Below are 72089 nucleotides of genomic sequence, written 5' to 3'. Positions count from 1 at the left end.
TGGCCGTCGAATGGCGCTAGCTGCGCAGCATTTGTGCACCGCCGCCGTCAGTGTCAGCCAGTTTGCCGTTGCATACGGAGTTCCATCGCAGTCTTTAACACTGGTAGCATGCCGCGACAGCGTGGACGTGAACCGTATGTGCAGTTGACGGACTTTGAGCGAGGGCGTATTGTGGGCATGCGGGAGGCCGGGTGGACGTACCGCCGAATTGCTCAACACGTGGGGCGTGAGGTCTCCACAGTACATCGATGTTGTCGCCAGTGGTCGGCGGAAGGTGCACGTGCCCGTCGACCTGGGACCGGACCGCAGCGACGCACGGATGCACGCCAAGACCGTAGGATCCTACGCAGTGCCGTAGGGGACCGCACGCCACTTTCCAGCAAATTAGGGACACTGTTGCTCCTGGGGTATCGGCGAGGACCATTCGCAGCCGTCTCCATGAAGCTGGGCTACGGTCCCGCACACCGTTAGGCCGTCTTCCGCTCACGCCCCAACATCGTGCACCCCGCCTCCAGTGGTGTCGCGACAGGCGTGAATGGAGGGACAAATGGAGACGTGTCGTCTTCAGCGATGAGAGTCGCTTCTGCCTTGGTGCCAATGATGGTCGTATGCGTGTTTGGCGCCGTGCAGGTGAGCGCCACAATCAGGACTGCATATCACCGAGGCACACAGGGCCAACATCCAGCATCATGGTGTGGGGAGCGATCTCCTACACTGGCCGTACACCTCTGGTGATCGTCGAGGGGACACTGAATAGTGCACGGTACATCCAAACCGTCATCGAACCCATCGTTCTACCATTCCTAGACCGGCTAGGGAACTTGCTGTTCCAACAGGACAATGCACGTCCGCATGCCACCCAACGTGCTCTAGAAGGTGTAAGTCAACTACCCTGGCCAGCAAGATCTCCGGATCTGTCCCCCATTGAGCATGTTTGGGACTGGATGAAGCGTCGTCTCACGCGGTCTGCACGTCCAGCACGAACGCTGGTCCAACTGAGGCGCCAGGTGGAAATGGCATGGCAAGCCGTTCCACAGGACTACATCCAGCATCTCTACGATCGTCTCCATGGGAGAATAGCAGCCTCCATTGCTGCGAAAGGTGGATATACACTCGACATTGTGCATGCTCTGTTGCCTGTGTCTATGTGCCTGTGTTTCTGTCAGTGTGATCATGTGATGTATCTGACCCCAGGAATGTGTCAATAAAGTTTCCCCTTCCTGGGACAATGAATTCACGGTGTTCTTATTTCAATTTCCAGGAGTATATATATATATATATATATATATATATATATATATTCTTTTCTGGCTTTAAGTTGGCATCACTGGAATGAGATGATGTATCAACATTGTCTTGTTTATAACCTGAAAAATATGTTTCCAGATGGCGAGTCCGCTTGAAACGTCCACATTAGTGAACAACGTTCATGGTGGAGGTCGTATGAATTGTGCAAATTTTTAGAAGTGGACAGAGCTGTTCAAAAATGGTAGCGACTCAGTGACTGACAAACATCGTTCTGGCTGACTTGTGATAAACTTGAGTTCACTATTATGAGCCACAATCAAAAAGACAAAGCATGGAGTGGAAGTACACCAACTCACTTGTCAAGAAAAATTGCATCAGCAGGAAACGTCATGTTGACGGTATTTTGGAGGGCTGAAGATCCAGGTTTTTGTGATTATCTCGAAGGGCAGCGTATAATGTGCAGCCAACACTCCTCGGATTGAGAGACGTCATGGTTCTCAGAGGAGAGGTGTCAAAATGTTCAAATGTGTGTGAATTCCTAAGGAATCAAACTTCTGAAGTCATCGTTGTCTAGACTTACACACTACTTAAACTAACTTATGCTAAAAACAATACACATAGCCATGCCCAAGGGAGGACTCGAAACTCCGGCGAGAGGGGGTCGCGCAATCCGTACATAGCGCCTCGAACCGCGGGGCCACTCCACGTGGCGGAGAGGTGTCATTCCCCAGCAAGACAAGGCACTCACTCATATTGCTCAACTAACCCGTGTAACCATCGACGAAATGGGCTGGTTAGTACTTCCTCATCCCCTTACAGACCAGATTTAGCACCTAATGATTTCCATTTATTGGTGAACTGAAGGATTCATTACGTGGGAAGAGGTTGCAGGACAACGAGGACGTAAAAAAGTTTGCAGAAAATTGGTTCAAACATCAGGATAAAGAGTTCTTCGCAGCCAGAATAAAAACCAAGCTTGTAGCCCGTTGGAGCAAATGCTTAATGTTCAAGGGGATTATGTTGAAAAGTAGAAAAGTATTGTCTTGTGTAAATAAACGCGTTTTTCCTCAGTCCAATTTGTATTTTTCATCTCTGTCTACATCAGTATTTCGAGAAATATAAATGGCGATTAAAGTATCAAACCTGAACAGTTTTCCAGTATGGGACTAAATATGTAAGCAGTCCAAACAAATGATGACGAAAGTTCACAAACAGGCTCAGCCCAACGATGGCGCGGAGGAACCTAAGTGTTTTGTAGTGTGCTGTGCAGACACAAATAGCAGGTAAGTAGGAATGTTTGAGCTTTATTGTACTCGAGCAGGTATGTTCCACAAACTGAAACGAAATGCCCATATTGCGACAGTTATTGGCCAGGGCGTCAGGACATTTCGTGGTACGGATGAGCCACCACACCAAGTCAGGCAGTAATTAGCTGTATACCTCGCACCGAACAGCCGCAGGGAACACCCAGCTTAATTGGAACCCTGCTGCGTGAGCACGACAGCTGAATGGAGCGGCCTGCGTCATCACTCGGATAATTCCCTCACACCTACAGCCGAATGCTGTACGAGACACGTCAAGTGTAACGTATGAACATATCTCGGATTTCGCGTGATCTGAAAATCACACTGGTACCCGAATGTAGCAATATGTCTACACATGCACACAGCCCAACGATGACTGCCTCAAGGAGATTTAGCTTATGCATTCCTGGTCATGTTTGGCATATTAGTTCATGTTATCATGACATGGATGCAGCAACAGACCCTACCCCTACAAGTGAGACGCTTTCATTTTGTTCTCTTGTTTCGAATCTATTCACGATTCGGAATTACTGCTTTGTTTTGTAAAGAAGACTGGTATATTCTGAAAGCGATAGTAAGAGTGAGAAAATTCCTATTAGATTTTGCACTGAATAACTGCAGTATTAGCCGGTTACCTATCTCATGTTTGTCGAGAATCTCTCGTGCGGTAAAGATCTCTCGTGACTGTAAAAGAACGTAAGAATCGAATTACAATGAATTGCAAACATCAGATGTGTACGCCTGCCTGCCTAGTAAGTAATAGATCCTGAGTACGAATCCTGGTCGGGGACGCATCTTCAACTCTCCCTGTTGATTTCTGTCAACGTTACGTACACATCTGATGTTTGTAATCCATTGAAATTCCATTCTTCACGGCTGTCACGATCCACCATGATGCCTGCTCTTTTGGCCATGTCCATACACACACTTAGGAATCGGATATGTAGAATTACAAACCAATATCATTAATCTGTATCCGTTGGAGGATACTATAGCACACTGTAGCAGGTATCGTAAATCGTCGCTCTAATGTGATTAATATGCAGCAATATTGCTTAGTACATCCAGGGTTTCAAAAGGAAACGTGAAAACTACGAGACTTACACATAATATCAGCGGAGAGACACATGTCAACGGATAGGGCATCTCTCCGACTTTCGATTAACAATACTCACCATGATGTAGTTGCAAAGAGGACCACTAAGGAATTGGAGTGCCAGAAAATGTAGATAAAGCATCCGCTTCCCATTGTCGCACAGAATTATTTTGTGTACGACGGCTGTCTCCATTATGCAGTGGTGCGGAACGGACCTATAGTCCCATGCGCGCGCGCGCGTCGAAGATTAAGTGTAGCTGCATGTGAAAAGAATTATCGCCGTCGCTCAAAGCGGATTTAAATTCTGACACTCTGATGGCCATATCAGCGATATAACAGTAGCCGCTTCAGACTTGGCAGTGAGAGTCATTCGGTTCTCTGAATTGCCGTTTGAGATACCAGAATCAAGGGTTATTGGATCACTGCGACCATATGGAACGGTACTCAGTCATACGCCTGAACGCTGGGCGAGTTTTAGCACCTATCTGGCGCTAAATGGCGTCCGACAGGTGCGGATCATCCGTAACAAACATATCCCTTCATATTTATGCACTGAATGATGCCGAGCTATTGTGATTTACGATGACCAGCATGTTCTGGCTGTGGTGGAGAAGGACGTATCCGCTCGGAGTGCACACAAAGCCGCGTCATGCAACTGCCACATGGAGAAGTTCCCACGCAACTGCCGATGACGTAAGTGGACCGCCGGGAGGTGTTGCTGCGTTCGGAGCGTGAAACGGACGTGTTGATGCAAGAGCAGACCGAGTCAGGGGAGCATGGAGGTGACACGGAGAATGCCCCTTCACCCAGCTCACGGCAGATGAGGGAGGAACCTTCCGCACCTGCATATGTAGCATGTGGTGTGGGTCGAGACAGTGGCGGCAGCTACGGACCAACGAACTCTCGACCAACACAGTGAGGCGTCGCCAATGGCATCAGAGGGCAGGGCGTGCAAACAACGATCGCCGAAGCGTCGCAAAAAGCGTCAACATACTTCGGGTGACACGCCCTCCCTAGCCTAGGAGACATGGAACTTATCTCAGCTGAAGAAACGTCTGACGTGGGACACACGCTTTTAGAGGTCGCTGAAAGGCTTCCTTCAGGTGGTGACCAGATGTCGTGCCTTTCAGACGGTTCCTCTTCATTGAACCTACCGACCAGGTTCTGCCGACGGAGAAGTCAGCGACGATGTCCAGGCAGCTACGTGGAAATGCAGAGGGCGTGTTTTTGGGACTGATGAGCAAATGCGACTGGGCAGAACCAGTACAGAAATTGGCACCCCACTTGATGACTTTTGCTATTTGGGGAGCAAAATAACTGATGATGGTCGAAGTAGAGAGGATATAAAATGTAGACTGGCAATGGCAAGGAAAACGTTTCTGAAAAAGAGAAATTTGTTAACATCGAGTATAGATTTAAGTGTCAGGAAGTCTTTTCTAAAAGTATTTTTATGGAGTGTAGCCATGTATGAAAGTGAAACATGGACGATAAATAGTGTGGACAAGAAGAGAATAGAAGCTTTCGAAATGTGGTGCTACAGAAGAATTCTGAAGATTAGATGGGTAGATCACATAACTAATGAGGAAGTGTTGAATAGGAGAAGAGAAGTTTGTGGCACAACTTGATCAGAAGAAGGGATCGGTTAGTAGGGCATGTTCTGAGGCATCAAGGGATCACAAATTTAGTACTGGAGGGCAGCGTGGAGGGTAAAAATCGTAGAGGGAGACCAAGAGATGACTAGACTAAGCAGATTCAGAAGGATGTAGGTTGCCACAGGTACTGGGAGATGAAGAAGCTTGCACAGGATAGAGTAGCATGGAGAGCTGCATCAAACCAGTCTCAGGACTGAAGACCACAACAACAACAACAACAACACTTGATGACGACTCACTTATAGGATGCACACCACAGAACGAAAGCGATGGAGGGCAGCCCCTTGGCGGGCACCCCTATGAGCACGCATAGCGGACTAAAGCCTTTGGAATTCCCAGTGACTCGACACGAGCATGACAACGACAACGGACCAAGCGGAACAGTGAACATTGAAACAGCACGATGGCTTCCAATGACGAAACTTTTCCGGGACACGATTCACTCCACAGAGGTGGATATTCCTCTGGTGCAGGAAATCTGCAGTGGTGCCTTTCCCGTTGTGCGTGGTTACAACACTTGCCTATCGCCGATTCGAGACGTAGGACGTGGCACAGTGATATTAGTTCGGAAAGGGATTCCGGTGTGTGACCTCGATTACCTCCTTTTAGCTTATAATTTGGTGATGACCGTGAACGGAAATCTTATCGTCAACGTCTATGCACCCTCCGGATCTGACGGTCTACGGGCGCGTGCGCGATTCTACTCGGAGGAGACTGAGCCCCTATTCCATGGGAGATATGACCATATCTTGGTAGGAGGGAGATTTCAACTGTGTCCTCACGTCGAAGGATCCAACCCCTATTTTCAGCTCCATCTACGAATTGCACACGATCTGCCGAGACATGGCACTAATGCACGCTTGGGAATGATCCATGGGCAGCGAGAGGGCTACACATTTTATACTAGCCACTCGGCGAACAGGCTGGATCGGATTTATGTTTCTGGTGGATTAAGAGATCACGTGTTGGCTACTGGACGTTGGTTCACAGGAAAACGGATCATCTTGAATATTTATGCACTTTAACCCTCCCACGGCAGCGGGTCTGGCGGAGCTGTAGTTCGTGGAAACTTAATTCATCCTTGTTGGTGGAATCCGAATGTTGCCAGCGGATCGAAGAAACATGGCAGACATGCACTCGCTGTCTGCCGATGGAACGGACGGTACTTTCATGGTGGCTGCAATGTGCAAAACCGGTGATACGAAGAGCTCCCATAATGTATGGTAAGGAAAAAGCGAGATGGCTTCGAGATACACTTGATTATTACTACATGGTGCTCCGTGACCTGTCCTACGGGGCTCCAATGCCAGAGCGTCAAGCGGAAGTCCATTGAGTTTCGGCGTGCATTTTATCGATAACGAGACGTCAATTGGAGGACGTCGATGTAGAACGTATTTGCAATGCATCATGAGTCCAGGGGACATGCACATAATCATATATCCTTGGTCACAGTGCTCCGTGATGGTGATGATCGGCCCTTGACGTCACAACAGGATATTGCTGCTGGGTTTCTGGGGCATTACCGCCTCCTTTTCACTGGGACGCCAACTGACAAACGGATAGCAGAAGAAATGTTGCTACCGATGCAAACGCAAATCGATGGCCCGGATGCAAAGTCGTTATTGGAACCCCTAACGGAAGATGACATACGGAGGGCACTCGTGAAGTGTGCGACGCATAAATCCCCTGGGCCAGATGGGTTGAAGCTTTCGAAATGTGGTGCTACAGAAGAAGGCTGAAGATAAGGTGGATAGATTACGTAACTAATGAGGACGTATTGAATAGGATTGGGGAGAAAAGATGTTTGTGACACAACTTGACCAGAAGAAGGGATCGGTTGGTAGGACATGTCCTGAGGCATCAAGGGATCACAAATTTAGCATTGGAGGGCAGCGTGGAGGGTAAAAATCGTAGAGGGAGACCAAGAGATGAATACACTAAGCAGATTCAGAAGGATGTAGGTTGCAGTAGGTACTGGGGGATGAAGAAGCTTGCACAGGACAGAGTAGCATGGAGAGCTGCATCAAACCAGTGTCAGGACTAAAGACCAGAACAACAAGGTGATCAAAGTTCCAGATATATGAATGTGTTTGTTACTAAAATTAATCTTCGTTAATTACTTATTAGTTTGTGGAAATGGAAAGCTAGGGAGATTCTCTCGATTTCGTTAAGCGAGGATCGAAAAAATAAACTGAACTCAAGTTTACACAAATACGATTTAATATTGGAAATATTTATTACTTTTTTTCTTGCAAAGGAAGAACCCCTAATCAAGAGAAATCTCCTACATTTACATTTAATTTTACTTGTCAAAAATCAAAGAATATTAAGATATTTATTACGGCTCTGGGCCGTTGTCATTTAGAACAATGGCGCTGAACTCTGCCCCAATGTTCCCCTATAAAATATGCATAAAGAAATTAATTTTGCCGCTTCATGAGCTGAGCTGGTTCATATAAAATTTGACAACACTTTTAAGTAATATTTGATTATATTTAGGCTAACTATTACATGAAATTTACACGTTGTCGTGCCTCGTCACAAAATGGGTTCTTACGCTTGAAAAAAGCAAAAGGTAAGAGAGAAAATGTTTTGCAAAAAAAGAAAAAAAGCAGATTCCAATTACATTCGCAGATCATATTAATCGATTACAGAGTCTTTGTTATTCTTCTGAGAAGAGATAATATTTACAGTTTTGAAAGTTCACATAATAACATATTTCGCTATAACGTCAGTTTTGGTATACTCGTATTTGCGATGTTATTTAATATAATTTTTATCACGGTATGCGGCGTACTGCCTCAAAAGTTATCTAGATAAACAGAAATAATTATTTTACGTCCTTTAAAATCGATCTTATGCCTGCTGATTCCTCTCACAGTACTCTGAATTCTCCTTTAAAAAGTTTCAAAAAGAATTTTTACTGAAATACTTCACAGCCCGATGCTCTGGACTAAGAGATTCCACTTACACCATGCCTTGTTATACTGATACTTCGGTCAAAGCTGCAGAAGATATACAGATAAGAATTACAGGTGCTGTGCTTCTCACTGAAAGGTGTGTCCCAGTTAAAGATCCACTGAAAACAAGGAAAGGTGCGGAGGGGGGGTGGGGGGAGGAGGGAACTCTGCTAGGTATGGCTGGCGTCTAAACTGTGGCGACGGCGTGGAAACGCCACTCGAGTTCACGTGTTCTGTATCTAACTGGAACAGTCCCCATACATTTCAAAGCAATATGGAAAACGCTTCCACCCTGAAACCAAAGCTGACATGGTGGAGTTAACCAGAGTCGATATTTCATGGGGTGACACTGGTACTGAGCAATAGCAAGTCGGTATGACCGTAAATTCAACATCCTGGAGGACAAGAGTTGGGGAAGAAGAACAAAACTCCCGAGCAGTAAGATTCAAGAGATCATTCGCGATTCTTCTAGAGAGACCATTTAAAGGGCGTTCTCTAGTGGTCTGTGTACAGGGAAGGATCCCCCTGGGGAGAAAGATTTTTTGATGTCAGCTAGACAACCATCAACCATATAGTGAAGCATGCAGATGGTCATTCTGAGGTTCGTTCTGAGGATTCTTTCAGGGGATTTTCATGCGAGATCATGCTAAGTGATTCGGACTGAGTACGTTCTGGTGGTATGTAATTCTGATTTCTACTCAGTTTTCAGACTTTTGAGTCTGATTCCTGCTTCATCCTGTTGTCAACTGCCACTCTGACGTCCTTAGTTTCCAAGTAGTGACAAGTGGTTTCTCTTTGGATTTAATATTCTACTTTCTTCAGACCACCTGACCTCCAGCCTGCACTCATAACTCGGATGCCACATCTTCAGTTTAAGTACTGCAGACGCAAACTATGAATGAGCATCAGAAGCCACTGAATGGGCGCCCCAGCCAGGACTGTAGGGCAGCATCGACCACTGGTTGGTGGTTCCACCTGGAGAGGTTAGGGAGGAAGTGACGAACTAGAAACACGTTAAGCTGCTCTGAGCGTTGCCCACGAAGCCATCCATGGCTACACGAGCATGGACAGATAAAATATCTGGCGGCTCTCTATCAACGGCCACGTGACACCACAACGCCTTGTCTTGACATCCACACATCGCGCTGACATAACGCCAGCTAACCAAAACTTTATGTACCACTGATTCCGTCGCATGGTGAGATGAAATGATTAATCCTTGCCCCTCATATGCCAACTTAGCTAGTTGTGTTTTCACCTAGTCTGTTGGGCCTTCTTTACTACTACTGTTCTCACTTTTTGTTGCACGGCTGAGAGTATTACAGCATTCCCTACAGACATAGTGGCTAGCCCGCCATGGTAAACCAAAAAATCGAGGAACTTGTTTCATGGTGAGGACATCGGGTCCAAGGGTGTTAGTTCCTTTCTACCATTCTCTCACGTCTCGACACTGGCCCATTTGACTGCACTGATTCCGTACAACCGATCAGCACGTACACACCACTTCGCTGTCGTGATATATTGTGGTGCACAGTACACACACCATGAGATTATTTGACTTGTCGCTCTAACGAAGTAGGAGAGTGTCAGCAATATGTCTCGTGGTCTTATCGTGGCGTGTTTGTCTTCTGCCGCCAGGTCAGATGATAGAAATGCCAGTTGCACACCTAGAGTAGCAGATTGACGGTGAGCAACTTTAAACAGAACTTGATTAATTTTCACACATATTTATTGAAATAATAACAAGCATAAAAATAACTTAACTTGGTTCGGGATGCTATTTACAATTAACAATCTGAAGTTCCTTTGGTCTTGGTATGTTAATCTTATTCTCATATCTCGGATCCTTGACAAAGTGTCTATACATTTCTCTTCATGGCTATGTACAGGAATATGGTAATCTTATTAGGCGCAGTCTGAAACTTGACTATAGACTGGTACAGACTGGTGCAGACAAATGCAGACTGACTAATCGGAGGTCTGTACACTCGTTACAGTACCTCGAGCGTTCAGGTATGACTGCGCGAGTGTGATCCGCGAGGAGGAAAGGTTCTACGTTAGCAGCAATCTCATTGGCTGCGTTACATATTAATACGCGGATCGGCGGAGGAAGAATTTGGTCTGTCTCTAAGACAGCGCCATCTCGTAGTGCGGAGATGGACGAGCGCTGCACCTGAGCTGTTGTGCTTAGTGGGGCGCGCTCTAGGGGGAAAGTTGTATACTCGCTGACTACGTGGAACTATGTACACAACACATATGTTGGCCGTAAAGTGCCACGTGTGCACGTGGTACCAGGTGTACACCATCTGTAGCGCTCTCAAGCGATCTGAGCGTTCTCTTAAGGGAATATTGCAGAGGAAAACAAAGGGAATTATCAGGAAGAATGGAATTCCTCATATTAAATAAGAAAATGGGGCAGGAGACTAAGAGACGAGCAGCTGCATGAAAAGCAACATTAGCATCCGGAGCAGTAGAGTTAAAACAGCAACTCGCCAAATCATATGGTAATAGCAGTCGTACACATTAACTACTCGCCACTGTGTCTGGCAGAAGCATCGAGAACATTCCCAAAGCCGAAAACAGAAATGATTGACACCATAATGACAGGCTGTGATAGTAGAGAACTGCGCGGGAAACTTGCGAAGAATTCAACCACGGTGCCTACTTGCAAGCAACGAACAGGTGATAGACAGACACAGATCTGCAAGCAGAAAGTAAGGAATTAATGGCGGCGATGCAAGAACAGGCCACTGCGACCCAGAACTACAGGAAATATGTCCTGAAAGACCAAGGAATAGATGACAGCTAAGGTAAACGTGGGTATCAAAGTGCGATCATACGATACATTACATTTGTATGTAAAACTTCCGTTAATGAAAGACTTCTATCCGCTTTGCAATTACGATCCTATCACTGTTGTAGAAAAGAAAATTTTTAATTTACTGCAACACGATAAAAATCTATTGTAATAGATCTGACATAACAGTGATTAATAAAGCTTATGTCACCTTCCTTATAGACAACCCTGAAACCCAAAACCCACAACTTATAAACTACCTGCAATCAGAAGATGACCTCATGTAGTGACGTGCCATATGAGATGAAGGCCATGTGGCTACAGAGGTCTGTTCCCACTGTCCGTGAGGTAACATCGGAGATCGATGTTTTTTGAAAACGGACTGTCAAAAGCTTTGTTCTCCTTCTCGTTGTCTTTTCCCGTACACTACGTGGACAGCATTTGTGATGCGAGTTCGGCATTGTTAGTGAAAATAGTGCTCGGATGCCGTTCGTGGCGTCACCAATCCCAGTGGGGCAGAAAGGATGTTTGCGTCAGGTGAATATGAGGCAGGACAAGGATAGCAGCCTGGCATTCAACTAGTCGGATGTGGGAAACCACGTCAAATCCACACCCAGGCTCACCGGTCCACCAGCCTTCGTCGTAAATACGCAAGGCGGATTGGAGGCCGGTTAAGGCTAGCCTTTCAGAATCCTTGAACCGGAGTGCTAAAGCTTGAGGCTACGCGGTCTGACTGTCGAGAGGTAACAGGTATCCTGAAACAGCAGTCTTCGCTCTGTTGGAAACTGTAAAAGGCAGGTGTACTGAACACGTGCAGAACAGTTCGTAGCTTCTTCGAGAATGTAATTGATTTGGCGACGGCTTTTTATTTTAACCGCCATCATCGCATCGATAGCATGTAAAAATGAGTGAACTAACACACTGAAGATCCAAATAATCTGCTACACCTGCCTAATATCGTGTAGGACCCCCGCGAGCACGCAGAAGCGCCGCAACACGACGTGGCATGGACTCGACTGATGTCTGAAGTAGTGCTGGACAGAACTGACACTATGAGTCCATAAATCCATAAGAGTACAAGAGGATGGAGATCTCGTCTGAACAACACGTTGCAAGGCATCCCATATATGCTCATTGACGTTCATGTCTGGGGAGTTTGGTGTTTAAACTCGGAAGAGTGTTCCTGGAGTTACTCTGTATCAATTCTGGACGTGTGGGGTCTCGCATTGTCCTGTTGCAGTTGCCCAAGTCCGTCGGAATGTACGATGGACATGAATGGATGCAGGCGATCAGACTCCAACTGCACACGCCCACACCATTACAGAGCCTCCACCAGCTTGAACAGTCCCCTGATGACATGAAGGGTGAATGGATTCATGAAGTTGTCTCCATAGCGGTACACATCCATTCACTCGATACAATTTGAAACGAGACTCATCCGACCAGGCAACATATTTCCAGTCATCAGCAGTCCAATATCGGTGTTGACGGGTCCAGGCGAGGCGTAAAGCTTTGTGTCATGCAATAATCAAGCATACACGAGAGGGCCTTCGGCACCGAAAGCCTATATCAATGATGTTTCATTGAATGGTTCACACGCTGACACTTACTGATGGCCCAACATTGAAACCTACAACAATATCCCGAAGGGATGCACTTCTGTCACGTTGAACGATTCTCATCTGCCGTTGTTGGTCCCGAGGTTGCAGGATCTTTCTCCAGCCACAGCATTGTCGAAGATTTGATGTTTTATCGGATTCCTGATAGTCACGGTACATTCGTGAAATGGTCGTACGGGAAAATTCCCACTTCATCGCAGTCTCGGAGATGCTGTGTCCCATCGCTTGTGCACCGATTATAGCACCACGTTCAAACTTACTTAAACCTTGATAACCTGTCATTGTAGCAGCAGTTACCAATCTTACAACTGTGCCAACGTGTTATCTTATATAGGCTTTGCCGACCGCAGCACCGTGTTCTGCCTGTTTACATATCTCTGTACTTGAATACGCATGCCTATTCCAGTTTCTTTGGCGCTGCAGTGTATATAACAAGAATGACAGGGAGTATCAAGATGTAAGAATCCGGTAATTTCGGTGCGGTACGATTGAATGAAATGTTTTTCACCTTTGACTGACGTCAAGTTATTAAAATGGCGTGACCTCACAACGAAGTACACCTTGGCTTTTGTTGATGGCCTAATGGTACGCCTTATGTACTGAGGGACCACGAGAATTGGGAGGTCACACTAGTTGCCTTGCCTGACATACATCGTGAAACCTCGGCTACCGTTTGTGCCAGGCGGGAAATCAATATGTGAAAGGAAAGGTACCTACTGACGTCATTAAGTGTGTCATGTGTAATCGACTGCTTGACTGTATTTAAATGCACAACTGCAAAAGTATTAAATTTGTATGAAGTAGTAACTCGCCCCCTGCCCAGGTTGATCGCTCCAGTTCGTAAGACCTGTAGTGTCACGTACTGCAGTAGCTGCCGTAGCTGCCGACTGAGACATCATTGGCACCCGCGGCATCGCCGAGTAGCCTATGGGCGTACGTCGACTGTGTGTTTTATGTGCCCGCTCCAACTTCGCGATTCTCTGGATCCCATGCCGTGCAGAGCTTTAGACCGCGGTCACTGTGTCAGCGATTTTTATTTGAATGATTACGATAATCAGATTGTCCCTTGAGCAACTAGCGTGAGCCACGACGAAAGTAACGTCAAATTAGCATGTTCAGCTAGGCAAGTCGTTCGGCGTAGCGGAGGCGATGAAACATCTTATGTTCCTTCCTGTGTTGTTCTACAGAGCGCACTGTTTCTCCGATGTAAGACTGGCCGAACTTGAAGGGTATTTCGTAAAACCTGAGTGTGCTGAGACATGCCGCATCTTTAATGATCTCAATAATTGCTAGGTTTACTGCTAAGGCCTAGAGATCGACTTGATTTTGTGTCTTTTCAGTAGACGTCATATCTTACCTGGCCCATGACCACAGAAAATCAAAATTGTGAACTTCTGTTGCTGCTCTTTGGAGGTAGTCTTATGTGATGTCGGCCGTTGTGACCGAGCGGTTCTAGGCGCTACAGTGCGGAACCGAGTTGCTGCTACGGTCGCAGCTTCGGGCATGGGTGTGTGTGATTTTCAAATTCAAATGGCTCTGAGCACTATGCGACTTAACATCTGTGGTCATCAGTCGCCTAGACCTTAGAACTAATTAAACCTAACTAACCTAAGGCCATCACACACATCCATGCCCGAGGCGGGATTCGAACCTGCGACCGTGCATGTGTGTGATGTCCTTAGGTTAGTTAGGTTTAAGCAGTTCTAACTCTAGGGGACTGATGACCTCAGATCTTAAGTCTCATAGTGCTTAGAGCCATTTCAACCATTTCTTATTTGGTTGTTATGTAAGGTCACTTCATTAACTGATATTCGTTGTAATAGTTATTTCTGAAGACATTGCATGGGTGGTTCAGCTAATATTGTAGGTTGTCGGCGTCTGATGTTGTTCTTGCACATTGTATCAACATCTGTATCACAGTGCGCTTCTGTGCCGAGGGATCGCCAATGGAACGCAAGTAGAGGTCTCTGTGCGCTGGTTTTCTCTGCATACTGTGGGCCCAAACCACCCTCTCAATTTGTGGCGGACGAGGATGTCGAGGAAGAGGAACGAGTCGTTGTTTTCTGCTTCCATAGTGAACTGCATGTTATTGTTAATGCTGAAATGTTCCAGGAACTCGTCAAGTTTTCACGTCTATGGTTCATTCGTCATTTCAAGAAAAAGTTATATTATAAGCAAAATTGGATAGTGCGAAGGCGATATGAACAATTCTCCAGTGCTTTCAATGCATCTGCTATTCGCATCGACTCGCTTCATATGCAGGTAGCTTGTCACTCTGCCGGTTTCCAGAGAAGCAGATACTTCCAGAGCTAACATGTTCCGGTCGCTTGTCGCGTCTTTCGACGAAACGTGGGTGACCTACCTCGCACGAGTCTGGAACGTCCGGTGGTGGAAGGCAATCAGGCTACTGGCCGCCTGTTTTAGGTTGTATGGAAGCATGGTCAGCCGAAAGCACCACTCTGGCGCTGAATTCTGTTTTGTTCGGACCTATCTGAGATCCAGTTCCGTACGGTGAGGTGGCAGACGCTGGCTGTGGCCTGCTCCATGGTGCATCATAATTGTTAGTGAGATAGCTGCATTCTCTTACAGTAAACAGCACTTTTTACGCGAATCTGAGTCCATTCACATAGATCGCATTTGTTTCAAAATGGTTCAAATGGCTCTGAGCACTTTGGGACAACATCTGAGGTCATCAGTCCCCTAGACCTAGAACAACTTAAACCTAACTAATCTAAGGACATCACACATCCATGCCCGAGGCAGGATTAGAACCTGCAACCGTAGCAGCAGCGCGGTTACGGACTGAAGCGCCTAGAACCGCTCGGTCACAGCGGCCGGCCACGTTTGTTTATCGAGACGTGGCTCAACAGTGTTGTTGTTCAGATTCAGACGAAACTTGCCTTCCTTTGTGACCAGGTCAAGATCGTGTGTCCACGTAGATAGCGAGACTCAATCGTGCTCTTTCATTTGTGAGCATTCACGCAATTCAGGCTCTCTCACATTCAGTGACACGTGAGAAAACTGCTTTAGTGAAGATATTTTTCTGTATACAGTAGAAACCTAAAATATTATGCCTCTTTGTATTATTCCTTGCATCACTTGTAGTCGCCCATGTGGAGCTGCTTATTACGCATCTCAAAAAGCGAGCATTAGACAGAATTTGCAGCAGTATCCGCATTTGTCTCCTTATTTTTGTTGAAACTCCCTTTGTTCGTCGTTGGAATCACGTATCATTGCATATTCACCACCAGAACTGACCATATCTTGACAACTTGTCCCTTTAACGGCTCTGTTTAAACAAACAATGCACTCGGTTCGTATCGTCATGTATTAGTCTCATATTATACGTTATATTTCAGCTTTCCGGTAGATATTTGTGTCGCAGTCTGCCGATAAATGCAGTTCCACTGGCAGCTCTACCTTCAGATCAGTTCTTTTAATATGTTCGTCGGAAATCACTCTAACTCAGAGGTTAATATTTTTGGAGACCTAATCTCAGTTTCAGAAACAAGACACCGAAGGTATTAGGCAGGATATACAATGTAGACCGAAAATGGCAAGAAAAGCGTCCAGTACAACAGAAATTTCTTAAAATCGAATACAGATTTAAGACTTAGTTAGCCTTTTTTGAAGGTCAATGTCTGGCGTGTATCTAAGTGTGGTAGTGGACATGGATAATAAACAGTTTAGACAAAAAGAGAATAGAGACTTTTGAAGTGTCGTGCTACTCCAGAATGCTGAAAATTACATGGTTAGATAATGTAACCAACGACGGGTTACTGAATAGAACTTGGGAGGCAAGAAATTTGTGGCAGAATTTGACTAAGAGAACGGATCAGTTGTTGTTGTTGTTGCTGTGGTCTTCAGTCATGAGACTGGTTTGATGCAGCTCTCCTTGCTACTCTATTTTGCGCAAGCTTCTTCATCTCCCAGTACCTACTGCAACCTACATCCTTCTGAATCTGCTTAGTGTATTCATCTCTTGGTCTCCCTCTACGATTTTTACCCTCCACGCTACCCTCCAATACTAAATTGGTGATCCCTTGATGCCTCAGAACATGTCCTACCAACCGATCCCTTCTTCTGGTCAAGTTGTGCCACAAACTTCTCTTCTCCCCAATCCTATTCAATACTTCCTCATTAGTTATGCGATCTACCAATCTAATCTTCAGAATTCTTTTGTAGCACCACATTTCGAAAACTTCTATTCTCTTCTTGTCCAAACTATTTATCGTCTATGTTTCACTTCCATACATGGCTACACTACCATACAAATACTTTCAGAAATGACTTCCTGACACTTAAATCTATACTCGATGTTAACAAATTTCTCTTTTTCAGAAACGCTTTCCTTGCCATTGCCAGTCTACATTTTATATCCTCCCTACTTCGACCATCATCAGTTATTTTACTCCCTAAATAGCAAAACTCCTTTACTACTTTAAGTGTCTCATTTCCTAATCTAATTCCCTCAGCATCACCCGATTTAATTTGACTACATTCCATTATCCTCGTTTTGCTTTTGTTGATGTTCATCTGTATCCTCCTTTCAAGACACTGTCCATTCCGTTCAACTGCTCTTCCAAGTCCTTGGCTATTTCTGACAGAATCATAATGTCATCGGCGAACCTCAAAGTTTTTATTTCTTCTCCATGGATTTTAATACCTACTCCGAATTTTTCTTTTGTTTCCTTTACTGTTTGCTCAATATACAGATTGAATAACATCGGGGAGGGGCTACAACCCTGTCTTACTCCTTTCCCAACCACTGCTTCCCTTTCATGTCCCTCGACTCTTATAACTGCCATCTGGTTTCTGTACAAATTGTAAATAGCCCTTCGCTCCCTGTATTTTACCCCTGCCACCTTCAGAATTTGAAAGAGAGTATTCAAGTCAACGGATCAGTTGATAGGACATATTCTGAGACATCGAGGGGTCACCAGTTCATTATTGTGGGGAAGTAAGGTGGGGATGGAGGGAGGGTGAGATTGTAGAAGGAGACCAAGGATGAATAGAGTAAGCAGATTTGGAAGGATGTAGGTTGCAGTGTTTATCCAGAGATGGTGAGAATTTCACAGGATAGAGTAGCTTGGATAGCTGAAGACCGATAATAACAAGAACAACAGTCTTAGATTTCAGTGCTACATCAGATCCCACAAATGACATTCACGTAGGATTGCACGAGTGTTTACTTAAAGGGCGAACCTCTTTACACTAGGAATCAATTAGATTTGCGTGTATCCTTCCCAATATTAACTCATGTGTTTCCTTCTGAAAAAACATAAACATGCGTAACGTAGCGCTTGCAAAAGTTTAGTCGTTCTCGCGGTGTGTCTTTTATTCTGATTGGGTTACCACATGCGCCTTCCACGAAAATTACATGAAAAATCAGTTACAAATCATTCAGGATTCTAGTCAAACATTCAAGTTAAAGTTTCAAGACATCTGTTAGCTTCACGATTTGCCCAAAGAGAATGGTAAGTGCAAGCCTGCCATAGATCGCCACTGTCCCTATCACAGATAGATGAATTTGTGATGAATGTTGATTTTTTAAAAATATTTACCAACCATCAGAGGATACAGGGAAATAAATAAGTAGTTTCGACCGTTTGCAATCATCTTTAGATCTAAAATGTATTGGACTGAAGTATTACAAGACAGAAATTGCATTAATCATTAATGGTATTTAGAGAATTTAGGGAATTGTATCTATGCTTTATAGATCTAGAAAAGGCATATGACCGGGTTCCTAGGAGGAAGTTATGTCTGTTCTACGAGATTATGGAATAGGAGGCAAACTTTTGCAAGCAATTAAAGGTCTTTGCATGGATAGTCAGGCAGCAGTTAGAGTTGACGGTAAATTGAGTTCATGGTTCAGAGTAGTTTCAGGGGTAAGACAAGGCTGCAACCTGTCTCCACTGTTGTTCTTATTATTTATGGATCATATGTTGAAAACAATATACTGGCTGGGTGAGATTAAGATTTGTGAACACAAAATAAGCAGTCTTCCATATGCGGATGACTTAGTTGTGATGGCAGATTCGATTGAAAGTTTGCAAAGTAATATTCCAGAGCTAGATCAGAAATGTAGGGACTATGGTATGAAGATTAGCATCTCCGAAACGAAAGTAATGTCAGTGGGAAAGAAATATAAACGGATTCAGTGCCAAATAGGAGGAACAAAGTTAGAACAGGTGGACGGTTTCAAGTACCTAGGATACATATTCTCACAGGATGGCAACATAGTGAAAGAACTGGAAGTGAAGTGTAGCAAAGCTAATGCAGTGAGCGCTCAGCTACGACCTACTCTCTTCTGCAAGAAGGAAGTCAGTACCAAGACTAAGTTATCTGTGCACCGTTCAATCTTTCGACCAACTTTGTTGTATGGGAGCGAAGGCTGGGTGGATTCAGGTTACCTTATCAATAAGGTTGAGGTTACGGATATGAAAGTAGCTAGGATGATTGCAGGTACTAGTAGATGGGAACAATGGCAGGAGGGTGTCCACAATGAGAAAATCAAAGAAAAACTGGGAATGAACTCTATAGATGTAGCAGTCAGGGCAAACAGGCTTAGATGGTGGGGTCATGTTACACGCGTGGGAGAAGCAAGGTTACCCAAGAGACTCGTGGGTTCAGCAGTAGAGGGTAGGAGGAGTCGGGGCAGACAACGGAGAAGGTACTTGGATTCCGTTAAGAATGATTTCGAGGTAATAGGTTTAACATCAGAAGAGGCACCAATGTTAGCACTGAATAGGGGATCATGGAGTAATTTTATAAGGGGGGGGGGGGCTATGCTCCAACGCTGAAAGGCATAATCAGTCTTAAATGATGATGATGATGAATGATGATGAGAGAATGTTTTAACAAAGTTATTGAACAGTAGATACCAGAATACAAAAGCTATGACTAAGATTAGAGGACACTTTGTCAATTTGCTGTTAACACTCTGCCGTCCGGCGATACCACAGTGGTGCCGTGCGCGAAATAGCGGTCAACGGCCGAAGACACCACAGTTTTTGTTTTTATAAGTACTTCTGTCCTTTCACCATGACACACGAAAGAGATGATACGATTATTTATGTCCAATGCGCGGAGCAAAACTTGGAGGTTGCCACTACATCGCGTACGTCTCATCACGATCCGGTTGACAGACTTTTCGGTCACATAAAGCAACACCAACTAATAGGCCTACGTATTTCCGAAACGACAAACTAAAACGAAGAAACTGTCATGTATGTTCTAAAAACAAACAAACAAAAAAACAAAAAAAAGAGAAATACTAAGTACGAAAGAAAATGCAAATAGACAAATATATGAGACAAATTTTGTATTTATATCTTCGAAATTTCATGAACAGGGCTGAGAAGTTATGAGAACTAAGAATGTGATTAGTAAAATGTAACAATTTATAATCTCTCGATAATGTGAAGAACGGCCGGTGACAATCCAAGTAATCCGAATTAGCGCTGCCGGCGCCAAGCGAATAAACTTCTACGTGACGTTCGGACAGCAAAGTGTTCACAACGGCCGCGCTGGATTAGCCCAGCGGTCTAGGCGCTGCCGTCATGGACTTTGCGACTGACCCCCGCGGAGGTTCAAGTCCCCCCCTCGGACATGGGTGTGTGTGTTTGTCCTTAGGATAATTTAGGATAAATAGTGTGTAAGCGTAGGGTTCAAATGGTTCAAATGGCTCTGAGCACTATGGGACCTAACATCTGACGTCATCACACACATTCATGCCTGCGGCAGGATTCGAACCTGCTACCGTATCGGTTGCGCGGTTCCAGACTGAAGCGCCTAGAACCGCTCGGCCACTCCGTCCGGCATCCAAGATCTGTTTGACTCAATGCCCATGCGTATCAAGGCCCTTCTTACGGCCAGAGGTGGTTGTTCTGGGAACTGATTTCTCAGGGTCTATGCACCCAAATTGCGTGAAAATGTAATCACATGTCAGTTTTAGTAGAATATATTTGTCCAATGAATACCCGTTTATCATCTGCATTTCTTCTTGGTGTAGCAATTTTAATGGCCCATAGTGTAAGTGAAGACATGCAATGTTATCGTGCCTGGAAGCGCCATACAATATAGTCATATTGTCAGATGCCTACGACAGTCAGAATTTCCATTAGCTGGTTGTAAGCACACTGACTGGCGTTAAGGGCTCAGGCTCACAGATGAAGAAAGCGCCAGAAGTAGGCAGCACTTAAATATCGCGTTTTTTATTGTGGTTGTTCAATAATTGCGTTAAAATCTTTCGTCAATAACACTAATATTGATGCAAGTCCTGTCCCGCAACCTGTTATTTCAATATCTCTCAGCTCTCAAGATGATCGGAAACGGTCGAAACTAGTTATCCCTTTTACTATATGGGAGCTTAGGCAGCAAATATTTTCAAAAAAAAAAAAAAAAATCATCATTCATGGAAATAACGGATCTCTGTCTCTGCAGTGACAGTGTCAGGAACTACAGAGGAATCTTCCTTCGAGGAGTACGCTCTCGTTTCATGCGAGACGCTACGCACGGCCCTTGCGGTCGGCCCGGAATGCGAGTAATAGCGGGAACTGGCTGGACCCAGCCGGCAGCCTCGTGAAAGACGCGGGCGCTAAAAAGCCGCGACAAACAAGCGGCAGACGCACGTAGCGAGTGCAGAGTGGAGCACGCAGCAGGAACCGGCGAGCGGGCGGCGGCGACCCGGCTGTGCGGAGGCGGCGAGCGCGTTGGTGGTGGCGGTGGGATGCGGGGCGGCAGCGACGGCGCGCCGGCGGCCTCCGTGGTGCTGCTGGTGCTGCTGGTGGTGGCTGCGGGGGTGGCTGCGGGGGCGGAGCCGCGAGCCGCGCGCCTCAAGCGCAGACTCGCCTTCCTCGAGGGCACCACCTTCTGGGTGAGTTGTCCGGCCAGCTCTCTCTCCTTACCAGCTGGAACGCCAGCCACAAGAGGCGAAGTCGTAACGTTCTGTTCGTCAGCTAGAAAAAAAAAAAATAAATAAACCCGCGAACGTGGATCTTGTTGACGGTGTCAGTCCTGCTCCATAGACTTACACATCAATGTGACGATTTTTTCCCAACAGCTGATGACCAGGTGAAGACCGTGGCGTTAAAAGCTACATTTCAGTTTTTCAGGAAACGTTCCACCTCGAGAGATTCTGGAAATGCCTGCTACGCAAGGGTCTTCTGATAAGAGTAAAGAGGGCTGAGCCAAGCTTTGACAGGCCAGAAAAACTTCATCTTTGGCAGCTGGGGCGATGAAGTGGAGCACGAGCAACCCCTTGAACAGCTTCCCTCGACACTTCGCCTTTACAACCTCTTCTAACCTCTTGAGGACATTTTGTCAGCTTGTTCCCGCAGCGTTTGCTCTTTACGACCTTAACCTGTTGTGACCACACCTTCCCAGTTCCGACAAAACCATTCAACATCACTTTGTCTCATGAACTTACGGTTGTTGGATTTCTCGGCGGTGGTGATTACACATACACTGATAAGCCAACAAATTATCACCTCTGCCAGGTGGATGCTGGATGCTGCCAGGTGGTACTGTGGACACGGGATGCGGTAACACGGACGGAGGATCGTCACAATGGAGATATGGGCGGCAAATGGGGTACTACTTTGAGATAAGCGACTTTGACAAAGGGAATATCATTATTTCTCGGAGCCTGGGAACGAGTACGCCCAAAACGGTGAAGCTGGTCGAATGTCCACGTGCTACTGTCGTGAGCATCTACGGAAAGAGGTAGGACAGTGGAGCTACGATTAGGCGCTAAATGGTTGGACGTTCACGACTCTTCACAGAACGCGGGGTCGGACGCTTGTTTGCTCTGCAAAGTAGATTAGATGGTGATCTGTGGCATCTCTGCCGAAGCAGCACAATGCTGGTATACCCACAAGTGTGTCAAAGCATATCGTTCATCGTTCATTGCTGAACATGGAGCTCTGCAGAAGATCATACCTACGTGTTGTAATGGTACTTGAATTACGTAACCATTACGGCACCTCGCCTCAACCTCCCGATACCAGCAACATTCTACTGTGTTTCTGTAAAGTAGTTAACATATTTCTGAGACAACATTCAGATTTGATTTCATTAATGTAGAGGTACTTTAGTACAGCGATATGTTTATATTGCAATGATGTTATTCTTATGTGAATTGTTTCTTTTGTCACTATGATCTTTGACGTACTTGTAACTCTCATTTTTGGGTGCGTAAGAGGTTATTAGAGAGTCAAGTCTTTGTCGTCATGTTGAAAAGACGCAAATTGTAGGCAGTTTATAAAATGTGAACTTTAACAGTGAGGAAGATATTTTCAAGTATGTTTTATATTGTGAAGTGATGTCTTCTGAGTTACGTGATATTGCAACAAAAGTAATAAAAAAGAAGTGTAACTTAAATTCGGAGTGCTGATTACTTTTTTACATCACCATTGTGCTAACTTGCAAAAGTTTAATCTTCATGAATGGTTTATGAAACACATCTATAAAGCTTTTGAATATCGCAGAATAAAACCTAGGCCTCTTTGCATCCGCGCTTGGAATCATCACAACCTAGATTTTCGACGATTGAGCCATGAGGTTACAACGAGACCAGCGTGGGAAACAGGAAAAGATGGGTGCCTAGTTTATCCATTATTTCATGAAATGACTTTACTAACTGTGCTCTAATGACACCTGCCACATAATATAACATTGTTGTTGCCCGAAAATGCAATATTTAGCAGCGTGAGCAACACAAAAAAACTCATAATTAATTTTTGACCTTTGTTGTGGTAGCGACGCGGTCATATATGATACCATTTGGCACGGAACCATCGGCATTCGACCGTCGATCAATGCAAACGTCTCCGCTCTTGGCGTGAATCACATTTCTGCTACACTAGGGTGATGGTCTTCTCCACATGCTCATCGAGGTGAATGGCGGCTGGAAACGTACAGAGCGCCACGGATGCGGACTGGTGGCACCAGTATTGTACTAAGGCAGATATTCTCCTGCGCTTGCATGGGACCTGTGGTAGTAATCGACAGCACGCTGAGAGTTGCCAACCACCTGCATCCCTTCACGCTTGATGTCTTCCCCGACGGCAATGTCATCTTTCAGCATTTTAACTGCCCGTTTTTCGGAGCCAGAACCGTGCTACAGTGGTTGTAGTGAACTCACGTTGATGTCTCAGCGACAAAATTCGCCTGAGGTGAATCCTATGGAACCCACATGGGTCGCTATCGGGCGCCATCAATGGGCTCGCAAATTACATGAACTGTACGTATGCGTCTAATGCCACATACCTCCACAAAGCTACCAACAAACTGTCGGATCCCTGATACGGGAAATCAGTGATGTATTTGGTTTCAAAACGAACAAACAAGCTGCTAAGTAGATGGTCGTAGTGTTTTGGCTCATCAGTGTACTTCCGTTGTTTGCTTCGATCCTTGCCCACGAGGGGCTTCGTGGCGCCCGCTCTTCCTTGGCGATTAGGAGACTGAGGATGTCATTTGCATTGTCCTGACATGGCTGCAACATTTCCGGAGCTGCCTCGTTTCGGAGGGATTTTGCTGATAACCTCTGCACTGATTGCCCGTAAACTCCGCTCGCAGGCATTGTTGAATGCTTGTGAGAAGTCGCAGAACACAGAGTGTGGCGACTTTTTCAGTTTCAAAAAGTTGTGCAAGATGCTGAAATTTGATACGTGACTCATTTCCCCTTACTCCACTTTCGTCTCGCTTGTGATACGCCTGTCTTGGACACCAGGATTTTCACTTAGCTTAAGATTCACTTTTTATCAAACAGAGTTACTGTGCCATTTCATTCTTTGTGAATCGGACTTACTTGACAATGCGTCATCAGGTGGTGCCGTACGCTCCCTCCGAGGAGAGCTCGGCAAGAATAATAGCCCGAATTGACGGAAACTTTGTTTAGTGGAAGAGGGGTCGAACGTTTTTTTAATTTCTTTTATTCCCAAGGGACCAAATTGCTGAGGTCATCGGTCGAAGCGAACATGTATCTCGGCTTGTATAAAGAAACGTTCGTCAGAAACCGACGATAAAAATTTCCCAATTAACTACAATCCTTTTAGCGGGTAAAGAAAACAACCGAATCTGTAGCACAGTGATTAACGTAGTCGTTTCAGGCTCCCGTGTTATTACTTTAATTTTTGTTTTTAGTTTCTGTAGCCGTGTCCGTAGAGCATTACTATATGATTGTTTTTCTTTCCATATTAAAATAAGTTGTCCTTAATTGTACTTATGAATGGTGAATGACTTTAGAGAAAAACGAAAAAAGAAAAAACTTAACAAATCAATGGGATACTTGATTGAAATTCTTTTCAGTGAAAATGACTCTGAGCACTATGGGACTTAACTTATGCGGTCATCAGTCCCCTAGAACTTAGAACTACTTAAACCTAACTAACCTAAGGACAACACATACATCCATACCAGAGGCAGGATTCGAACCTGCAGCCGTAGGCTGTTGCGCTGTTCCAGACTGAAGCGCCTAGAACCGCTCGGTCACACCGGCCGATGAAATTTCTGTAGTCGATCTTGATTTTTAATCAGTTGTAAGCGCCAGTTTTCGAAAAACAACCAGCACATGAAACCTTGTTAAAGACGTTTTTTCGACAGTGAACTTCTTGCGGCGAAATGTCGCTTTGGCAAACCTACCTTCGCATGATGCTCGAGGCGTTCGAAATTTCTATCTTTCGAATGTTTCTGCGATCGGTATCATCGCAGTAATTGCACCAGATCTTCCTGAAGATCACACATCAGAATAAAACGTAAGGATCGAAATAAGAACGAAATATAAGAATATGAGGATTTAAAAAGATTGTAACCCCTGCATATACCATACACAGATATCTTAGACTACTGGACATTAAAACTGCTACACCAAGAAGAAATGCAGATGACAAACAGGTATTCATTGCACAAATATATTTTACTAGAACTAACATATAACTATATTTTCACGCAATTTGGGTGCATAGATCCTGAGAAATCAGTACCCAGCACAACCACCTCTGGCCGTAATAACGGCCTTGATACGCCTGGGCATTGAATCAAACAGAGCTTGGATGGTGTTTACAGGTACAGCTGCCCATGCAGCTTCAACACGATACCACAGTTCATGAAGAGTAATGACTGGCCTATTATGACGAGCCAGTTGCTCGGCCACCATTGACCAGACGTTTTCAGTGGGTGAGAGATCTGGAGAATGTCCTGGCCAGGGCAGCAGGTGGACATTTTCTGTGTCCAGAAAGGCCCGTACAGGACCTGCAACATGCGGTCGTGCGTTATCTTTCTGAAATGAAGGGTTTCACAGGGATCGACTGAAGGGTAGAGCCACGGGTCGTAACACATCGGAAATGTAACGCCCACTGATTAAAGTGCTGTCAGTGCGAACAAGAGGTGACCGAGACGTGTAAGCAATGGCACCCCATACCATCTCGCCGCATGATAGGCCAGTACGGCGATGACGAATACACGCTTCCAATGTGGGTTCACCGCGATGTCGCCAGACACGGATGCGACCTTCATGATGCTGTAAACAGAATCTGGATTCGTTCGAAAAAATGGCGTTTTGCCATTCGTGCACCCAGGTTCGTCGTTGAGTACACCATCGTAGGCGCCCCTACCTGTGATGCAGCGTCAAGGCTAACCGCAGCCATGGTCTCCGAGCTGATAGTCCATGCTGCTGCAAACGTCGACGAACTGTTCTTGCAGATGGTTGTTGTCTTGCAAACGTCCCCATCTGTTGACTCACGGCTCGAGATGTGGCTGCACGATCCGTTACAGCCATGCGGATAAAATGGCTGTCATCTCGAGTTCTAGTGGTATGAGGCCGCTGGGATCCAGCACAGCGTTGCGTATTACCCTTCTGAACCTACCGATTCCATATTCTCCTAACAGTCATTGGATCTCGAGCAACGCGAGCAGCAAAATCGCGATACGATAAACCGCAATCACGATATGCTACAATCCGACCTTTATAAAAGTCAGAAACATGATTGTACGCATTTCTCCTCCTTACACGAGGCATCACAACAACGTTTCACCACGCAATGCCGGTCAACTGCTGTTTGTGTATGAGAAATCAGTTGGAAACTTTCGTCTTGTCAGAACGTTGTAGGTGTCGCAACCGGCGCCAACATTGTGTGAATGCCTGAAAAGCTAATCAGTTGCATATCACAGTATCTTCTTCCTGTCTGTTAAATTTCGCGTCTGTAGCACGTCATCTTCGTGGTGGAGCAATTTTAAGGGCCAATATTGTATACAACAATCGTATGACACTTTTTGTGAAACCCGGTTGTAATTTTAAGATTAATATAACGCCATTGTATACCTTGCCTCGATAAGAAACATTCGTATAGTAACCTTTTCGGACATAAAATAAAATAAAAATAATAAGCGGGTTTCGAACACGAGGCACTGTGCCTCGAGGCACAAATCTGGTAGCCGGAATTTAACTCAGATACTATTAAATGCGAGTCAGCTGTCTCGATCACTGGGCCTCTCTGTTCCAGTTTTCTGAGCATCGTCATAACACAATATCGCACACCACTAGTGATTTCTGGCCATCAAATTTTTTATCATCTCTTGAAGTCTTCTTAGGTATTCCCAGAATGCTTAGATTGTATTTAAACTCTTTCCACAGGCTCCGGAGTGCTCATGGATACCGACCGACCACCGTGTCATCTTCTGCCAAAGGCGTTTTAGGATGTGGTATGGAAGGAGCGTGGACTCAGCACACCGCTCCCCAGGCCGCTATTACCTGGCCATGTGTCTTCTCAGTTGGCCTCACGAATCTGACTACAGCCCGTACCAGTCCTCCCACCAAAGAAAAATCCCTAGGAATCCCGAGAATTTGACACGGGCATCCTCTTGGCAGTAAACCACGCTGAACCACTCAGCTGCAGAGGCGGACTTAGGCTCTATTTACATCTTTTGAAAACTGCAGCAACTTTAAAGTAACACAACTGCTTATTTTCCTTTCTACCTTAGTTCTGTACACCTAGATTGATCAGGCTGTCAGTTCAGTTCTCCACGTAGACTATTACCTCCGCAATTGGTAACTATTATATAGTTCGGCTTTTAATAATTTTTTACCACCACACATCTGAAATGCTCCTAATTTGTCCATTTTCTGGTCTTGTGCTATCATAGAAAAACGAGTATACACCAATCGAAATATTATGTCATATTAGACTTCCTTTGCGTAAAAGTTACTGAAGATGCACAAACACGGTGGGGATTCAACTTCCTAAAGTTCGCAACGTTATATGTTCTGAAACGACGTTTGTCAATATTTACCTCCTCATTCAATCGTAGTTTATGTACTTCGAATGTCATTCGTAGACTGTAAACGATTTTGTAGAGACATCAGGTCCGTATGAGAGGAAACCTATCACAACATTGCGTGTGAGCCAGTATATATCAGACATATATGTATTACTGCTAAGATATTAGAATGCGTTAGTGGAAAGTGCAGCAGAAAAATCTGCTGTGGAAAGTTACTGTTTAGAAAATCCAAAGAAATGCAAATTGTGAATTACCTACGTATAGAGTTCCGCTTTCACTTCCGGAAAAGAGTCTGCATTAAATATGGTTGATGTCAACATGGCTGTATTCAAGGTAATGAGCATCGGTTTAGCTTCAATGTCGGTTAATGATAACATCAAGAAGCAACTGCGATAGCAGACGGTACTTCAGACCATACTTGTAGTAGTGTAAACGCGGTACAGAATAAGTTCATTGCAGTCAATATGGTAGGGAGATCTTTTAGACAAACTGCAACTCTTCAGAGCCAGAATTTGCCTCTAGTCCAAAAAAACTGACACACACTGCTTTTCGAATTTATGTAGGACGGGGAGAGAATTAAGTTGATGCCAGATACCATCGTACAGCTTACGCCAGACTGCAGGAAAAGTGGATGTAATCAAAAGAGTTATTATGATACAAAACGATGCTATTAAGAGCCTTTTGTAATTAACCGGAGAAATGATCGGGTATACAATGTTTTATCGGGTAGGAGGTGAGTATCTTTGTGATTGTAAGGGTTAAGAGCATTCGAGCATCAGCACAAAAGAGATTTCTGACGTCCGCATGCGTCAGTATGTCGGTCACGATCCGCGGTGGTGATCACTTTGTTAGCGAAGTTCGTTAGGCCCCTGCGCCCGTGTGTAGTCTGCCTCGCTGCTCGCCTCCCCCCCTCCCCCTCCCCTCTCTCTCTCTCCGTGTGTGTTTGCGTGTGAGGGTGTGTACTCACGAGTGTCTGGTGTCTGCATTAGTCGTTTGCTACAATGAGCTGCTCATACAGGTTGCTTGTTTTTGGAATTTGCGGCGATACGTGCTGATTAGAGTTGAGCCAATACGAAGCGCGGAGCAACTAGCTGAGATGACAAGGAGCTAATAGGAACTAGGACGCGGCTGATTTCACGGATTTCCGTGCCTACATACTGACGTCAGGACAGCGTCTCGTAAATAAAACGTACTTACGTAGGACATAGCAATGTTGCTTCACTTGTAACGTGCTGTAGCCAGACTTGTCTTTCCTGAATTCATTAGTGGGTTTTTCACGAAAGAACATACTTTATTTCACTAATTATTGAATTTTGCTACCTTTGTTGTTAATTATTATCTCGTTGTTTAGCATAACTGACAAAGATGTTCTCGGGCTTCATGGTACAAACGTGAACATCAAATAATTTAGTCATTAGAGCAATTAATTGTTCCTGTTGAACATACAAAATAATACACTCATCATCATTGAACGCAAAAGTAAATAAATAAATGACAAATCGGTTTAACAGTCATCAACACATGATTAGCGTAACAAGAAGCAAAAAAATTTTCTTTTAATGAAAAATATTTCGTAAAGTAACCCACAGGGAATCAAAAGAAATTAAGATGTTTTAATTACATTCGAATTTATCTTACTTGGACGTTTCGTACCCAGTTAAGAATCGTTCTTCAAGTATTTTATAGAAATAACACTGCAATCAATACCTAATTCGTTGTAATCTGTTTTACATAGACGAATGTCTCAGGGTATTACTCATGAAATATTAAATTTCCTAATGCAGTTTCAAATAACGGATACTTCCTAATAACTGGCCGCTGTGGTCGAGCGGTTCTAGGCGCCTCAGTCCGTAACCACGCGGCTGCTACTATCGCCGGTTAGAATCCTGCCTCGGGCATGGATGTGTGTCATGTCCTTAGGTTAGTTAGGTTTAAGTAGTTCTACGTCTAGGGGCCTGATGACCTCAGATATTCAGTCTCTTAGTGCTTAGAGCCATTTGAACCATTTGAACTTCATAATAAGTAACTTATTTACCAAAATATGAACCATCTGTTGCTCTCTGATGCTAGCAACAAATAAGGCAGATTGGGGTTTAACGTCCCGTCGATAGCGAGGTCATTGGAGACCTCGCACGAGCTTGGATTGCGAAAGAATAGAAAAGCAAATCGACCGTCTCGTTTTAAAAGGAGCCATCACGACGTTTGCCATAAGTGAATTTGGGAAATCACGGCAAACGTAATTTGCATGGCCAGACGGGACCTACAAATGTTGTCCTGCTGAGCACAAGTCCATTGCGGTAAGCACTGCGCCACCTCGCTCGGTCCTTATTATCGCCAGGGAAGAAAATGTAGAGAGTGGTATAACATTGTTCAGCCGGAAACTTTAGAAGATTTCTCTCTTTGCGCACATTGAGACCTCGCCATCGCGATGTGCAGGTAAGGGTGTAGGTACCTTATCTGTATCAGTTTAGTTTAATGAATTTACTTGTAATGTGACGAGTGTAGATTTTTGTTTTTTGTCGTTGAAGACGAAGGAAAACATTGACTTTCAGTATCGACATGTAGCCTGCTCCTCTAGAACAATACCAAAGGGCTTACATATCTTAACGTTTAAATCCATGTTCGACGTAAAGATCTCCATCTCTATAATCCAGTTTGTTAAGTACCACTTCGGTTCAACCCACATTTTATTTTTCTATTGTCCAGTTTTTGTGTTACGCCTGTGGACATCGTGTAGCATTCAGTGAGTAAGCCGTGCTGCGGCACGCAGTCAGTCAGGAGTAAGATTTCAGTTGCCATGCTGGCTGAAGCAGCTGGTGGACCATATGGCGGTACCAGTGGACTGTGGTGTGAGGCGCTGTGGCTACACATGAGAACGAACTTTACGTCGGCAGCGAGGTACGCACGGAAAACACAGTCATTCTGGCGCGAAGCAAGTACACTTGCTTAATAAATTCGCTTTTTCCAGTACGGACATTAGGAGAACCCTGTAGGTCATACACACTTCCTTGCAAAAATATTATAATGCCAGAAATCTTTCATCTTAATAAATAAATGAATAGTTTTTAGCTACGAAATATAACGAGTTTAAGTATGAGACACAGGCTGTGCTCCATAATACTCAGTTGCCAATATAACGCCTTTCAATTTAGTTCTGTCGTAAAACCATGCGCTCAGGAAGTTGTTAGTCTTCAGTTAATCATTATCAACTGTGTCGACATTACCAGTTTATGGTTTTTAGTAAATAAATACATCATAATGACATCCAATTGGAACGTTATTCCGAACAATATAGATTCCCGATTGATCACTTAGAATCAGAGGAAGTAAAATTGCACTTCACACAGAACCCGACACGCTGACACTGCCTTTGCGAGGGACATAAACTTAGAGAACTTCTCGGCAAAACAGGTAGAAAGAATTCTAGACGCCGACACACGAAAATAGTTCAAGGATTGATTTTCTTAATTTCCGCAAAACTTTACACCTTTTATACCAATTTCTATGGACTCACTGGCTGAACTAAGACATTTCTGGAGGATTAGTTCATGTGGGAGGTTCTTGCTAGTTGTATCTTTTATCCTTAGAATTCCTGGCCTGCTGCATGGATACCGCACGGTAACGACACATCTCACACTAATTTCATCTCTATACACACTCTAATCCTTCTCCGTGGCAACTTTAAATCACGCATTATACTCAGTCCACGGAATATCTGTGAAATCTCCTCATCGGAAAACAGTAGCCCCTCTTCAGGTGTTGGTTTACAAAAGTAAAGCAAAACAAGAACTCTTATGAAATAGACACTGATGAGCTAATGACCCGAGGAAATGATGCAACTGGCTCTGCTGTGTGTGCGCGCGCGCGCGTGTGTGTGTGGACTTGTTGTGGGCCCCTAGTAAACGTGGGTAAGTAATTTGAGTGAGAACAATATTGGAGAAGATTTTAACTGGAAAAGGGAAGTACTATACCTGTCTGGTATTGATCAACTGTTGCGGATTTTTCATCGCATAATGGTTGTTGAATCATAAAACTTTCATTCCATTACGAACTCATTTCCATCATCTAAATCAGTATGGTATGTGGCCCCTATGGTCACAAACACACTCTCATATTCGTTGTGTCGCCTAAGAAAAACAGCGTCTGAATGTCGTCTTTTATGATAGCTTGTGATCTCTATATGAAAAATTCCGGTAATGTTGAGCGTCATAATAGCAACCTCGTACGAACACCATTTCCACACGTAGGAATGGCTTCTTTTGTGACCGAAAATAAGCTCGTATAAGGGTGAAGTTTACACCATGAAGCACAGGGCTGACATTTTTTTAAATTCTGTGAACACGTTCATCATATGAAGGGTACCAAGTGATTGAACTTTCATTTTGTTTGGAAAGAAGTCCATCATCAACATCAGTATCAATACACTCTTGCATTCGTCGCGTATGAAGCAAACAGCGTCTGAATGTTATGTAGAGAATAAATACTCAGTTTCATCTTTCATCAGGTCGTCTGCGTACATGTTTCCATCGATCTGAATCAAGACTCTTCGCTGATATCACAGAGTGCCACTCAGTGAACCACTGACTCTGGTTCTACCTTCCAGTAATCTGTACCTCTCGGTTCTTGATGACATGACGCTCTACCTGTGACGTCCGCCCGAATTTCAGTTGTTCTCATCCCTATATTCGTCAGAACCAATCGAACAATCCTACTATCTCCTCGTTGTATAGATGTTCGCAAAGATCCGTGCTTACACTTAGTGCCATACTATGCTCTGAGCCGTCCGGGGTGGCCGAGCGGTTTTAGGCGCTACCGTCTGGAACCGTGCCACCGCTACGGTCGCAGGTGCGAATCCTGCCTCGGGCATTGATGTGTGTGATGTCCTTAGGTTAGTTAGGTATAAGTAGTTCTAAGTTCTAGCGGACTGATGACGTAGGAAGTTGAGTCCCATAGTGCTCAGAGCCATTTGAATCATTTGAACTATGCTCTGAGTCCGAGAGCGTTTCGTCATCACACAGTGTCTACACAACGTTTCCGTACGATGATCGCATATCGCTCCTGCCAATGATTAGAGCTTACTCAAAATTCGAAAGATGGCAATAAGACGCACCACGATGTCCTCCTATTATACTGAGTCGCGATTTCCGCCTGAAAAGTTCCAGCACAGTTGGACGCAACCAACAGCCAATTAGAAATCTTGTCTAGTTCTAATACGTGGGCCTCTAAAGGTCTAAACGTTGGTCGGACCACGGAATGCTTGAGTAGACCTTTACCGTAGCCTGCATCTCTGTCATCTTGAGATTTGCCACGTGATCCGGATTTCACATTAATGTTTAGGTCCCATTTCTCCTCTTGAATTAGTGTGGTAAGCTACGACATGAAAGGTGCCAAAGCTGTGCCAATTAAAAAACTCGCATCAGACCGTTGAGCAACGGGGAATTATAATTATTACATGTATAAGGTCTATTGGTTATGACCTGTAGATTAAAACTGCAGAAACTGCAAAAAGATGGGAATTTAAGGAGATGGGACATGGATAAACTAAAAGAACCAGAAGTTGTACAGAGTTTCAGGGAGAGCATAAGGGAGAAATTGACAGGAATGGGGGAAAGAAATGCAGTAGAAGAAGAATGGGTAGCTTTGAGGGACGAAGTAGTGAAGGCAGCAGAGAATCGAGTAGGTAAAAAGACGAGGGCTAGTAGAAATCCTTGGGTAACAGAAGAAGTATTGAATTTAATTGATGAAAAGAGAAAATATAAAAATGCAGTAAATGATGCAGGCAAAAAGGAATACAGACGTCTCAAAAATGAGATCGACAGGAAGTGCAAAATGGCTAAGCAGGGATGGCTAGAGGACAAATGTAAGAATGTAGAGGCTTATCTCACTAGGGGTAAGATAGATACTGCCTACAGGAAAATTAAAGAGACCTTTGGAGAAAAGAGAACCACTTGTATGAACATCAAGAGCTCAGATGGAAACCCAGTTCTAAGCAAAGAAGGGAAAGCTGAAAGGTGGAAGGAGTATATAGAAAGTCTATACAAGGGCGATGTACTTGAGGACAATATTATAGAAAAGGAAGAGGATGTAGATGAAGATGAAATGGGAGATACGATACTGCGTGAAGAGTTTGACTGAGCACTGAAAGACCTGAGTCGAAACAAGGCCCTGGGAGTAGACAACATTCCATTAGAACTACTGACGGCCTTGGGAGAGCCAGTCCTGCGAAAACTCTACCATCTGATGAGCAAGATGTACAAGACAGGCGAAATACCCTCAGACTTCAAGAAGAATATAATAATTCCAATCCCAAAGAAAGCAGGTGTTGACAGATGTGAAAATTACCGAACTATCAGTTTAATAAGTCACAACTGCAAAATACTAACACGAATTCTTTACAGACGAATGGAATAACTGGTAGAAGCAGACCTCGGGGAAGATCAGTTTGGATTCCGTAGAAATGTTGGAACACGTGAGGAGATACTGACCCTACGACTTATCTTAGAAGCATTTGTAGACATAGAGCAAGCTTTTGACAATGTTGACTGGAATACTCTCTTTCAAATTCTGAAGGTGGCAGGGGTAAAATACATGGAGCGAAAGGCTATTTACAATTTGTACCGAAACCAGATGGCAGTTATAAGGTTCGAGGGACATGAAAGGGAAGCAGTGGCTGGAAAGGGAGGGAGACAGGGTTGTAGTCTCTCCCCAGTGTTATTCAATCTGTATGGAGAAGAAATAAAAACTTCGAGGTTCGCCGATGACATCGTAATTCTGTCAGAGACAGCAAAGGACTTGGTAGAACAGTTGAACGGAATGGATTGTGTCTTGAAAGGAGGATATAAGATGAACATCAACAAAAGCAAAACGAGTATAATGGAATGTAGTCGAATTAAGTCGAGTGGTGCTGAGGGAATTAGATTAGGAAATGAGGCACTTAAAGTAGTAAAGGACTTTTGCTATTTGGGGAGCAAAATAACTGATGATGGTCGAAGTAGAGAGGATATAAAATGTAGACTGACAATGGTAAGGAAAGCGTTTCTGAAGAAGAGAAATTTGTTAACATCGAGTATAGATTTAAGTGTCAGGAAGACATTTCTGAAAGTATTTGTATGGAGTGTAGCCATGTATGGAAGTGAAACATGGACGATAAATAGTTTGGACAAGAAGAGAATAAAAGCTTTCGAAATGTAGTGCTACAGAAGAATGCTGAAGATTAGATGGGTAGATCACATAACTAATGAGGAAGTATTGAATAGGATTGGGGAGAAGAGAAGTTTGTGGCACAACTTGACCAGAAGAAGGGATCAGTTGGTAGGGCATGTTTTGAGGCATCAAGGGATCACAAATTTAGTACTGGAGGGCAGCTTGGAGGGTAAAAATCGTAGAGGGAGTCCAAGAGATGACTACACTAAGCAGATTCAGAAGGATGCAGGTTGCAGTAGGTACTGGGAGATGAAAAAGCTTGCACAGGATAGAGTAGCATGGAGAGCTCCATCAAACCAGTCTCAGGACTGAAGACCACAACAACAACAAGGTCTACAACCTTCCATCCACTGTTTTTTCTCGATGTTTAGGGCGTCATTGTAAAAAATTACAAACATTTACGATTCAGTGCATTGGGTATCTTTAGCCACTACTTTCTTCCATCTTTCGGGCAACATACGAATTCCGGGCGGAAGAACTGAATGTCTTTTGAGGAGATCCATGAATCGATCCCCTTTTGCACATGTCTGGTCAGCTGCGCCGTGTGATCGAAAAAGGTGGTAAGTAGAGGGAGCACTGTTTGTAGATTACGGCGGGTGGGGTAGGGCTTCTCATTTAGACGTTTCCAAATATGTTTTGCCTGGTTTTGCGTCGTGGGGACGAGCAGTGTCATGCTGCAAAATCATCTTTTAATGTGTATCACTGTACTCTGCTAGTTTGCCTTTCAGTGCTCAGCTCAAACGCAGCAGCTGTATTCGATATGATCTGTGATTCTGTCCGCCGGTTTCGGTAGCTTCGAAAACCTTCTATCCTCCATCGCCATGCCGGTGTTCCACATCAAAATCAATGTTTTTGAAGCTTTTAAATTATTCTCTGCACGTTCGTTCACTACAGATCTTACCCCGCATTTTGAGCTTCAGCCGCAGACGACTTCGTATTAAAGCAGAAAATTAAAACTTCCCGCCAGTGACGAGAACTGGGCTCATAAGTTGACATATCCACTCGGGAACAAATTTATAATGCAGTTACAAATCGACTAATATTTTTACGGCGTTATGTTCACAAATAACAGAAATTATTGTATGACATGATTTACCATCTGCATCACGACTTGCCACTACTGCCACGGAGGCAGTGACGCTGTAGTGGTAATATTATGTTTCTGTATACTTAAATTACTGAAAATAAGCTTAAATAAGGATTAAACTTTAATGAAAACACCGAAACAGGCTTGGAAATATTGGAATATCAGCTTGGTATCGCCCGGACAAGGTGTCGAAGGATATCATTTTCCACTGCTGTTAGTGCATATTCTTCCATTGTAACATGTCTGTTTTCAAAAGTTCCTTGCGCATGTGATTCTCATTCTATAGCCTTGTGCTTCAGATTTTGTTATGTTTCACTTTTCACACTAAAAACATTTAAGCGTATTTTCTTAAAATAGGTTACAAAGAAATGTAGATTTGTTACATAATTTTTTGTATCTCTGCAGGTGCGACTGAACATCAAGAAGGACATACTGCCGTATACCAACCTCTTCGCCTTCGCTTACGGATTCAGAGTCAACTATCCACTGCCTACAAGTGCGAAAGACTTCCCGTTTAAACGAATATTCCGAAGAGACGTCTACGGAGATCTGGAACACCTTATTTCGCAGTAAGTAGTAATATTTCTTTGTCACGTTTCATCTTTTACACTACGGCGAAATTGAGCCTGAAGCATTTACTTGTAGCTGTTGACAGGTTGTACATGAGATACTTTTTGAGAAACGGCTTGTTACGATGTTTTGAATAGCTGAAGAGGCATTGTTGTAATAGTTCTGATACTTGCCTCTTTACTTCTTAAAAACTACCATTACACCAGAATTCTCGTTTTCAGCGTCTTTATCGATCTTCTCAATAACTCAAGCTTCACATCCCTTTGGAATGAAAGTCAACGTTTATAAAGGTAGCAAAATAACGCATGACGGACGAAGCTAGGATTAAATAAAAGGCAGATTAGTGTAGTTAAAGAGGGCATTCTTGGCCAAGAAAAGTGTTGCAGTATCAAACATCCACCTTAATACGAGGATGAAATTTTTGAGAACATAAGTTTGGAACTCAGCACTGTTTGTTAGTGAATCATTCACTGTAGGCAGACCCCAAAGATGAGAATCGACGCGTTTGAGGAGTGATGCTGTAGAAGGGTGGTGAAAATCAGGTGTACCGATAAGGTAAGGAATGAGGAGGCTACTCTCAGAATGGCCAAGGAAAGGAACATTTGGAAGACACTGACTAGAAAAATCGACAGGATGATAGGAGATGTGTTAAGACATCAGATGATAACTTCCATTGTACTGGATGGAGCTGTTGGGGTAAAAAACTGTATAATAAGACTGAGACTGCAATAAATTCAAGAAATACTTCAGCACGAAGGGTCCAAATGCTACCCCGAGATGAAGGGAGTGGCACAACAGAGAATACAGTGACGGGTCGCATCGACTCCGTCAGAAGACTGATGAAAAAAAATGCTTCGTCGGTAGAGTTTCAAGGCGGAGGCATTGCTCAATACACTGTCAACTTTTGAATTGAGAAGTCTAATAAGTTTTTTGCGCCAAAAGGAAACGACCCAGCTGCAATTCATCGACGACTGGTCGCAGATTACAGAGCGAGTGTAATGTCGCGAAAACAGGCACGGTTTTGGTGTTAAAAATTTTATGACGGCACAACAGGTGTGCGAGACGTACAACAGTGAGCGCAGTCAAACGCATCCACGACAGACGAGAACGCGAGCAGTGTCTAAGTATTCATTCAAGGCGATCGTCGCATTTATTTGAGACAGATTCCTCACGAACTGATCATCCCCATTGGCAGTGTAATGGATATCGCGCCCAACACGTCGTACTGCCAAAGGACGTTGGTAAATCGGAATAAAGCAAAGGGAATGTGGCTGCCCCTCCAGCACTTAACGAGTTATCAGGTGAAGGGTGTTCCATTTCTCCACCGCATCGTCTCGCAAAAATAGCGGTATCCGCGAAGAAATCTGTGGACATCATCTTTTGCGGCACCAGGGTGTGTTACTGGTTGAGTCTCCGTGCAAGCTGCCTCTTACTGTACTACATTGGAAAGATTAATTTTATGCATGATCTACGCTATGTTTACTAAGATAAAAATACGAGCATTTATAAACTCAGACTATTACTATCTCAAATTTAATTTCAGATGTCAGATTTAATACAGGCAAATGACCCTAATCTGGAGGATGAAATAAGGAAATTACTTCATCAGCTTGAGCAAGAAGAGGATGACAGCAACATTTATGACTCGGTAAGTGAAGATGATAGCGTTGAAGATGATGATATTGACCCTACAGATGGCGAGAGTGAAGAACGCCAAATTGCAATCGTTGGTGGAAACCCTCCAAATTCTGGCCAAAAGGGAGCCATTCTCTGTTGCGATCAAGAAAGCGAACCAGGAAAGTTTCTTCATCTTCCTCATCATCACTGTCACCCGTCATTTCTAATTCGATGGTAAGGACTGCATCGTTCGGCCAAGAAAGATCTCTCTGCAGGGTAAGGATGGACGTCGCTGGTCATCTGTAGCTCCTAAAAAAGACAGCACTTACACCTCAAAGACATATTATTCATAATATTCAATCCCACATCAATGGTGCTAGAAATACCGCTACGCCGTTAGAAATATTTTCTTTATTTCTCAAAGATGGCATGTTATCATTAAAATTAAATCAGGTAATGAGGAAAAGATCAAAACAGCAAAATACAAAGAGCTCTCAGAGTACAACTTCCTCTTAAGAATTAAAAGCTTAAATTGGTACACTGATCTTGACAGCAGCTTTGAAGAATAACCATTTATCAACTCGTGAATTATTTGACAATAATTTACGCAACCCTAGAAATAAAGCAGCCATGAGTTCCGAGCGATTTGAGTTTTTAATTTCTTGTCTGAGGTTAGATGATAAGTTGACTCGTGAGGAACGAAAGCAGTCCGGTCCATTTGCAGCTGTCAGACAATTATGGGATGAATTTGTTATCAACTGCCGTAATTATTACAGACCAGGCTCATTCATTACAGTGGATGAACAACTCCTTGCTTTTCGTGATAGATGTTCGTTTCGTGTGTTCACAGCCAACAAGCCCGCTAAATATGAGATTAAAATTGTCAGGGCGTGTGAAGCAGGAACAAAATATATGGTTGATGCTTCCCCATATCTCGGCAAATGGGCAGATACTAACGGACCACCACTTGGACAATATTACGTGAAGGAGCTCTCAAAAACAATGAGAGGATATAACCGAAATGTAACAGTTGATAACTTTTTCACATGTATTAAGTTAGCTGACGAACTGCTAAAGGAGAAACTCACTCTCATTGGTACTTTGAGACACAATAAAATACCTCCATAACCTTATAACCAAGAAGAGAGAGATAGGAACATCCATGTTCATCTGTGATTCTTGTCTCATATAAACCTAAGACAAATAAAATAGTCCTGTTATCGACGATGCACGATCAAGCTGAAATAGATGAAGTAACTAAGAAATCTAAGATGATTCATTGTTACAACGACACAAAAGTCGTTGATTCATTATACCAGATGTCTCACAACATTTCTTGCAACCGGAAGACTAAGCGCTGGCCTTTGACTTTTACGTAATTTCGATCATTATGTGTGTTAATATGTGGATAATCCACGTTCACAACACCACACGCGAAAAAGAGAATGTCCTAAGGAGGAAACGCTTCCTAATACGACTGAGTGAAGAGCTACTCTCACCATGGATGCGAAGCAAGCTACACATACCAAGAATATCAAATGACCTGCGTCTCACTATACTGTCTGTCCTTGGAATCGAACAACAACATGAGAAAATTGGTGGAAATGCTGGAACATCATCTGCCCCGAGGAGAACTATCTGCAACATATGTCCGTCGAAAAAGAAAAGAATGACAACATTTTGTGCTCTTTTATGTAAGGCATTTTGTAATGAGCATCGAGCGCAACTATGCACTAATTGTTCGAAATAAATGTTCTCATTGTTGTCAAAAACTATAGTTTCTGTGGTTATAAACTGTTGCTTGTATTGTTTATTAGTGATAATTAATTAATAATAAAATATGTTACCAAATTTTGCTTACTTTTTCTTTGTTGTTGTGTGATGCAGCTCTTCATGCTACTCTATCCTGTGCCAGCTTCTTCATCTCCCAGTACCTACTGCAACCCACATCCTTCTGAATTTGCTTGATGTATTCATCTCTTGGTCTCCCTCTACGAATTTTACCCTCCACCCTCTAATACAAAATTGGTGATCCCTTGATGCCTCAGAACATGCGCTACCAATCGATCCCTTCTTCCAGTCAAGTTGTGCCACAAATTTCTCTTCTCCCCAAGTCTATTCAATACCTCCTCATTAGTTATGTGGTCTACCCATCTAATCTTCAGCATTCTTCTGTAGCACTACATTTCGAAAGCTTCTATTCTCTTCGTGTCCAAACTATTTATCGTCCATGTTTCAGTTCCATACATGGCTACACTACTCACAATACTTTCAGAAAGACTTCCTGACATTTGAATCTATACTCGATGTTAACAAATTTCTCTTCTTCAGAAACGCGTTCATTACCATTGCCAGTCTACATTTTATATCCTCTCTACTTCTACCATCATCTGTTATTTTGCTCCCCAAATAGCAAAACCCATTTACTACTTTAAGTGTCTCATTTCCTAATCTAATTCCCTCAGCATCATCCGATTCAATTCAACTACATTCCATTATCCTCGTTTTGCTTTTGTTGATGTTCATCTTACATTCTCCTTTCAGGACACTGTCCATTCCGTTTAACTGCTCTTCCAGGTCCTTTGCTGTCTCGACAGAATTACAATGTCATCGCCGAGCCTCAAAGTTTTTATTTCTTCTCCATGGATTTTAATTCCTACTCCCAATTTTTCTTTTGTTTCCTTAACTGCTTTTCAATATACAGATTGAATAACATTGAGGATAGGCTACAACGCTGTCGCACTCCCTTCCCAACCACTGCTTCTCTCTCATGCCCCTTGACTCTTGTAACTGCCATCAGGTTTCTGTACAAATTGTAAATAACCTTTCGCTCCCTATGTTTTACCCCTGCCTCCTTCTGAAATTGAAAGAGGGTATTACAGTCAACATTGTCAAGAGCTTTCTCTAAGTCCACAAATGCTAGATACTTTTTCTATGCCTTCAAAATCACGAACGTTTGTAACATTAGATAATTGAAGAACGTTTGCGTTCTAATTTTAAAATACTGCAGTAAGAAACGGAATCCAGCTCATAGAGTAGCGACAAAGAGGAGGCTCTCTCAACTAAAGCACAGACGATGGTGTCAGGCAATGACCAGATGGCGTCCGCGTCGTGCCACGTAGCAGTGAGGCTCTTAGCCTGGCCGGGCTGTGTGCCTGCTGCCGGCGGTGCTACATTGCGGCAGCAGAGGGTGCTCATGATATGGAGCCACTGCAGGTGTGGCTCAGCAGGCGCTCACCATTGGTTCCACCAGATCTCACACGACCACTATCGGCGTCTGACGGAAATTTGCAATTCTGTTGCCAACTTTACGACGCCTGTGGGGTGGTAGCAATATGTGGTACCACATACAAGATGTTGAACCGTATTCTTCTTTCCTTCACTAGCTTTCCTCGCTTAGCACCGATGGCAGCTCTATTTCCATTTGAGCTGTAACTACACTGAGCCTGTTTAAGCATTCTTCAAAGACAAATGTTTTTAATAATGAGTGAAACACATGTGGGTCACTCAATATGCATATTAGTTTGATTAACGGTTTCTATCTAAACATGCGGTGCAAAATTGTCCAAGAATATTAAGATACAACGACAAACTCATATAAACAATTTTGCTATTGTGTTATGTATTCTGTTTGCTCATACAGGGCAGAGAATAACTGTATCCTCTCGATTTTCTTCTGCGTTTCACAAAGTGCCCTTCACTTATTACATGACAATTGACTACTAATGGTGAGAGCTTCATTAACTTACATTAATTCTATATTTATAACAATTTTCGTTTATGCAGGAACTTCTTACAAAATTTAATGCATAAAGGGAAAAAAGGGATGGCATATTTACATCGCTCCTCCAGGAGACATAAATGCAAACTGCGGCAAAACATTGGATATGGATGTGAAACTTCCTGGCAGATTAAAACTGTATGCCGGACCGAGACTCGAACTCGGGACATATGCCTTTCGCGGGCAAGTGCTCTACCAACTGAGCTACCCAAGCAAGACTCACGCCCCGTTCTCACAGCTTTACTTCTGCCAGTACCTCGTCTCCTACCTTCCAAACTTTAAGGCAAAGGTCCCGAGTTCGAGTCTCGGTCCGGCATACAGTTTTAATCTGCCAGGAAGTTTCACATCAGCACACACTCCGCTTCAGAGTGAAAATCTCATTCTGGAAACATTGGATATGGATGTCCGATTATAAAGTGAGACTTTTGGCGTTATTCATCATGTCGTCGTTTCACCTGCACAACTTCACTTCAGACGTCTTTGTAACAGAGCACTGATATGAGACGGTCACGACCGGAAAAGCCTTGTCAATACTCTCTACAACTCTCAACAAAACAAAGTAGCTTATTTGATATGAAAGTTAAGTGAATGAATTGTGAGACGTATAGCACATAGCATAGTGAGGTTTTCTCTTCTTCCGAGTATTCCCCAAGGCGATATTGCCAACTGATTTGTGCGTCAAGGAATGTCATTCCTAAGGGCACAGTGGCATCTATATCTGAAGAAAACAACGCTATGACAGGTAGATGTATATATACAACTCTGTTCGTTGTCGAGGAAGTTTCTGCAGCTAAGAAGGGGAACTAGATCGGCATTCACCTACATGGGTTTGAGAAACGCCGAACAGCGACACTGTCGCCAATGAACGTCATGCGTTACGCTGTACGTTTAGATCCTGAAAGCCCCTTTTATGAAAGTAAAGGGAGAAACGTGGCATCTTGACGCCGTTCCAAGTGTAAAACACTTTGCTCCTCACAGCCCTACATGACATTTATACTGTCGAGTACAATGATGACATCATTTCCTATCCTTCTACACTACAAGAGACAACAGTCCATCCAGCTCAATCTGAACAATATCATTTCATTGTACAACGTGTCTTTCCTTAAGTTAAATCCTTCTCAAAGACAGGCAATAATTATACAGCGAACCACCCACAGATTCCGCCTCCATGACTTCTACTTCATCTTTTACGACCATGCTACTAACACGCAAAGATTATATATTTTCACCTGCGAGCAATGGCTTTTTACAAAGTACCAGGTTCAAAATATTCATTTCAAGCCATTTTATTCACAATGATCGCTCTGAAACTGTTTGAGACAGACATGCATTCAGTCACTGCAGCATTTCCTGTCGAGTTTGAAACCAACTGTCATTCAGAACTTGTCTCAGGTCTCTGTCCGTAAGGCTCTGTCGTTATTGTCTGTGAAATTGCCGCGAGCGGTAAACTATTCCGTGTGGATGTGTTGTACTGGAACACACTCTTTGAAATCCTGAAGATACGCTATGTGATCAAAAGTATTCGGACACCGCCAAAACCATACGTTTTTCATATTAGGTGCATTGTGCTGCCACCTACTGCCAGGTACTCCATATAATCGACCTCAGTAGTCATTAGACATCGCGAGAGAGCAGGATGGAGTGCTACGCGGAATTCACGGACTTCGAACGTGGTCAGTTGATTGGTTGTCACTTTTGTCATACACACATCACGCCAGTAAATGTCAAACGATGCCTCGCTTGGTATAAGGAGCGTAAACATTGGACGATTGAACATTGGAAAAACGTTGTGTGTAGTGTCGAATTTCGGTACACAATGTGGCGATCCGATGGCAGGGTGTGGGTACGGCGAATGCCCGGTGGACGTCATCTGCCAGTGTAAGTAGTGCCAACAGTAAAATTCGGAGGCGGTGGTGTTATGGTGAGGTGGTGTTTTTCATGGATGGGGCTTGCACCCCTTGTTGTTTTGCGTGGCACTATCACACCACATGCCTACATTGATGTTTTAAGCACCTTCTTGCTACCCACTGTTGAATAGCAATTCGAGGATTGCGATTGTATCTTTCAACACGATAGAGCACCTGTTGATAATGCACGGCCTGTAGGGGAGTGGTTGCAAGACAATAACATCCCTGTAATGGACTAGTCTGCACAGAGTCCTGACCTGAATGATACGGAACAACTTTGGGATGTTTTGGAATGCCGACTTCGTGCCAGGCCTTACCGAGCGACATCGATACCTCTCCTCAGTACAGCACTCCGTGACGAATTGTTGACATTCCCCAAGAAACCTTCCGCCACCTGATTTAACGTATGCCTGCTAGAGTGGAAGCTGTTGTCAAGGCTAAGGGTGAGCCAACACCATATTGAATTCCAGCATTACCGATGGAGGCTGCCACGAACTTGTTAGTTATTTTCAGCCATATGTCTGGACACTTTTGATCACATAGTTTAGCAGCGATGAATTACAGGGAGCAGAAGATTATTCACAATTTGTATATAAACCAGACTGCAGTTGTAAGAGTCGAAGGGCATGAAAGGGAAGTAGTGGATGAGAAGGAAGTGACAGAGGACTGTACGCCATCCACGAAGTTTTTCACCTGTTCACTGAGAAGCAGTAATGAAGACCAAGGAAAAATTGGGAAAGGGAATCAAGGTCCAGGGATAACAAATGAGAAAATTTCAAGTTTGCATGTGACATCGTAATACTTTCAGATACGGTGACATCGTAATACTTTCAGATACGGTACAGGATTTTAAAGATCATTTCAATGGAGTTAGCTTAGGAAGTGAGAGACCAAAAGTGGTATATTAGTTTTGCTATTTGGTAGCAAAGTAAGTAACGTTGGACGAAGAATAGAAAGAATAGGATTCCTGAAAAAAATGGAATTTGTTAACGGTAAAGCTATTTGCCTAGTGTGGCCTGGTAAGAAATCGAAACGTGAATTAGAATCAGAGTAGACAAGAAGAAAATACAAGCTCTGAAACTTGGTGCTATACAAGAATGCTGAATATTACATGGGTAGTTCGAGTAACCAATGATGAAATACTGAATCGAAATAGGTAACAAAGAAATTCAGGACACTACTTGACCAAACGAATGATCGGTTGATACCACCTGTCGTGAGGCATCAGAATGGTAGTGTTAGAGGGAAGTGTGTGTGGGGGGGCGGGGGGGAGGATGAATGTAGAGGATGACCTAGGCATCAGTACAATAAACAGTTAGAAGTGGATGTAGATTTCAGTAGTTACTAAGAGATGAAGTTTCTATCACAATATAAACTGGTATGGAGATATATCAAGCCAATCTCCCGACTGGAGACCACGACAACAACAACAGCATGTTGGACAGTCCCCGTTAACATACCAACAAATCGGGCAGCTTAATTCGCGGTGTGGTTACGGGCACGTCGAAACACGTTGGTTCACTTCTGTCTTTGTGTCACGTCTCTAGATCGACCCGTCGACTGCGTCGATTACATACAACCGACTGGCACTTCACTGCCATCATTAACGTCATATCCAGCCACTGTTGCCTAGCGGTTCTAGGCGCTTCATTCCGGAACCGCGTTGCTGCTACGGTCGCAGGTTCGAATCCTGCCTCGGGCATGGGTGTGTGTGGTGTCCTTAGGTTAGTTAGGTTTGTGTAATTCTAAGTCTAGAGAACTGATGACTTCATATGTTACGTCCCATAGTGCTTAGAGCCATTTTAACCATTTGGTTAACGTCATATGACTGTCTGGTACCAATTTTACAGCAGTTGTAGTTGATGTCTTGAGGCCAAAGACTTGACTGATGCATTTCTCCATATAAAACAACTGCATCGGCATGAGCCGACGAGTGCGTTTTTTTAAAACAGATGACTAATGTCTATTGATCTTCTTTACTTTTGCACTTGTTTGAGGTAGCACTGATCGCTTCACCTGCAGCATTTGAGGCGTCTGAGGAAGGAGGCGGAAGAAACATCTCAGGCTCTTAATACAAAATATAGCACAGAATAAGTAGACAGATGTATAGAGTTAGAAGGTAGTGCTGCAGCCGGGTCAGTATTTTCTCTGTCAGTACTGCTCAGGAGGACACCGTTTTCTGAGATGATGCTTGTGTTCCCACAGACACGGTCTGGACGGCCGCGCATGCGTGCTGCGAGCCATCTGTGAAGCGGCCAGCCTCGAGAAGCCACGGGGTCTGGTGCAGAAGCTGCTGCACCGGATATTCAGGTGAGCGTCGACCACAAACACACTTGAAAACAGTGGCGACCACCTAGTTCCAGCTCACTTCATCTTCAAACACGTACTACTGTTGGAAATTGCACGAGAAACAGAAACATCTACAAAAGGAAGGAAGAGATATAAATAAAATATCCTTGTGTCATTACTGCAAGGCCATGACACTGTCCTATTTCCAGTAACCATAAATAAGCTGTCGTCACTTAGAATATCGTGACTTCTAGACACGGAGTCCAACGGGTGTTTAATGTGTTTCTGAAATAATGCCCGACAGAATCCCCTGATGAAGCCCACCGCTGCCAAAGAAGGAGAGTAACGGTCAATTTTTTTCAGCACCATGAGTACCATGAACCGAAGCTGATCACTTGGTGACGTATGGGAGTAATACACTACTGACCATTAAAATTGCTACATCAAGAAGAAATGCAGATGATAAACGGGTGTTCATTGGACAAATATAGTATACTAGAACTGAAGCGTGATTACATTTTCAAGTAATTTGAGTGCATAGATTCTGAGAAATCAGTACCCAGAACAACAAACTCTCTCCATAATAACGACCTTTATACGCCTGGGCATTGAGTCAAACAGAGCTTGGATGGCGTGTACAGGTGCAGCTGCCCATGCAGCTTAAACACGATACCACAGTTCATCAAGAGTAAATGACTGGCGTATTGTGACGAGCCAGTTGCTCGGCCACCATCGATCAGACGTTTTTAGTTGGGGAGAGACCTGGAGAATGTGCTGGCCAGGGCAGCAGTCGAACATTTTCTGTATCCAGAAAGGCCTGTACAGGACCTGCAACATGCGGTCGTGCATTATGCTGCTGAAATGTAGGGTTTCGCAGGGGTCGAATGATGGGTAGAGCCACGGGTCGTAACACATCTGAAACGTAATGTCCATTGCTCAAAGTGCGATAAATGCGAACAAGAGGTGACCGAGACGTGTATCATGTCGGGTGATACGCCAATATGGCGATGACGATTACACGCTTCCAATGTGCGTTCACCGCGATGTCGCCAAACACGGATGCGACCATCATGGTGCTGTAAACATAACCTGGACTCATCCGAAAAAAAATGACGTTTTGCCATTCGTGCACCCAGGTTCGTCGTTGAGTACACCATCGCAGGCTCTCCTTGTCTGTGATGCAGCGTCAAGGGCAACCGCAGCCATGGTCTCCGAGCTGGTATTCCATGCTGCTGCAACCGTCATCGAACTCTTCGTGCATATGGTTGTTGTCTTGCAAACGTCCCCATCTGTTGACCCAGGGATCGAGACGTGGCTGCACGATCCGTTACAGCCATGAGGATAGTATGCCTGTCATGTCTACTGCTAGTGATACGAGGTCGTTGGGATCCAGCATGGCGTTCCGTATTAGCCTCCTGAACCCACCGATTCCATATTCTGCTAACACTCATTGGATCTCGACCAACGCGAGCAGCAATTTCGCGATACGATAAACCGCAATCGCGTTAGGCTGCAATCCGACCTTTATCAAAGTCGGAAACGTGATGGTACGCATTTCTCCTCCTTGCACGAGGCATCACAACAACGTTTCACCAGACAACGCCGGTCAACTGCTGTTTGTGTATGAGAAATCGGTTGGAAAATTTCCTCATGTCAGCACGTTATAGGTGTCGCCACCGGCGCCAAAGCTCTGAAAAGCTATTCATTTGCGTATCACAGCATCTTCTTCCTGTCGGTTAAATTTCGCTTCTGTAGCACCTCATCTTCGTGGTGTAGCTATTTTAATGGCCAGTAGTGTAACTGCGTCGGGAGAAACGGTTAATGTATTCTTCTGTGATACAAAGAAGAACCAAGACATTCGGTAAGCACGTGGAAGGTTCTTGACTTGTTGGAACTCTTGTTTCTTAAGCTGAACCAGCTGTAGATTGTTCCATTATGTGCGTTCCATTAAAAGCGCAAGATATTACCACAATACCTTATGTGGAGGAAAATATTACACAGATGTGAATGAATGTGGTTGTGTTTAGATCTTTGACGAGTCAGCCTGAGAACCGAAACAACCTAAAACATTTACTTTACGAAAGAAAACAAACTGCCTTCACTCACGAATCGCGATTTTTATTTTAATAAGCGGTGCATTTCGTGCTATGGGGGTTACCTTCAGATGATTGATAAGTCTACAGTTTTCGGACTTTTGGTTACTACTGTTCCTGTTAACAGTACGTAGATATATTACAAATTGGACATTCTGACTAAAATACTGATAAAACCAAGAAAAAAGCGAAAATTACTAACTCTTTCCAGCCGTGTTTACACAGTTTTTAACCATAGTATGAACAGACATATTTATATAAATACACACGTTTTTTGTCTCACAGCATGTTTGTAAAGCAATTTTAAAGCTATGAAAGAATATCCGCTTGTACAGATGTTGCATTTCTACATATAAACAGGTGTTATTATTTCTAAGGTGATACAAGGATGTTACATCATTATTCATACATAGAGGTCAGTTGTAAAACAATTATTTGCACGGATGCTAGATGTGACTCAATGTTATGAGATAACATAGCTTTTTCTTTAAGAAAAAAATAAACTTTTAAAATTTGAGAAAACAGTGGTTGTTTAACTCTATTTGTTCATTTAACATGTTTTCAGAAAGATTTCCTCTGTGTCATAGCATCTCTAATCGTTCCAGCAGTTCTTGTTTTCTATAACCATTTTCTGTGTGGTGTGAACTTAGGGTGTTGGGGATATCATTTAGTGACTGTCTATTAAGGTACATACGGTTAGCTACTCAGAATTTATCAAGATGGTTGCGCATGAAAATATCAGTGTTCTCAGTAAGGTCTACGAAAAGCATGCACACCAGTTGCACTGTAATTCCTATGTAGCTCTGTGTTCTCTTATTGAGGTCTTTATGTTTAATGAGCGAGAAAAGTACCCTCCAACTTTGTTGTCTGTGGAAAAAATGTTTTTATATTGGTATTTCTGGATAAGTTACTAATTTTTGTGATGCTATGTATAACTACGGAATGTAGTTTTGTGTCAGTTGTTTTTCCTGTAGCGCATTTGTTTTTTATGTTTGCCTCTATTTTGTTGAATAGTTTTGATTTTACTGAGTGCATGTTATGTACTGCAGTTGCTTTCATGGTATCTATTTTCTGTGTTAACGCTTTGGGTTCTGAAGGTGGTATGTGTGGCCTGCTCGTCATGGGCGTAAGTGGAACATACTTGTGTCTGTCTTTTCACCCAAGTCTCAGTTCTGTGCACAGCATCACCATTGCCGTATCCGCGAGTAGAATCACTGAGAAGAATGAACGTTGTCAGATCCGCTGAACGTGAGGACAATGGTATGGTGCTTCGACGACCACCTATCATGAAATATCCTCTTCAATACCGCTTCAATCGCACGCGAGCTATGTGCCGGACATCCATCACGTTGTAAGTACATTGCCATTCTGTCATGCAGTGAAACATCTTGTTGTTGTTGTTGTTGTTGTTTTGGGGAAGGAGACCAGACAGCGAGGTCATCGGTCTCATCGGATTAGGGAAGGAAGTCGGCCGTGCCCTTTGAAAGGAACCATCCCGGCATTTGCCTGGAGAGATTTAGGGAAATCACGGAAAACCTAAATCAGGATGGCCAGACGCGGGATTGAACCGTCGTCCTCCCGAATGCGAGTCCATCTTGTAGTAACATCGGTAGAACATTAAGTTGGAAATCAGCATACATTGCACCATTTAGATTGCCATCGATAAAATGGGTGCCAATTATCCTTCATCCCATAATGCCGCACCATACATTAACCCGCCAAGGTCGCAGATGTTCGACCTGCCGCAGCCATTGTGGATTTTCCGTTGCCCAATAGCGCATATTATGCCGGTTTACGTTACCGCTGTTGGTGAATGACGCTTCGTCGCTAAATAGAACGCGTGCAAAAAATCTGCCATCGTCCCGTAATTTCTCTTCTGCCCAGTGGCAGATCTGTACAGGACGTACAAAGTCGTCGCCATGCATTTCCTGGTGCATAGAAATATGGTACGGGTGCACTCGATGTTGATGTAGCATTCTCAACACCGACGTTTTTACGATTCCCGATTCTTGCGCAGTTTGTCTGCTAGTGATGTGCGGATTAGCCGCGACAGCAGCTAAAACGCCTACTTGGCCATCATCATTTGTTGCAGGTCGTGGTTGACGTTTCACATGTGGGTGAATAGTTCCTGTTTCCTTAAATAGCGTAACTATTCGGCGAATGGTCCGAACACTTGGATGATGTCGTTCAGGATACCGAGCAGTATACATAGCACATTTCGATCACAATAGCCATACATCAACACGATATCGACCTTTTCCGCAATTGGTAAACGGGTAATGTATCACGAAGCAAATACCGTCCGCACTGGCGAAATGTTACGTTTGTCACTATTACAGCACCATCTATCACAAAGCGAAGTGGTCCAACTAAAGCATTCATATTTCTTTAAGTGCTACACGAGTATGTACTAAACATGGGGATTCCTATTTAAAAAACGGAGTTGATATCCGTTTGACCTATCGCAGCGCCATCTAGCGGGCCAACCATAGCGCCATCTGGTTTCCCCCTTCAAGCTAGACAAGTTTCGTTCTATGTAGTTTTTTCGTTTGATGCTTATTTCGTGAGATATTTGGCTGGGTCACTATCAATGGACCACCCTGTATAGGCACATAAAGAAAAATTTCATTATTTTCTGTTTTTCCTAATGTCGCAAATTTACTGGCTAGTAGATTATGTCTGCGTTTAAATTACGACTAGTATTAAGTACAGGTGTTTCCTATATCAAAGAGCAGTGGCACATAAATTCTGCAGGAGGTCAGTAATTACATTCAGTGATAGTGAACCATCTGGTCAACTTACAAGAATATCGTAGCATTATAGGCACTGATCTAGCCATCTTAGCAAAACTTTGCCTGAGAGACTGAATTTATGCTACAGTTTGTTAGCTGCGGTCTGCAATCTGATTTCCTCCAATTCATATTTACCTATGTTAGTCAGTTCCTGGCCGGAATCTATAGCATATACGGAGCGTGGCCTGATAATTAAACCATATGAAACTATGTGCCTCACTTTGGCTGCAAGTGAGTGAATCTTTGGGTTGATGTAACACCTAACTCTGCAGGACGAGGACTGCGATCGCGTCTCTCTTTTACGTTCCAGTGTACCAGCAGACGAGGCCCAACATCTGCAGCCGTACCACGTGCTGGAGGGGGGCTGTGAGCGCCTGCACGAGTCCTGCCCCCTGTCGCTGCTCCACATGACCGTCATGCTCGATCCCGACGATGACATCTGACGTGGAATCGCTTTCCATCTGGAGTACATGTCTATGTATGTTTGTGCATACAATAAAAGGGGTGCCATTGACAACCTCTTTGAAAACTTCTTTATTTCACTTCATGTGTTCCTTATCCTTTAAAAATTTTTGAACACGGGGATGTAGAGCAGAAAATGACCGATGACACAGGAATGCCTCATAATCTGATGTCGAACACGCAGGCCCATTATTACGAAACAAAAGAAACTCTAGATATAGGGACAAAAGGAGATCTACTATGCTGTACGATATATTCATAATTCGAAGCAGCAATATAAGTTCAAATTTTCTGACTTAATATACTTAGCGACCAAAGCCCAATGATTGTATTTGCTGACCACCAAATCATAACAGTACAAGTAGAAAATGATCTTCGGAGAGTAATATACAAATAAGAATTTATTTAAATTATTATGCACTATTATATAAATATACAGGGCGTAATTGGTGTAAATGCAGATGTTACATCAGTATTTTCGTCATTTGCAGACTAATAATTACAGCTATTAAAAGTTGCCCTTTCTGAGGTTGGTTAATACCTCCAGGTTTATGTGATAAAACGAAACCATTAATGTTTATTTTCCCCTGTGTAGCAGGTCAGTTTGAAACGTTCCCTTTGGAAAATTTTGTATTACTATGCTGGCGAACCTCTTACGTTATTTGTTTTTCAAACAGCTGAGCAAAACTGAACGTACTCAGACATTTTTCTCTTTACTTGTTCTGATCATCACTAAACTGACACACAATATTTTTAGCGCAACGCAGTCTGACTTTCAATAATCCCCACAAAAGAATGCCCCTGACTAACAATGACATCCATCTTTACAAATTGCCATTGTCTGGCGGACACACGCCCAGATCGTCCGTTCTCAAAACTCTGGCATCTCTCTCTCCACATCCACCATTGCTGGCCGCTCACCTCCAACTGCACAACGCTACGCGCTGTTCACACCCAAGTGCCCAACACTATACAAGCGAATATTCCAACAATGAGTCCATCCAGCCGCAGACTGCCGACAGTGCAGTCAGCGATTTTCATACAGAGCACTACGTGGCGTTACCAACATAAAAACCTAAACAGCCTACTTAAAAGTTGTTCAAATGCGGAGGCACGGACGCAAAACTGTTACTCTATATTGGCAGATGTAGTGGACTTAGTGGCGCAGTTATTGCTGGGCAGAAAATGTCAGGTCGTAAAGTTTGTGACGTGTTTGTGGGGAGACCGTTCGACACAGAGAAGAAACCATGAACACGCTGATATGTGTACATACTAAGGTACCACATAGAAAATTATCTGTACTTATACCTGTTACACCCTGTATAAAGCGGAATAGCCAATATCTAGTAATAAGTCAAGGACAGTGGCATTTTTTAAAGGAGGCAGTGCATTACAGTTTGTAAATATATAAGGGAAAATAAGTAAACTGTTTATTATCTCAAAAGTAATCGCCGTAAGTGTCAATATGTTTATGCTACTGATACACAAGACGGTCGTTGCCTCCATGGAAAAATGTTTACAATGGCTTAAGGAATCGTAATTCCACCCAGGCGTCCGCCTCTTCGTCTTAAGCAGATCAATAGCGATGAATGTCTGTCTTCAGGGCTCTAAAAATATGGTAGTTGCACTGGGAGAGATAGGCACTGTGTGGACATGTGTAAGGGCTTCCCAGCGAAACTTCTGCAGTGCAGTTAAAACAACCTTGACAACATGTTGGCGGGCCTGGGTACAGTCATGGTTCCGTAGGAAAGCATTTTTCTTTGAAGGCAATGACAGTCATTTCTCACTGTGAGATAATTTTTTGAATAACAATCACTTTACTTGCTTTATTCCATCTGTCTCGTTTTCATTTGCCTGCCCTTATGTTTGAAAAATCATGAGTTGAACAAAAGCTGTGTGTCATCTTATTACCTACAAGTATAATCAGTTTCAGTCAGACAATACACTCTCCTCTGGTATGAAACAACATCAATTACTGGACATTTATCAGATCAAGACAGCTTGTATCTCCATCAGTATTAAAGATTAACAGCAAAAAATTCATGACAGACATAAAAGTGTCCAACTCGTACATAAGGTAATAGGTTACTGGGACGAACCACGTGGACAGACACGAATAAGGGTCTGAGCCAAAGTCACTGAGATAGTAGATGATGCTAGACCGATTTTTTAGATAAGGAAGCAATTGTCAGGAATGAGAATTTTAAGAACTGTCGGAATATGTTTGGAAACAGCTTATGTTTCTGGTCGAGACTGGTGGTACAGCCTAGAAAAATAATACGGCATCGCGTCTCATGTCTGCGTTGTGTACCTTATCTTATGACGTTACATGACAGTGTGTATTTAAAACACCCATGTAGAAACTAAAAAGGGACTACTTTGTGTGCTCCTAGTTGCCTCTTCTCATTGCACAAGAGAACACTGGGGTTACTGAGAGAGTGTATAAATCTTATTCCCCGTAGTAGTTGTTATTGGGTGAAGTTACTATTACTACAAAAATGTCATTTATATTAATTAAATAACTGAATATCCATTCCTAGCTATTAGCTCATTATATTGAACAACTCAGTTACGGACGCTCCACAGCCTGCGTTACATCGACCCTAAAGGATGTGATGTCCTGTATGTACGGTACAAAAACAAAGAACTGAAGTGTAAGAACATACTTTGACAAGGTTAAAGCTGTATAAAACACACAGATTTTCCCTGACATACGGAAGTAAAGGTCAGGCGACAGGGAGGAAGAAAGAAGAAACATTACAGACAGCAATAAGGCAGTTCCTGCAATCAGTTCAGCTCTTCGCGCGTTAGGGTCACATTACAGAAGACGATATCTGGAATGCTCTAGACAGGCAACCACTACTTAAGACAAATGGTTCAAATGGCTCTGAGCACTATGGGACTTCTGAGTTCATCAGTCCCCTAGAACTTAGAACTACTTAAACCTAACTAACCTAAGGACATCACACACATCCATGCGTGAGGCAGGATTCGAACCTGCGACCGACTACTTAAGACAGAAATGATACTCTAATAAATAGTAGCAGAATACTAACAATTCTCATTCAGTATCAGCGAGACTGCAGAAGATCTGTAGGGCAGATCAGAAAGCAATGGACAATATTTCCAAACCCGTGATTGACAGATGACGGTATTGGAAAGATTTTATTTTTTACACATTTCATAGAAGCACAGCAAAACGTAGTGTTAATTTGGTTATTTACGTGCGCCATCGATCATTATTGTTACCTCACAAGAGTGAGTATTATATTTAAAGAGCTTTTTGTGAATGAAAAATGTCAGCGGTCTGACCATTTACATCATTGCCTTAAGCCGCCTCTTTTGCAAATACATGCAGTGATTTATACCTAACTATGTTCAATCTCTATGTCTCTCAGACACACTCACACACACACACACACACACACACACACACGCGCGCGCGCGCGCTATATTATTACACGTTGTATGATGCAGAAGGAATATTGTATGATGTAGGAGGAGTTGTCGGTATATATGATTTAGAATTGTATTTGAAATTAAATTATTTACATAACAGGGAAGCTGAACAAATGGTTCACACCTTTCTATGCCACACAATATAATACTGCAAATCATTTCTGATTACTATATGGTGTGACAGAACCGACAAAATCAGGTTAAGCTTGTAAATAGTATATATATATCAGAATTCATGAAGTGTAGTCGATGGTTCTGTGCAACCTCAAATAGTACTGTGTAGTAAATCTTCTAGTTTGCAGCGTCGGCAGGTGAAAATGTATAGCTAGTTACGTGAAAGTGTGGCAGTGTTCGAAAAATAAAATAATCCTTAGGAAAATGCTGAAATTTAGGAAATGGTTTAAAATTTTGCAACAGCGTCACAAGAGCTTACCTACACGTCTATAGAAGACGCCGCGGAAAGTAGAAGCAGTGCAAGCATTGCTTCTAAATCGTCGATAGGCACGGCACTGCAGTAGTGAAATCGTAAAACCTGTCGAGGTCTGTCACAGAATGGTACTGCAACAGGTGTGTTAGTGCAACAGGAACTATAAAAATGTCGTTAGCTCTGTGGCGGACGACCGCCCACTATTACAGACCAGGTGAACACAGTGGGGACGGAGGGAATGGAAGGGTAGAGGGCGGGGGAGGGCTACATTTGGAGTTCAGCTGTGTTATATAACGTCAACTTCCGAGAACAAGGGTTTTAAGCTTCCTTGCAATATACTCCCTTAATGCCTGTTCATCTGTTGCTAGCTTGCAGATAGAGTAATTTAACGTCGTTTTTATCCGTTTTTCTTGTCGAGCCAGTGCGACAACTGATGTTCAGGTTTATCCAACACCAACATTTGCTTAGTAGGGAACATATTTCCTGTTCAGAGGTAAAATGCACTGTCAGCAAGTGGCTACAATATATTCATGGTGTCCGTCCTAAGAGCTCTCAGGCGCGTTTTCTCTGGTGTGGGCAGATATTTAAAATTTCTCTTTTCTTTTGTGTAGTTCGACTCTGCCCAAACAAATACTGTTCTTCAGGGCTTTAAGCGAGGACCAGAGTCGACGGAAAGCGTCAGTTTGTTTCCCGTTACAAACAAAATTATTTTTAAAGCGGAATTTTTCGTGCCCATTCGATGGAACGTACCGTAATTAGTCTAATGCGATATATGTTTTATCGGTATTTATTAACAGGGACACTAAAAGACGAAGATGATGAAGAGGTCCCATACTCAGAGGAGCGTAGAGACCGATGCGGGAGACCCGCACCGCCGACTAGGCAAGGTCCTAGCGGAGTTGGTTTGCCATTGACTTCTTCCGACCGTAATGGAGATGGGATGATGATGACGACACGACAACACCCAGTCATTGGAGGCAGCGAAAACCCCGCCAGAAATCGAACCCGGGACCACGTGTGCTGGAAGCGAGAACCCTACTGCAACACCACGAGTTGCGGACAAAACACGAAAAGTAACCGGTTTTCCAACAGAGTCTTACCGCCGTACAGCAATGCTGCTCATTCGCTGCTGCAGTACTGGTTATTCTTCGTAGTTTAATGTTATCAGAGAACAAAGGTGCACAGAGTGCATCGCTGGAGCTGTGTTGCTACTTAAAGGTTCACAAGCACGCGCGTCCCTGTTTCACTTGAAATGCGCGTACGGTTCACCAGCTCGAAGAACACACAAAAATTATCTTCATAAGAGAATCTGCATTTTTGCGTTATGTGATATACTTTCTCTGTGAATGCACTTTGTTTCAGTATGTGACAATGTCTCAGACCCAGTGGGATGTACCCTAGCTTCCCGCCCGGAACTTGGTCAGACAGGGCTACCTGCTGTGACGTCACAGTGGAGACACCTAGGTGTCGTGTCTAAGTAGTACGCTTTTCGTGTGCGGCTAGAGATGTAGTTCGTGTTGCGAGTTGTAACTTTGTACTGAAAGCTGAATTGCTGTTGAAGTAAATAAGAGCCGACAAATCATTTTGCTGTCATTCACTGCAACAACATGACCCATAAAACACAGGATGTTACGTTACAGCCGGCCTTTGTGACCGAGCGCTTCTAGGCGCTTCAGTGCGGAACCGCGCGACTGTTTCGGTCGCAGGTTCGGATGCTGCCTCGGGCATGGGTGTGTGATGTCCTTAGGTTAGTTAGGTTCAAGTAGTTCTAGGAGATTGATGACCTCAGAGCTATTTGAACCATTTTTTCGTTGCGTTACATAGTTTCCCGAAAATGATGAATCTATTTCCATTTAGCTACGTTATTAACAGAAAAATAAGATGAAGTCAACGGGAAACTTTGACGCTGATGCTAATGGCCATGTCACTTCTCACAGAAGTGTAGAGTGAAATATAAGATTGTCTCCAGATGTGTTTTCAACGTGGAATATAATTGACTGAAGTACACTCATGCCCATATATTAAGGATAATGCTGATACATGGTGAAAAAATGCTCTGGTGGGCGGTTAGCGGGTTTAAATCACCTCGGGGTATGACCACGAGATGCATTTGACCTGCGGTTGTCGCACGGTGGCGCTGGTAGCAGTTCACATACGCAGAGGTGTGTTGGTGCATGTCAGAGTACGGTGCAGCGAGCAATGACGTCGACGTACTACTATGCTGTAAGGATGACGCGGATGACAACCGAAGGGGTCCTGCTATGAAATGAATTGGCACCCCAGACCATCACTCCTGGTACTCGGGCAAGTCACACTGGTGTCCCACTGCCGTCCAGGAGCCCCCAGACACGTCTTCGTTGGTCATAGGGCTTCAGTTCAAAACGGGATGCATCACCGAGGACAATTCTATACTCATGCTCATAAATTAAGGATAACTGCAGAATTTGGTGCCACACAACGTGGCACTACACAAAACTGGCGTTAATAGAATTTGGCACATAGAGAACACACATGACACAGATCTGTAACATATGTGCTAGAAAACGGCACTATTTCCTGCCCATGTACCCCGGCATCAATATGGGATATGATCGCCATGCACACGTACACAGCCCGCAAAACCGGTTTGCCTCCAATTCTTGCATCAGTGCCTGTCGGAGCTCCTGAAGTGTCGTAGGGATTTGAAGACGTGCAGTGATATGTCGACCGAGAGCATCCCAGACGTGCTCGATTGGGTTTAGGTGTGGAGAACAGGCACCCACTCCATTCACCTGAAATCTTCTCTTTGAAGCTACTCCTCCACGATGGCAGCTCGATGTGGCCGTGCGTTATCATCCATCAGGAGGAAGGTGAGGTCCACTGCACCCCTGAAAAGGTGGACATACTGGTGCAAAATGACTTCCACATACACCTGACCTGTCACAGTTCCTCTGTCAAAGAGGACTATACCTGGACTCGTCCGTAGACATAACCTGGGACCACTGTCCCAATGACCATGTACTGTGTTCTTGACACCAGGCTTTACGGGCTCTCCTGTTATCGGGGGTCAGCGGAATGCACCTTGTAGGCCTCCGGGCGAATAAACCATGTTTGTTCAGTCGTCTGTAGCCTGTGTGTCTGGAGACAATTTTTCCAGTGGCTGTGGTAAGGTCCCGAGCAAGGCTACTCGCAGTAATCCGTGGCCGTCTGCGGGCAATGATGGTGAGACATCGGTCTTCTTGTGGTGTTGTACACTGTGGACGTCCCGTACTGTAGCGCCTGGACACGATTCCTGTCTGCTGGAATCGTCGCCATAATCTTGAGATCACACTTTGTGGCACACGGAGGGCCCGTGCTACGACCTGCTGTGTTTGACCAGCCTCCAGTCGCCCTAGTATTCTCCCCCTCATAACGTCATAAATATGTGTTCTTTGAGCCATTTTCAACACACAGTTACCGTCAGCACTTCTGAAAACGTGGTTTAATGGTGTGGGGTGGGATTATGATACATTAAACATGTCAACAACAAAATTTAGCCGTTCATCATAGCTGATGATGCTTCTTTAAAGGAGGAAAACTTAATAATTCAAACAAAAGTAACTGGACCATTCTGTTGAAATTTTGGCAGAATTCCTTAACCCATTATACTTTTGACTGTAGAGGACTGGCATGGAAACTTAGCAAAGCATTTTCTCTCCTTTCTTCATCTGAGAAATATGAAAATAACTCGCAGGAAATAATGTACCATATTTCTGTTCTTATCCTCATTCAGAGTGAAGTTGTGAACTTCTGCAGCACATTTAGCTTTTAATGTGTTACGGGCAGACTACATACATTTATAATGGGGATAGAAACAGAAATATCGTACACTAATTGCAGCGAATTATCTTCACATTTCTCTGATGAAAAACGGGAGAAAATTCCTTAGTAAATTTCCATCCTAGTTGTTCACTATTAAAAGTACTGTGAGTTACAGGATACTGTCAAAGCTGTAAGGGCATTGACGATTTGTTTTTGTTTGAACTGTTAACTACTTCTCATTTGAAGAAGCTTCATCGGTTATGAGGAAAGTCTGCATGTCTCTTGTAGTCAGGTATAATTTTGCTTTTTTCCCGAAATAAGTGTAAACTGCACAAACTCATCTTGAAATGGCTATTGTGATAGAATCCTGAGACAGATTGTCTTATTTACCCTTTCAGACGTCCTTGCTACAATTCTATACTTTAATATTTAGTGTTTATTATATGCAACAGAAATATTTTTCTTCACTGCAGACCTCATGAACACATCTGCGAATGTTCAATCTTTCCATCATGCATAAGTGCTTCCACATCTTGGGCATCACTGTAAAAATTTCACCAAGTGAATATAGTAGTGTGCTGCAGCTGGTGACTCCCAGAATTCACTGAAGTTGTTGGTCAGATTTACTTCAATGTATAATTAAATATTGTTATTGTTATTTTGTGTCGTAATTATTGAATTATAAGGTGATTTATTATAACAGCGAATATTTCAAAATTATTTGTTTTAGTGGATAAAAAGACGCCAAATGTCGAAAGTACATACGAAAACGTTCCCATATATTTGTATAAATCATGCATCTAAAATCATTTCAAAATTACCTAAAAGCATTAGAGCACAAAGAAAAATTTTCCTCCAGAAAAAAGTTAGGTCTGAAAGCGATCAACAAGCAATAGGTGAGCAGGGTGTTCATTACCTGATAGGAAACCTCATTGTGTAATACAAGATAAGAAATTTCACGTTCATTTCCATAGTAGCAAATGCTTTATTAGGTAGGTGTCAAAGACACTTAAAAAACTACGGTACTCTGCTGAAAAAGTAAAATAACAACCATAGCCTCTGTTATACACTCAAAGATAAGAAATTTCTGTATGTTAACCATATAGCAAAATACTCTCCTCTTTTTGTAGTATCACTTGCAAAAATCTAAGACGGTTTAGGGGATATGAGGCTTGTTGTGAATATCCTATTCTCAAGAGTGTGATGTCGAAAGTGCAGGTGCTACAGAAATTCCATTTTCTCGAGACTGGAGGCAGAGACCTTCTCCCAAGTATAAAGGAAATTTCAATATCTTGGTTAAATTTCATTCACAGATACATGTGGTGTAACATGCACCGAATGCAAAATCATAGCGACTCATAATTTTTATTGCAGACTTTTATGAATTTCGTGCAGCTTCTTACTAGAACACGAATATCTCAACAAGCATGACAATTTTTTGCAATTTTGACCGCTTCACCATGAAGATAACATATGACGCTATAAGTAACATGAATTTTTTTTTGTTACTGATTAGTTTCTACAAAATCGTCTGAGAAAGATTTCAGGGCATTCCCCTCGATTCTGCCAGTGCAGCACATCGTCAACCAGCGCGCCAAAAGCGGACAAAGAATGTCGCGTTCATTCTGGCTGGTTGTCGCGTCACACTGGTCGGTGCCACCACCTGGCTGCCGCAAGGGAATATTTTCTGTGCTCGATCAAGCCGCCTCACGCTGGCCCCTCTGCACAGGTAGCTGACTTGCCTTCTGTGCACACCCTTGAAGTGTATTTCACAGCTTGGACAGAGTGGTGCGAAGGTAACTGTGCAACTGCCTCCGCCATTCGTCGTACATGTCCAGTAATAATCATATCTTCTTCTGATACATGACATCCAACTGGAGTATCCTGTATTAACGTCTTTGTCACGGTAATGATATCTGGGTAGGTAAGTCCTTTGTGTAGTAAGTAGTTTCTTGGCAATTCCCACGATGGGTGCATTACAGTACAGAACACCCACACTATACTCTGACCATCTGGGTGGTTTGAGGAACACGTTTTAAATGTGGATAGCCCAAGCTTTTCCATACTTCCAAATTTTTGACACCAATGCCGCAAGTAACAGATACAATGTGTACTTCAGATCCTTTCAGTTCTCATATTGTTAATTCTATGAGATCATTAATAATTTGATGTCGAAGTCACGATATACGAGTTACTTGCACGTCAAAATTAGGATGCGGGCCAATACTACTGGAAGAACGTTAGCAATTTGTAACTTATTCGACACGAACCTGTCAAAAGATACTACGCGTAACGACATGATTAGTGTTATTTCAAGAGGGCCCACATCCACGACACGCGAATAGTTGAAGAATTTGATAGAGAACGAGAATATTTCCCAAATATCGTTTGAACACTTGTTTTGCGATAGCAAGATAAGCACTTCTGAAAAAGAGGAACTTGTAAACTTGTAATATAAATTTAGAAGTTTGGAAGTCTTTTATGAAGGTATTTGCCTGGGATGTAGCTTATTCGGTAGTCAAATATAGATTACAAGGAGTTGAAACAAGAAGGGATTAGAAGTTTTTGAAACGTGGTGCTCTAGGAGAACGCTGAAGATTAGTTGGGTAAATTGAATAACTATAAGGAGATAATGAATGAAGTTGCGGGAAAAAAGCTAAGGCTCAACTTGAGTAAAAGAAAGGATCGGTTGATAACGGACAACCTGAGACACAAAGGTATAGACAGTTTGGGGATGGAGGAAAATGTGAAGGGGTTAAAATTGTAGAGGGAGACCTAGATATGAACACAATAAGCAAGTTAACAATGGTGTAAGTGGGCTATTTCTGTGTTGGCACCGCTGTGTAGCGCTTTGCATTGGATCTCTGACTGCACTTTCTTTGTAAGAGCCTCTGTGGCTGGTTGGACTCGTTGGAAGTTAATCGCCAGTAGTGTTGGGCAGTTGGAAGTTAGTCGCTAGCAGTGACTGAAGTGTCTTTGGGCCGCTGGACGTAAACAGCTAGCAATGATGGATGTTAAATGTGAGAAGTTTACATTGATGGAGAGTAGAGGTCTGAAGTGTTAGCGTAGCCTAACGATCTGGAAGGATCCGATTTGGATTCATGATTATATATTGGGTGTCACATTATTAAGATAAAAAAAACATTATTTGGTTTGCAACAAAATCTTTCCTTTGCTAACCACATGCCTGTTAGCAGTTAGTTCTTTAGTAGTTAGTATCTTTTATTTAGCTTGCAGTATTGACGCTCATGTATTGCAGTAGTTCGCGTAATGAAGATTTTTGTGAGGTAAGTGCTTCATGAAACGTATAGGTTATAGTTAAGATTTCTTTTTAGTCAGGGCTATTCCTTTGAATTAATTATTCGAAGTCAGGTTATCCTTTTTTTGAGCAGTCAAATTGCGTTGCGCTAGAATATTGTTTGTCAGTATTGACACGATAAGAAAAAGTAAAGAGAAAGTAGGCTCAGTACATTCAGTTTTACTCAACTGTTTCAGAATCAAATGACGTAGAAGTTTCATCTTCTCAGTCATTCTGCAATTTCAGTACAGACACGCTCATTTAAATAAAGAAGTTTCAATGGATGTATGTTGCAGTAGTTGTGAAGAGGCGAACAGCTTTGCACGGGGAAGAAAAACTTGGAGAGCTGGTTCATACCAGCCTTTGGACGGTAAACTACAACATGTCAGTAAAATAGACGTACCTCCTAGCTCTGAAAGCAGCCTTTAAAAAATATTTAAAGAATATTAAACGTTTGAGATTTTTGTATTCGCCATCGAATTAAGTTCTTGGTGCATGACACATACTTGCCCCCACTGAGTGATTTATATAAAACATCTTTCTCCCTCTTGCATATATTTCTGCGGATGACCGTGGAAAGAAGAACCTGCAGGCTCTTAGGCGCTCAGCCACATCCTCTCGGATGCGCTCAGAGCTGCAGCAGCCTACACTGCCACCCCGTCTCAGCACGAGCCCGGGTGAGGTCGTCAACGTGTGTGTCGTCGCTGCCAGTTCAAGTTTATTTCGATACTTGCTCGCTCTCCCTCCACTGCGAGCTCCATATTTTCTGTTCAGTGCCGTTGAAGTGCGTTCAATTATCGCCACACCCTCTGATAATACGGCAGGTAATTAACGTAGAAATTATTTGTATTTGTGGTCTCGAACTAGTTTTGATTATTTTGTGGAAACTTATTACGTCTTTTTCGGGCCAAAAGAGTTTGTAAAGTTGCGGTTTTCTGTAGATCATGTTGCTGAGACAGTACAGTGTTGTACACATAGCCTCAGTGAGTGAGGTGGCAAAGCGGTGAGACACGTGAGCTGCCGCACTCGTGTGGGCGGTTGATGCAGTCCACGTCACCCCGAGGTCGTGTGGTACTACTGGTTAGGAGATCACGAAAGGCAAGTTCAGCAGCCTAATGGGGAACGTTTTTCTGTCCTTCGTGTACAGTGACACCTTTCTATCGCGAAGTGCTAGAATTAGGTGTTTAAATGTACATGATAACTGTAGGAGACTGTAATGGGGGAATCTACTTTGGTGTCATGTTTGTGTTGAATGATGACGAGAGAAGGGAGACGGTGACACCCGTTGCTGGGACATTGCCTACCTCTCTGGAGTTACATTACAAGGGCCGTTGAGCGTATCGTCCGGCCAGTGTGGCGGAGCGGTTCTAGGCGCTATACTCTGCAGCCGCTACGGTCGCAGGTTCGAATCCTGCCTCGGTCATGGATCTGTGTGATGTCCTTAGGTTTATTAGGTTTAAGTAGTTCTAAGTTCTAGGGGACTGATGACCTCAGAAGTTAAGTCCCATAGTGCACAGAGCCATTTGAACCATTTTTTTGAGCATAACGTCCCCACCGGCGGATGGATCACCATCAGGTGTGCCCCTTGCCCTCAGTTCATGCGACACTGTGGGAGGCCCAGATACTCGTCATCGGGGACTTTAAGCCACCAACATTCCGTCCATTTGCCGTAAAGGCGAAGGGAAAACAATCAACAGCATTTGGTGCACCCAGGTGGTTACACATCAAGTACTGGCCACGCCCAACGTTGCCTAACTTCAGCGATTACACGAGAGCAGATGTATCCGACGACGCATGGCCGTTGGCTGACGTCTCCATAACGTTATCTTTCAATAAACATAACGCAAGACCGCCTCTTGCCCGTGCTATCCTGACCTAGATCTATACGGAGAGTAACCCACTGTACCCTGGGCACACATGTTCCTGAAGCCTCTCCTAATCAGAACAACTGGTAATGGGTGTGGGTTGCCACGAGCCTGGAATCCCACCATTCGCCGGCCACTGCGAATGAGGAAGCCTGTCAGAGGACTGAAGCAGCTCGGAGCGAAGAACCTGTATCTGCTACCACAGCTCAGAGCGATTGGATGCCTGCCCTGCTGACCGGTGTTGTTCCTGCCAGAGGTGACAACCACTTCTGTATACTACATTACGCACGCTCTATATCTCAAATCACCTACAGATTTAATCATCTACTTTTGTATACCCAAAGTAGTACAATTTCGTTAGATGATATCCTTCAGGGTATAGTAGTTTTAACTGTAAGCATTTTCCATGACGTGCACTGTCAAGGAGGAGGGGTTGAGTGTACTTTATGCTACCTGAAACAAATTAAAAATAACTTAGTTCCTTATTATCATTTAATAATGTTAGCAAAATACTTTCTATAGAATACGTTAAATGTATTCGCAATTGCGAATAATGACAGTAATCAGCTGTAGAATCGAATGACGACAGTGAAAATTAGTGCCGGACCCGGACACGAACCCGGATTTCCGGCTTATCACGAGCCTTACCATTTGGCTATCCGTGCACGACTCACGGCCAAACCCAAACTTTCATCTGTCGTCCACCATGCACCTACGACCTGTATTCGTACATCCATTATGTATATTCCCGTACATGTCAGTCGTTGTACTTGAAAGTCGCTTTCCCGGTATTGGCAGAGAAATACGATATTGCAGTGCCTGTGTTATTCTAATTACGATGCAAAGTTGCTTCGGACATTCTTCAGAACTGCGATATGCTCCAGAACTATTTTCCAACGGCTTCCATCTTATAACTAGCACCACCTGGGTCGCAATGCGGCAACTGGAGCAATAGCCGAGGATGGCCCATGCGCCTCCGATAGCAGCAAAGCCGGCCATTCATAACGACGACAGTGTGTACCGCCTGGCGAATACCCGTAACAGACAGAGGAACAAAAAGGAACTAAAATTAATTTATATTACGCGCCTGTGAGCTGCTGCATGCAGTCTTAGTAATAGAAAAAAGCATTCTATAGTAGCAAAAGCACGTCATACTTTTACTCGTTACAGTATTATCAGCAGATGTTGGACGTTAAGATTCTACCACGAATCCACCTCTCATATATTGTTAGAGGTCCGGTAGCATAATGTCATTTATGACGAACCATACATTAGGATCCTAATACTTCTGAGAGTAACGGTTACAGATCACATCGATACTTTATGAAGTCGATTGCACCAGGAGAAAAGCGTTCTGAGACAGATAACCAATGACTTAGGTTATGTCAGCCATCGTGATCGGACTCATTAAAAAGAAGCGTTCCGACAACGTACGTATTGTTGCATTACGATCAATGTATCACTACCGTAGATAGTTTTATAAACATTTATAGTCCCTGATTGTCTTTTTTTAAGTAGAGTCAAGGTATTACATCCTAGCATTACCGAATACACTCGTTAAAACTACAGTCTTTCGCAATACATGCACACCGAGTTGAAGATATAAGATGTATTCGAAATTTAGGGACGATAACCAGGAAAGCCTTCATGATCAGTTCTATCTGAGATAATATTAGCCATCTCCAATAGACAATAGTGGAACAATACTGGTAATTTAAATAGTCTGCTCGACAAACAATGCCTCCTGCATGTATCAGGAAGGCGTAATGTATTCAGTATTGCAACCAACCAAACCCTCTAGAGAATATGCGTAGTTGTTCTTTGCATTGTCAGATTTATTTGCTCAAGAATTTTCCATGCTGAGTTGGTTACATTGAATAGATAGTCACCTGGACATATAACATACATTACCACCAACATATTAACCATAATATTGCTGTCAGTACCCCGTTTGGTATGTTGTGTAACACTTCATGAGTCCAGTTTGGTGGGGATGGACGTCATTTCCAGACAGTCATATCAATGTTAATCATCCTTTTGGCGGTGAGTTAATCCCATATCAGTCTATGTATCTTAGCAATTCTGTGTATGTATCACTTCACTGTTATTGTGGAGGTCAACCCCTGGAACGTATATTTTGACGATAGGGATACAGTTGCGTAACCGATTACTCGATCTGATTGTCAGGAATACGTGTGGCTCTATACACATCATCACCTACTTTAACTCCACGGAGTGTTCAAAAAATGGTTCAAATGGCTCTGAGCACTATGGGACTCAACTGCTGTGGTCATTAGTCCCCTAGAACGTAGAACTACTTAAACCTAACTAACCTAAGGACATCACACACATCCATGCCCGAGGCAGGATTCGAACCTGCGACCGTAGCAGTCGCACGGTTCCGGACTGCGCGCCTAGAACCGCGAGACCACCGCGGCCGGCCCATGGAGTGTTGTGTTTTAGATCTCACATCGACCTGTTTTAGTATTTGCCACCTGGCTCTCATGTGTCAGCTTTTGTAAATGTATGGTAAACACAGGATGGCGATTATTAGCATCGATGACAGAAAACAACACCTCAGTGACAATGGAAGCACTTCCAGTCATATAGGGATGCCATCTTTTCTAGGCCTCTTCTTTGCGTTATCAGAATAATTCTCACTTGTCTTTTTCCACAATATTGTTATCACACTAGTAAAAATCTTTGGGAAAGACATCGTTTTTGACGGTTTTGTAAAGCATAAATAACAACCATGCTTCTCAGTCTTGAGTAGTTGCATTTACCAGAATCCCAGTTGTAACATGTCTGACAAACGGACGATATTCCCATTCCGACCGCACTGAGGCAGGAGGGAAAATATGTTTCTACGGCACACTGATTCACTTACCGAAGAATATCCAGCAGTGTTTGGGAAATCTGGTTTATAAATAATAATTTTGAAGTATTTTTACAACCAATGGATTATGAAGGGAGGAGCTCCAGGATGGTAGCTAGAGTTGTTGTCCAACCTGGACGGAAGCAGTATCAACGCTGAAAGCGGCTTAGACCATCCTTCACCAGTACTTTTTCACTCTCCGCCAAAACGCTCCACCGCATGCTTGTCGAAAGTAGTAAATTTACCACACAACTGATGTGATCAGAAACAGCAGTAGAAAAACATTTAAATGTACGACAAAGATGATTATAAAATTAGACAACTCCAAGCGATAGTATTAGGAGCTACCCACGTTACCAGCAGAGTCCCTTTTGTATCCATTATCAGGAACCCTCCATTGATTCGCCTATAGTTTCGTCAATATGCAAGCAACGTATTTCAATTCTAAAATAATACCACTCTATACCGAAGTCAACTATTTCTATCGATTCCAAATACATATGACTTGCAACTGTCATGTATGGGTTAAAGAATGTCACAGAATACAGAATAAAATAACACTAAAGTTCCTCCACACAGCAAATGGAAGTATAACAAATTCGTCTTGTCTCTCTAGAATGCATTATCGTTCCACTAGTAAGGCAAATGTGCTGTCGTTATCCCTCCTGTACCTACTCGTTACAGTTACTCCTCTCGACAAATAAAGACATGTGTATAATGATTTTGTTTTCTTCTAACTACATCTCTGATGCCATGTCTATCACTTATTCAGTATAGGTAACAACAAAATCCCATTTTTTTTTTCTAAGGAGTCTGCTACGAGATCTCTCTCCCTCAACCTTAGCACGGTGTTCAGTCAATTTCGAAAGAGATTCTAGTAGACCGCTCGTACTCGTGATAGCTTTCTAGGAGAGCACCCTGGAGATCTCCCCAGACACTTTGGTCTAGTGTTTATGTCATGTTCCTACCACACTCTAAGATAGATGCAGATATGGTGTTTGTCCAAGTCATATCCAGACATTTTCTACCGATTTTTTTAAACTTTTACAACGGTTTTAGATATGTGTTGGACTTAATGTAGGATGATTCACCTTTCATATGCTATCCCGGGGCCATACGTGGATGGGTCCACATCAGTCATTAACAAGGAATTATTGTGCACATAGAGCCGCCCCAGCTATTTGCGTAGGCAGATCCATCCCAAATGCACTGCGTGCTGGACCCAGCCCTAACAATGTTCGAGGACGTGACGCTGGCGGATCCGTTTTTCACATGATGCTTCGGATCATGCTTCGGTCGATCCATGATTTTTTTTTGCGTAAATGGGTACATCTTGCCTATTTGTGCAGATGGATTCGACTCTGACGCAGCACTTGCTGGGTCCACACTAGAATATGTAGAGGAGTATTATTATTAGGTGTGGCTTCAGCACTAGTAACATCCCATACCTAACGCAAGAGCATCTATCACTCTTTCGCACCTCCGAACCCATGGCAGGACACTGACACCGCCCCCCCCCCCTCCTTGCCGCCTTCGGCGTGAGTGGAGGGAGGGAGTGGGAAGTCAACACGCGAAATAGAATTCCTGTGTGCTTACAGCAGAATAACGTCAACACACTACATCCAGCAGCAGTACATGTGTTTTAGAGCTGGTTTAGCCATTTAGAGGAGTAAGCATGTGTGAGGGAACTGTAATGTTATTGAATGCTGTGGAATTCGCTAGCCCATTACATGTTAGTTGCAAGTCATAAGGATGTAGTCCTCAAGCATCGACTGCACAGCAATTAGTGCAGTGCCACGAAACGGCATCAAGAAGGCGCTGACCAGCGAGCCAGTGGAATGAGCTGGCAGGACCACACCTCCAGGAAGACAGAGCTCAGCACCCCCTGTCAACGCTGACTTAACCAGCCGCCCATCGCTGGTCGGCCCCAGTTTGGCTGTAGTCTTCGAGAGGATCAGTACTAACAGGCAGACGATATTAAGCCTGGGTTCTACAGGTAGTAATAGTGTGTCAATGTACATAGGAGGCAAAAGAAGCACCTCAAGCAATCTCGTAACAAGAAGTTATGTCATGTTTCTCTTCTTCTTAAAAATAGAGGTTTCTATTAATATGAAAGTGTATGTACGGATAATTTAGGATTCCTGCCATCGGCCATCGCAACTTCTCTCCATCCCTGTTTGTGTTGGTACTGTATACCACAGTAGTTGACACAACAACATGAATTTGGAATGGTAACAAGTAGTTGGCTTCAGAGTAAGGTTGCAACATTTCAGAATCGAAATACACTGAGTGCATATTGACGTAACTATAGGTAAATCATGGGAAGTTTGCTTATAAAGAACGCACAAAGGACTCTGTTGGCAATGTGGGTAGCATATCTTTTACCTACATGATATTGATTAGCTACTAACACTATTGCTTGGCGTTTGTCTAATTTTACAGGGTGAAGCAGAGGAAACACATGTTTTTTGAACCATTAGTACGCGGCCACAAGAGGGGGTATTGACCTTGAATGAATGTTGGCGGACTGCCCATACAATGCAGTTTCAGTCGCTACGGAGCGTTGGAGCGTAGAGCATCGTGTGTTCGTTGTCGAGCAGTACTTTAGCAACAATGATTCCGTAGTCACAGTGCGTCTTCTCCGTCAAAATTTTAGAGTGGGACGTCGAGCTGCAGTGCCTGATTGATGGGTTGTAGCGTTTAGAAGTACTGGATCTGTGGTGTAAAAGAAACCACGTGGTCTTCCCCGGTAAGTTCGTACTCCAGAAAATGTATACCGAGTGAGAACGGCAGTTCTTGCTGGTCCGAAACGATCGGCTAGACGACAGGTTGTAGCGCTGGGTATGTCACGTCGTCCGCTTCACCGCATCTTACATGATGCTCTTAAGTTTCACCCGTAATGATTTTGTGCACCGCAGAGAGTTTTGTCGCGTAATCGACGAAATTTTTACGGAAGTTGCAGATGCTACAGTCTTCATGAGTGATGAAGCACACTTTCATGTAGATGGTTACGTCAATGTTCAAAATTATCGGTATTGGGCCCCGGAGAAGCCACATGAATTACACCATAGACCTTTCCACAGTTTAAAAGTGACAGTGTGGTGCTGCATTTCAAAGATGAGGATTGTTGGGCCGTTTACATGAACAAGCCTCGACCAATCGACGACCTGAAGAATTCGATTCGTCAGGAAATTGAAGCTGTGCCAAATGAAATGTTGGAGAGAGCCATGCGTAACCTTCGGGAGAGGATTAAAATTTGTATCCAGCGAGAAGGACGTCGTCCCCAAAACATTACTTTTCGAACCTAATTAATGTGAGTATATTTCAAAACTGCAATAAAAAATCTGTCACTTAATGCTTGTTTTTATCATTTTTATCAAACCATGTCCCAGTCATTCAATAGTGAAAAACATGCGTTTCCTCTGCTCCACCCTGTATAACCATATTTATCGTACATTTCAATTTTGTTCGACGGTTCTTTCTCGCTGTATCAGTTGTGTTAAATTTACTGCTTTCGAGACGTACCCAATTGAATGCCGGCCGCGGTGGTCTCGCGGTTCTAGGCGCACAGTCCTGAACCGTGCGACTGCTACGGTCGCAGGTTCGAATCCTGCCTCGGGCATGGATGTGTGTGATGTCCTTAGGTTAGTTAGGTTTAAGTAGTTCTACGTTCTAGAGGACTAATGACCACAGCAGTTGAGTCCCATAGTGCTCAGAGCCATTTGAACCCAATTGAATCTTTTGGTGGATGCAGAAAGAGTGTTGGCAAAGAACTGTCTAAGGCACTGTCACCGATAATATTGACTTCGTTCAAGGTTCATGAGAGATCCACCAGCTCGATTTCAGAAACCATAAATAGCAGCCTTGTTTCCCAGTCAGCGTGTAACACACCCACAACTATAACAAGTCTGACAAACGCAGGACCTTCGCATACATTTCGTATTGAGAGAGGGGGGAAAATGTGTTTCTGCAGCATACTAATTTACCTACAAGATATCTCCAGCAGTGCTTGGAAAAAGAAATCTGGTTTATGAGAAACAATTTCTCTAATATTTTTACAGCCTATTGACTATGAAGGGAGCAGTAGCGGTCCTGGGTCGACAGAGACACACACCTTCTCATCATAAATATGGTGACGATTGCACCATTGTTAGGTACGTCTGAGCGGCTTTTTCCATTTGTCATTGTTTGCGTGTTCTTTGCGTTTCTGAATGAGGTTGCTAATTGGTAAACAGTGCTCGGTCTCTTAGGTCGCATTTCACAGTATCGTAATCTCTATTACTTTATATGTAGAATGAGTGTAGTTTTTGCTGATGCATTGTGACCATTTCTCTCCCTCGTTTTCAAGTGGCGATATCGTAGATGACTAGTTCCACATCTGTTTACGATTCCTGTAGTGACACAATATTCCTAGAGTTACATGTATGGCAGAAGTAGCCTATCATCGACGTGGTCCTAGGATTGTATTTGGTGGCTGATTTTTTTTCGCCGTGGATCATATGTACTGGGGGGCGGGGATACAGTTATTGCACCAGCCGTACCCACGGTTGAGGGAAACTCATTATTAATGCACAGATAAGTTTTCGCAGCAAATACAGCAGTGTGCATTGTATGTCTTTGGAA

The 72089-nt window shown here is 43.5% G+C and overlaps 1 protein-coding gene across 1 annotated transcript; it reads left to right on the top strand.

The window, feature by feature from the left end:
* Positions 1 to 21346: 21346 nt before the first annotated feature.
* On the top strand, positions 21347 to 51814 carry LOC126281521 (uncharacterized). The gene is made up of 4 exons (XM_049980561.1): positions 21347 to 21557; positions 36654 to 36817; positions 46332 to 46436; positions 51611 to 51814. The coding sequence occupies exons 1-4, from the start codon at positions 21411 to 21413 to the stop codon at positions 51741 to 51743; spliced, it is 549 nt and encodes a 182-aa protein (XP_049836518.1). The 5' UTR covers positions 21347 to 21410; the 3' UTR covers positions 51744 to 51814.
* Positions 51815 to 72089: the final 20275 nt, after the last annotated feature.

The sequence above is a fragment of the Schistocerca gregaria genome, chromosome 7 (assembly GCF_023897955.1).
Source record: "Schistocerca gregaria isolate iqSchGreg1 chromosome 7, iqSchGreg1.2, whole genome shotgun sequence".
In the NCBI taxonomy this organism is placed as follows: Eukaryota; Metazoa; Arthropoda; class Insecta; order Orthoptera; family Acrididae; genus Schistocerca; species Schistocerca gregaria.
Note: the sequence above shows the minus strand (reverse complement) of the source record. Positions and strands in the feature narration are given on the sequence as shown.

Bases quoted from the DNA above. Each gene is read 5' to 3' on its own strand.
- LOC126281521 (XM_049980561.1), top strand. From the start codon at position 21,411: ATGCGGGGCGGCAGCGACGGCGCGCCGGCGGCCTCCGTGGTGCTGCTG. The intron at 21,558-36,653 runs GTGAGTTGTCCG...GTATCTCTGCAG, and splicing joins TCGAGGGCACCACCTTCTGG to GTGCGACTGAACATCAAGAA. The intron at 46,437-51,610 runs GTGAGCGTCGAC...TTTACGTTCCAG, and splicing joins CTGCTGCACCGGATATTCAG to TGTACCAGCAGACGAGGCCC.